Raw genomic sequence first — 72,089 nt, forward strand, 5'->3', positions numbered from 1 at the left:
ATCAGCTGAACAAATATGAATTCAGACTACAGTGAGCGATGGTGCATAAGTGTTAGTGCAGTGAAAACTAAAAATAAGGGGTAGAGAAGTGGCTCAGCAGTGAAGAGTGTTTGCTGTGCTTGCGGAAGACCTAGGTTCAGTTCCCAACACTCACGTCACGTGGCTCACAACCACCTGTAACCCTAACTCTGAGGAATCTGATGCCCTCTTCTGACTTCCGCAGGCTCCTACACCCATGTGCATATACTCACACACAGACACACATAATTAAACATGTCTTTCAAATAAATGAACAGATAAATACTAAAAATAAATAAGTAAACAGCTAACTATAACAAGCACTGGGTAGAATATGAGGCAACCGGAAGCTTTTTGTACATCAGAGAGAGTGAAAAATGGATCATTAGGGAAAATAGCGTGGAAGTTCTTTACAAAGTTAAATTCATACTTGTCCTATGACCTAACAGTTTCTGCCTACATGTTTATCACTTGAAATGAACTTATGCTCATATAAAACCTGCATGCCTATAGAAACTTTATTTATAATCACGCATAACTGAAAACAACTCCACTGTCCTTCATCTAGTGAACAGTTAGACAAACCATGTATATCATCCAGTAGGCTCCTACCCAGAAATAAAAGGAAAAAGAAATCCTGACATGACTAAGTTTCAAATTGATTACACTAAGTGAAAAGAGCCACACTTGGGAGACTACATATATATTATATTTATAAGATATTCTGGGGAAGGCAAACTATAGAATAAAACAAAAACAAAAACAAAAAACAACAGATATGTGCATGCCAGGGTCTGTGGTCACCAGGGGCTGAGGAGGGGAGAGTCATAAAAGGCAAAGGAACAAGTGGTAATGTGGCAGATGGATGGAATGACTCTAAATCTTCACTGTGAGCATGGTCACGTGACTACGAGCAGCCAGACTCATAAAACTAGACTTGATTTTACTGATTACAAATATTACCTCCATTTTTAAAACTGGGAATTTTCTTTGGTCTTGGGATGATAACCTATGTTATATAATAATATAATTCCTATTTTATGCAGTAAGATATGTTCTAAAAGTGCTATCCACATTTTGCAGATGGAGCCATAGAGAACTAACCAGATCTGTAAACTGGCTGATGGTCAGGGAGAAACAAAGTTGTGAATTGGCCTGGTACCCCGGAGCTCGTGATTTGGGGCATCATACTGAACTCCTTTGCCCCTCATGTTTAGAATTCTTCTTCATTCTGGGCAGAGTTTGGATCATCCATTGGATCTAAACCAAATGGAAGGTCTCGTCCAAATCATAAGCACTAGTTTTGTGTTTCAGATATAGAAGTGATACCAGAACATACTGTGTCCGTAAAGCTACTCAAACAATAGGGAAGAGCAAAAGCCCCTTTCTCCTGCTCCCATGCACTCCTCCACTCTAAGAAAATCTCCTGCCCATGGTGTGTGTGTGTGTGTGTGTGTGTGTGTGTGTGTGTGTGTGTGTGTGTGTGGTGTGTTGCCAAGGATGAAACCTAACCCGACACATGCTAAGCAAGCATTCTATCACTAAACTATACCTCATGCCCCCGAGGTATCTGCTGACACTTGCTAGTTCACTTCCACTCTTTCTGCCCTGCAGGTATATCGTCACGCAGGCACGTGACTTGCCTTTCCAAATGCCAGTTTGGTGCCTGAGGTTCTGGTCATGGAGAGTACTTCATGTGGAATCCAAAGCCATAGGTTGTTACCCTTGCTTTATTGTAGACTAACTGCATGACCCAAGGGAAATGAAGTCCCCACTATGTGCCTTTTTTTTTTTCCAGGATAAAAAAAATGATGCTCCGTTTTATCAAGGACAGACCCTAAACATATAATAATGCTATTTAGTCCAAATGTGTGGGTAATTGAGTTGCAGCCTGGACTGTGACTGCCAAGCCTCTTTCCCATCCAGTCAATCCCACTGCATGAAGGTAAGTCAAACTGAGCTCTATCTGAATACAGCAAACCCCCCTCCCCAATTAAAAATATTGCAATTACACAATACTAACAAGTGATTTGGAACCTATGTCACTCAAAGCGTGACTATAGGAATTGAAAAGACAGGAAATACTTAGCCTGGAGAAGCAAAGGCTCCATGGGGATGTGAGCATTGGTTTCAAATATTTGAAGAGCTGTCATATGGGAAAGGGAGGTAGATTTGTTCTCGGTTGCTTCAGGGCAGAGCTGGAATTAAGCCGGATGTAGATTTTTTTTCTTTATGGAATAAAATTGTCCCACAACTTCTATTAGCCAGAAGAGCAAGGGTTACCCATGAGACATAGCGTCCACCTCTTCCCAGAACTCCAACTTGAACTCCACAGCCAATTGTCAAGAAGACATAGACAAGGCCCAGCAAGCAGGTCTTGGGGTCCCACGTTTCTTGGTAGAGAGGTATACATGTTCAGAATGTATGGAGGTATGTGGGGATGTCAAAAGAGGCCAGTGTGTCCCACACGCTTTTCATCCTTCTCACCAGTGAAAGGTGAAGGTGATCACAGGGGTGAGGAAAGTCAGATGTTCCCAGGAACCAAAGCAATATGTGATAGATGATCTTATCTACTGGTTCTGCATTTAGGAGGAGGAGGAAAGGAGAGAATGTCCTGCCCTCCAAAAAATGCAGACCTATTTGGATCCTCTCTGAGGTCCCTTGGCAGCTGACACACATGCCCATCTGCCACGTTGGCACAGTGCCCCAGCAAGGGGAGCTCTCTTCCTGCTGGTAGGCATAGGTGCCAGGTGGTTGCATATGTCTGCAGAGGGGACATTTGTCCCAAGCATCATAGGGCACTCACAGTTCCCATGCCCATCCCCTGCCATGCTCATCAACCCCACTCCCACCAGAGAGTGTGGAGGTGCCCTGGAGCTGCAGCGAGTGGAATCAGAGAAGGCAGGCACTGGAGAAGTGGCATTGCCAGATGAACAGGCTCTGCCACATTGAGCCCGTGATGGAGCCAAGACCACCCAAGGCACAGCCAAATGGACTTCTGGAAAGAAAGTCTGGAACACAAATAATATCAACTCAAAGGGCATTGCGAGGGGTCTGGGCCCTTGAGAGTGCAGTGGGACTGTCCACAATGCCTTTTCTCTGTCACTCTCCAACAATGAGGACGAGCAGCTGGGAAGAAAAGACACTTGTCTCTGGCCTCTGGGAAGCACTCCTCTGTTGCACGAGTCTGTGGCCCTCTCTGTTGAGTGGCATGGAGGGGTCTCCTCCCCCACCTGTGAACGACTGTGTCTGTGTGTCCGTGTGCATGTCCAGGTCTATGGGAGGGATGCAGCAACTGCACATTGCTGATACTGCAAAAGTGCATCGAGGCCAACCAGCTAATCCAATCATTCATGCTTCCCTCGTTCCCACTCTTGGATCTGATAGATAAAAACACCCAGGCAAATGACCAGTTTCATGGACTGTTTCCTCTTTTGTCAATACAAGGAATTGTGAGCTGTCATCTTGTCCCTCCTCTCCAGAGAGAGAACTCAAATATTTATGACCAGCTTTTACAACAGTAATTGTATTTCTAATTGTTTTTCCCTTTCAGCCACACTGCTTTGCTCACCCCAGCGACGATGGGCAGTTCTGGGGTTTATGAAGAGTACTTTGTCACAAATGAAATCCAGGAGAGGCTTTGTACCAGCCAGCCACGTTTTCTGCTTATCAGTCCTCTGTTCTGAAGCAGGAGTTCTGGCTGGAGGCCAGAGTCCCACGTGTTCAACAGCTCTGGCTAAAAAGATGGGATTGGCTGTAACATCTCCTCCCCAGAGATCTGGAAGTCAGGGCAGCAACCAAGGACGGCTCCTCAGGCTGGGTATCCTTCAACGGCAGTGTACAGCAGCTTTCTCTGCCTCAGTTTCTCCACCCGGGAATGTCTTTCCTCCCAAACTTGCTTCTTGTGATTCTGCTCAGCAAAAGCCCATCAGTCCATTTTTTTTTTTTTTTTTTTTTAAGATCTGAAAACTGATTTTAGGTTTGCAGGATCAATGAACACACAGGAAACAGAATGGTGCATTGGGAGGCAGGTTTGACTGGAAACAGAAAGCTTGGTTCTTGCTGTCATTGAATTACGCATTCACGCATTTCAAAATTTCTAGAGCCTCCTAGGTGCACAGACTAATCCACATCCTAGAAAGGGAGAGACTCTCAAATCTTCCCACCTTCAAGCCAGAACTAGTTCTTTCATAAAATTGAGGTAGACCTCGAGAACACCAAGACTCCCAACAGCCCATGCTAAAGAACCTTTGGCTGCTGAGGAAGTGGGTAGCCCAAATATTCTAAGATGTACTGTTACAATATTCCAATTTACATTGAGGAAGGGCTCTGCTTTCGGGAACAAAAGATCTGGACCCACAGAGCCCAGGCTTGCCACCTCCTGCAGATCTTGGTCTGTTCCTTTGCAGTTCATGGCCCAAAACTCTCAGGTCCATTTTCTTCAACAGTAAGACAGAAGTAAAAGTGGCCTGCTTCATGTTGATTCTGAGGATCTGGTGAGATGCCTTGAGTCCAAGCTGTCTGTTAACTCTGTGTGAGGTAATCTTAAGAAGTTACTGTTAATGATAACCAGAAATTTCTAGAACTTTCAGTCTGACTCATGCAGGGTATAAGGCAGGATTTTAGGAAATGAAGTTGAGGAAGAAGTGATCTAGATTGAATGACCCTTTCCAAAGCAAAGAGAGAAGTCTCCAACAAGTAAATTTTAAGAGAACTTTTCCTTTAAGACTCGGGTCAAACTCGCCACCTTTGCACAGGGAGAGGCTGAGTCTCAGTCTTGACTAGTCATATCCCACAGCATTTAACTGCTTAGAAGACAGCTTATGGATACTGGTGAAGTGGGTAACCCCAACTCAAGCAGCTTAGAAGGGCAACATAGGTCCTGTTAAGGAGATCTGCAGATGATCTCTGTAGATGGTCCCTCCAGAGTGGTTAAAGAGGTGGCCACTCTTGAATTGTTGTCCCCCCAACCAAATGCTGACTTTTATGAGTTGCCATGGTCATAGTGTCTCTTCACAGCAACTGAACACTGGCTAAGATATCATCATTGAATTTTCTTTTAAAATGTAGAAAAGACACCAACACCACAAATCCCTCCCTCAACAGTAATGAAACTATCACCAAGCAAGGGTATTGACTCTCAGGGCTCAGAATAACACATATGACCATAGACTAGTCTCTTAACTTCTCTGAAGCTCAGAATCTACCTGTATAATTGGTAAAACTGCAGTAATAAGATTAACTACTTCATGGTGTTAGATAGATGGTATTGACTGTCTATAAATCCTTAAAAATGTGGCCTAAATTGAAGCATGTGGGATGTAGGGTCAGAGGACAGAAATTTAAGACATTGTTGTTCTAGCTGCTATGTGGTCTTGGTTCACTCATTTCAACTCTTCATCTCCTTGATCTGAGATTCATCTCTCTGATCTGAGAACTAGAAATGATGATAAAGATGATGATTTTCAAGTGAAGTCATGAAAACCCTTGATAGACCATGAATGAATCTCCATGTGGATGATGCCACTTTCAAGACAGGACCAAGGGAGGCCCTCTGACTTGTTCACAGCCCACAAGTACAGTGGACCCTGAGCCAGCTTTGGCATCTAGGGTAGGGAGAAATGTCTCTGAAGTAGTCCTCTGTCCACAGGAGTCCTCCAAGGAGGAGCCTGATTCCCACTCTAGGACCTCTGGCAGCCACCCTCACCCTGTGTGGTAGGGGGGATTTTGCATCGATTTGAATTCTGCTGTTTATAATTGCCTTCTCTCGAGAGTTAACTAGAGTCCTTCTAGCATTGATCAGCTCTCTCTAGTTTCCTAATGGAGTAAACACAGAGACCCTTGGATATTGACTGGGATTTAACAAATACACCCCTTCCAATAGCAAAACGGACCGCGGGACCGCAGGACGGGCGTTTACACTCGCCGCGTCTGCCTGAGCTCCCAGCTGAAAGCCTTCCTGATTCCCTCTGGGCAGCAGCAGCTGCTGCTGCCACTGCTGCCGCTTGGCGCCTCCCTCATGAATCAGGGTACTGTTTGCAGTCTCCCATTTTTAATTTTAAAGCAGAAGTGATGAATCAGAGCCCCACTGAAGCAAGGGACAAATAACATGTTGATCATGGCAAGTCATCTGAGGGTTGAGCTCCTGCCAGCAGCAGGCCCAAATCACCAAGACAATTGCTGAACTGGTCTGGACTCAAGTGAGCCCTTCCATCCCCATCCCTATGCCCGGAACCCTTCCGTAGATCAGGCGGCTCCCCTTACAGACAGGTGCCCCCTAAATGGAACTGGACCCTTGTTTCTACCTTCTACTTAGAGTCTAGCCTCCCCTTCTTACAAGGCAGCCTGGATCTTAACTCCTCATCTTCCTCCTCACTCCAGCCTTGGACTGCTCTGGGCCCCATCAAACTTCTTCCTGCACAGACTGGGCCTGCCTTTCAGCTGCTTGTTCCTGGAGGTAGCCTCCTAACTTAGCTCTGTTCCTAAGAAGATTGGAGTCGGGTTGAGGAGAGCTGAAGGCCAGGGGTCAGTCAGGTGAACTGGGGTGGTCCCTGCCCTGGGTCTTGATTGCTTTTAATCTGCCTGAAGGGAATTTTTAGGTTAGACAGTGGACCTGGTGCACGCTGACCTCCCCAGCAGTCCGAAACCCAGTCTTCTTTCGTTACGTTTTTGAGTTGCTTGTGTGTGTGTGTGTGTGTGTGTGTGTGTGTGTGTGTGTGTGTTTCTATCCCTGAGTAGAAATAAAATAAGCCAAAGGAGAGAACATAAAATAAAACAGCAGCAGAATATTGGGAAAAAAAATTCTGCCTTGACTCATTAACAAAATATAGCTGGCCCAGGAGAGCTGCCCTCTTTTAAGGAGCAGAATCCTGTACCCACACTTTGCAAGCTAAGTCCTTCCTTCCCAGGGCCCTCCTGTTCCACTTTGCTGCAAGATGAAAGACCAGGGTCAAGCTCTTGAGGGGACACAGGCATCCAGCCTCCCTCTGAAAAGAGGCACAGTCTAGAGGAAAAGGGGGAAGCAGGGATGCCTGCCCCTACACTTCTCTGCCCATGCCTGCCCCATGGGGGTCCCTAGCCCACCTGGGTTCCTTATCTCCAGGTTCCTAAGCAATCATCCTCCTTCGTGGCTTCCTGAGGAGAAGCACAATAGCTTTATTGAACGGACTATATATTTCACCAAGGCTAACCCCGGGAGTAGGCAATTACCTGGAAGGAGGCTCCCTCCGGACTGCCTGTCTGCCCTCCTCCATCACAAGGGGGTCTTTCATAATTGCTGAGTTTCTGGGCCATGGGTTTGGGGCTCTGAATGTACCCCTGTCTACTCCATCTGTCTGTCCCTCACTCCACTCCCAACCCCCAGCATTAAGGGACAGGCGGCTGTCCCGAGAAGAAACACTTGAGCTGGGAAGGAGAATATTCCATGGCTGCTTCTTTGTTTCCTCCAAGTTTTGGCCTCTGCCCAAAATTGAGTTAAGGGAAGAATGGAGAAGAATAAATAACAGTATCTTGCAGGCTTTTTTAGAGTTGCAACACACTAGGAGGGGTGGAGGGAGAGGGGAGAAGAGGAGATGGGGGAGGGAGAGACCTTTTCTCATTTAGGGGAAATGCTACATTTTCTAATAACAAGTCACTAGAAAACAGCTGACCCTTAAAACTTCAGACTTCAATCAAAGTCACTCTCAGAGAAGAGCCGGTGGCATGTGAAGTCTAGGCAATTTAAAGGGAAACAAACAAACAAACCACCGGTCTGTAATTAATCGAGATATTAATATTGGAAAAAGTAAAAAGGAGATAGGCTATACCCAGGTTGAATTCAGAGTCCTGATCCAGGATCTTTTCTCAAAGGATAAAAGGTTCAGGACCCTGAACCAGTACAGATCAGAACAGTGTAGAAAGCACCCCCTCCCCCTCAACCTCCCATGTCAAGAAACCAGGCCACCTGGCTCACTCCCACCCATCTCCTCTCCACAAGGGCTGGACAACAGTGTGGGTGGGGACACCGGGGCAGCCTTGACTGACAGCTCCAGTCTCCAGAAGGACTTGATTGGTGGGAAATAGAGACTTGGACTCTTGTGGCAGACCGTTCCTCAAGCTCTCAGTTCATTTAAACCCAAACCCAAGTATATGTATTCCCATGTAGGCCTGCTACACTCAAGTGCTCCTACCAATGCATTATGCAACCCTCCACACAGCAGATCAACATGCCAGCTCACTACACAACCTTACACACAACATGCCAACTCACTATACAACCCTCCACACAGCAGATCATCATGCCAACTCACTATACAACCCTCCACACAGCAGATCATCATGCCAACTCACTCTGCAACCCTACACACGACATGCCAACTCACTACACAACCCTCCACACAGCAGATCATCATGCCAACTCACTCTGCAACCCTCCACACAGCAGATCATCATGCCAACTCACTATACAACCCTACACACAGCAGATCATCATGCCAACTCACTCTGCAACCCTACACACAGCAGATCAACATGCCAACTCACTATACAACCCTACACACAGCAGATCATCATGCCAACTCACTCTGCAACCCTACACACAGCAGATCAACATGCCAACTCACTATACAACCCTACACACAGCAGATCATCATGCCAACTCACTCTGCAACCCTACACACAGCAGATCATCATGCCAACTCACTCTGCAACCCTACACATGACATGCCAACTCACTACACAACCCTACACACAACATGCCAACTCACTCTGCAACCCTTCACACAGCAGACCAACGTGCCAGCTCACTACACAACCCTATACACGACATGCCAACTCACTCTGCAACCCTCCACACACCAGATCATCATGCCAACTCACTATACAACCTTCCACACAGCAGATCATCATGCCAACTCACTCTGCAACCCTACACAAGCAGATCAACATGCCAACTCACTCTACAACCCTCCACACAGCAGATCAACATGCCAACTCACTATACAACCCTACACACAGCAGATCAACATGCCAACTCACTCTGCAACCCTACACATGACATGCCAACTCACTACACAACCCTACACACAAATGCCAACTCACTCTGCAACTCTCCACACAGCAGATCATCATACCAACTCACTACACAACCCTCCACACAGCAGATCATCATGCCAACTCACTATACAACCCTACACATGACATGCCAACTCACTATACAACCCTACACACAGCAGATCAACATGCCAACTCACTACACAACCCTACACACAGCAGATCATCATGCCAACTCACTATACAACCCTCCACACAGCAGATCAACATGCCAACTCACTATGCAACCCTACACACAGCAGATCATCATGCCAACTCACTATGCAACCCTACACACAACATGCCAACTCACTATGCAACCCTATATACAGCAGATCAACGTGTACAATTTAGGCACACAGCAATGAAGACTTCTGTGACGGGAGTGAGTGGGGCACAGGGCCTGGCTTCTGCTCACTACCCACCTTCCCAGTCCCTCTCCTCTCTCCTAAAGCTCCTCCTTTCCTTCCACTGGTTCCAAAGCATGGACCACTGAGCCTACTCAAGGAAAAGGGTCTTTTAGCTGTGGGCACAGAAAGCTGGCCTTCCCAAGTTAATCCTGGTGAAGGGAGTGACTGTTAGCTAGTTTCTCATGGACCTCACGTTCAGGAAGTAGCTATGACCGTATGCTCACAGAAAACACCATCTGTGTCCTGCCCTGAAGGGCACACCTACAGCACCAGTGTCCTGCATCCCTCTTTTTACCCCAAGGAGCTAACAGTTCCTCAGCAGACACACTGAAACTTGGGGAGAGGTGACCCGATGTTGAACAAATACAAATGCTATTTACCTTCTAGCCGCTTTCCTGACTATACTTGGAGGACTAACAGAAAGTTGATCTCAGTTCTGGTGTGAAAAGAGTCCACAGAACCCTCTCCCTTGCAGCTCTTGCAGCCTTTGGGAGCTTTCCCGCCCACCCACCCCCACCCCCACCCTCACCCCACCCCCCACACACTTCCACCTCCTCCTGTCAAGGACAAAATGGACTCAATTTTGTTAAAATCACCAACCTAGAATTAATTTGCATAAGGTCCCCAGTAAACTCCCTCAATTCCAGAGCAAGGCATTATGACTCCCTTCACACACACCCTGGGGCTGAACATGGCCCTTTTTCTCACCAAAGTTGCCCTTGGTGTTCGTTTTCACTTGATTCTCCTAGAAGGGTGACACCCAGTAGGGGAACATGGCAAATTCTGCTCTTTTCTTCAGCTCCCTGCTCAGGAGGGCATATGTGGCTGGTTGGTTTGAAATGGAGAAAAGGCACACTGCATTTGCTGAGTACAAGGCTCTAGGTCACACGAGTTATGCACACTATCAGTCCCTCTACCCTTGTCACCCTCGCTGCTCCCCCTAAAATCCCCTGAATTATATGTAAGTCAAAAGAAGAAGAAGAACCAGCTAGAAGAGTGAGTCACATAAGATCAGAGGGCGTGAATGACGATGGAACAAGGACTCAAAGCAAGATTTCTGAACTCCAAAGTTAGAGCTCTTGCCTCAAAAGCAACAGAATGTGGAGAGAAGATGAGTGCTGGATCCGTCCGAATCCATGTCAGCACATGCAGATGGGGCCTCAGACAGGGACACGCTGCATATCAGCTTCCTCAGCTGTAGTGGAGCATCTAGGACCTATGTGGTAGGGTGCTTGGGAGGATAGCGGATATCTAGCAAAGTGACTGAGCTGCAATAAGAGTGAATAGATGTTACCTCTGTTTCTCCTCACCTCTCTCTCTCTTTCTCTCTCTCTCTCTCTCTCTCTCTCTCTCTCCCTCTCTCTGTATTGTGTGTGTGTGTGTGTGTGTGTGTGTGTGTGTGTGTGTGTGTGTTTGCAGGTGTATCCTCCTGCATGCCCACATGTGAAGGCCAGAAGAATATTTCCAGTGTGCTGGTCCATCACTCTGCATCTTTTTCCTTTGATGCAGGGTCTCTCACTGATTCTGGAGATGGGCTGGTGGCCAGCAAGGCCCAAGGATCCTGCTCCACACCCCACAGCTCTGGGATTATAGGCATATGTGTCTGGACATGCCCATTTCATACATGGATGCTGGAGATTTGAACTCAGGTCCTCATGTTTACACAGGAAGTGCTCCTACCCACTACGCCATTTCCGCAGCCTCTCTGCTTATTTTCTATGTTTTGTAGGGAGGGAAAAAATCAAGGTAGATGTGAAGAAAATTTGATAGAAATGTACCACTCAGCAAATGTCACCCCCGTGCTCATCCACAGGCCCAGAAACACAATACTCAACCAGGCCCTCCAGTGGTCACCTCCTGTTCCTCTCCTGCCTTGATGTTCCTCCATGGGTCACCTCTGTCCTCCCTGTAGATTGGCAATGTCTGCTTCTGACTCTTCTGTAAGTGAGACATGCAGTATGCTCCCATTTGTAGCTCAGTTCTTTGCTCAGCTTTGTGCTGGGGAGACTCAGCCATGTAGCTGAATTGGCTATAATTCACCCATTCTCTATAGTGTCCCCTTTGTGACTGATCCCAACTTACTTATCCATGCTGTTATTCATGAACACAGGTGTTGGGGGTGGGACTTCCAGTATTTACTCCATACTAAAATATTGTTCTGAACATTCTTCTTGTGTGTGTGTGTGTGTGTGTGTGTGTGTATGTATGTGTTGTTCTGTCTGTCTGTGTCTGTGTATATGTGTGTGTGTTAATAAGTATGTGTATACTTTTTCTCTGTTGATCATAAAAATATATAAAGTCTATGTGCAAATACTGTCAAATAATTTTTCCAAGTGCCTGTTCCAACTTACATTTCTACCTTGTGCTTGGGAACTCTGGTTTTCCTCTGTTCTCAGTATTTGCTGTTGTCTCTTTCACTGTAGTCATTTTGATGAAAATGTAATATCTCACTGGGGTTTAATGCACAAACCTGTGATGACCGAGAAGTTTCAGCATTTTTTGGTTGCGTGGAAATCATCCATTAAGAAGGGCCAATTCAAGTCTTTTGGCACATTTTTCTACCAAGTTATCTCACCTTTCCTTATTGATTTACAAGATTCTTTGCATGTTCTGGGTGTGAATCTTTTGATGGAAGTTTTGCAGGTAGATTTATCTAATGTTTTGCTCTTTTAGGTTTTTTAATAATATAAGTTCTTAACTTTAATCAATGAACTTAATTCACTTTTCCATTGTGGTCTTTTGGAGCCTGTAGAAGAAACCTTTATCTACATTCAATCGTGAAAATGTCCTATTGGCCAGGTGTGGCAGCCCACCTTTAATCCCAGCACTTGGGAGACAGAGGCAGGAGGATCTCTGTGAGTTCAAGGCCAGCCTGATCTACAGTGTAAGTTCCAGGACAGCCAGGGTTACACAGAAAAATCCTGTCTCAAAAAACAAAAACAGCAACAGCAACAGCAATAAAATCTGACTGCTTTTTCCAAATGATTTTTTATTGTATTTCATCTCTTATTTAGGACTACAATTTGTTTCGGTGTGAGGTAGGGATAAAACTCCTTTGCCTCCATTCGGGACAATTGATGTCCTATTAACCACCCATGGTATCTCAAGTTTGTGATCCCAGCACTTGGGAAGCTAAGGCAAAAGGATTGCCACAAGTATGAACGGCCCTCTGCTGGGACTACGTAGTGAATTCCAGGCCAGCCTGGGCTACAGAGCAAGATCTTGTCTCAAAAATAAATCAATAGAATAACTTCCTGTTGGACTAGCATCAATTATTGAAAACGTCATCCTTCCCCCAGTGTTTAGAGTTACCTTTACCATAGATGAGATGAGCAGATATGTTTCTAAACTGGACTTTGCTCACTTGATCCAGTTGTATCTTACCGCTTCCTGATGGTTTGTCTTTTTTGTAGTTTTTCTAAGTCTTGAGGGTTTTTAAACATAATATCAGTATCTTCTAAGTCCAGAAGATGAGGAAATGCTCCCTTTTATATTAGTCAGCATTTTTGTTTGGCTAACAATATCTGATTTAAAAAAAAATATCTAAGAGGAAGTTTATAGAGCTGATGGATTTCTAAGTCCAAAGTCGAAACACTGTTATGGTTTGAGTGTGAAACCAACCCCACAGGCTTATGTAGCTGAACACTGTCTCCAGATGGTGGTGCTGTTAGGGGAAGTTGTGGGACCTTTAAGAGGTAGAGGTTAGCTGGAGGAAGTAGATGTCTGAGAGGCAGGCCTTGAGGTTATAACCAACCCCAACTTTCTCACCTGTCTCTGTTTTCTCTTAGAGGTGATATGTTTAGTCACAGTGATGAGAAAAGGTGACTAGTATACAGAAGTTCTGTGGCAAGGGTTGACATTGTCTCTGACACCTCATAGTGGATAGCAATGGTGGTAGTGTTTCACAAGCAATCATACTTCAAGTGGAAAACAGAACTGGGTAAGGTTGGGCTTGCTCATTTTACAACAGCTCCCTCCTGAGAAGGCAAGGGATTGGATGAGAACACAGAACAGACAAGAACACAGAAACATACCCCCAAATGCCTAAAGACTTCCCTCTACACCCCACCTCATAACTGTCTCATCATCTCCCAAGATCACGACTTTGTTGATTAAGCTTTTAACCACATGAACCTATATGATGACGTAACTAAACCCGACCCAAACCTTAGCACCTTCCTTGTTCCAGCGTAACCAAACCATCTGGCCAACTATTGGTAAGAAGAAGTGGTGAGAGGGGAGAACCAGGGTGAGAAGGGGTCCATCTTTAGATCAAGTGAGATTGCAAGCTGCTATGCCTTGTTCACAACAGGCAGAGACCTAAGACAGACATGTGAGTGCCTGGATTAGTGTGAGAGCTTGGGCCTAGAGTCAGAACTCTTGAAGTTCAAGCTCAGCCACGCACTAGTTGTGTGTGATAGCTGAATGACTCGGGCAGCCTAACTCTTCTTTCTATACCTCTTCTTACATAAAGAGAAGAGCTAGAACTACATGCCTGCCACGGTCCCTTCTGTCTCGGAGAATCTATAATTGTGACTTTCAGCCGAGAAAAGGAGCAGGAGTTTAGGGAATGGCCCTCTGTTAGCATAGAGGCATTTTACACTACTGGCATGTCTTAGCTACTTTTCTGTTACTGTGATAAAACACTATGACTAAGGCAACTTATCAAAGAAGGCCTTTAATTTGAGGTTCAGGGTTCCGAGGGTTAGCAATCATGACCATCATGATGAGGGGCATGGTTACTGGCAAGCAGGCACAGAGCTGTAGCTGTAGCTGAGAGCTTAATCTTGGTCCACAAGCAAGGAGGCAGAGGGAGCTAACTGGAAATGCCATGGCTTCTTTACCTCAAAGCTTATTCCCAGCCACACTCCTCCTCTAAGGAGACCTCACCTCCTAATCTTTCTTGAACGGTTCACCAACAGGGAACCAAGCATTCAAATATAGGAGCCTAGGGGGGCCATTTTCATTCAAACCACCACACAACAATAGGGGCCATTATTATTTGCCCCAGCATAGGAAGGAATGCATTTTGCTGAACTGGATGTCCCCTTCCTGATCAGAATGGAATTGCTAATGCCTGCCTCTGAGCTGGGGATTAGCCTCCAGTCAGAGAACATGTAGTTCGGGTGCCAGATAAGCAAGGGTTCAAATCCCATTTCTCTCGCTCTGATGCTGACGCTCTTTGTAGCTTGGGGAAAGTTGTTCCACCTCTCTCAGCTTTGGTTGCCTCTCATACAAAGTGAATCTAAGAACATTGCAGCCTACATTGTTCTAGGACAACTTACTGCTTGCAAACTACATGTGTTGTTTCAATACTGGTGTCCCCTTGCTGTCCACCTACTCAGTTTACTGTTTGTTTGTTTGTTTGTTTGTTTGTTTGTTTGTTTTGTTTTGTTTTTTCCCATGCCCACCTGCTATGATCCAGTGTCTTAGTTACAGTGACCATTGCTGTGATGAAACACCATGACTAAAGCAACTTGGGGAGGAAAGGGTCTAATTCAGCTTACACTTTCACATCACAGTTCATCAAAAAAGTCAGGAAACTCAAGCAGGGCAGGATCCAGAAGGAGGAAGCTGATGCAGAGGCCATGGAGGAGTGCTGCTCACCAGCTTGCTCCTCATGGCTTGCTCAGTCTGCTTTCTTATTGAACCCAGGACCATTAGCCCTGGGATGGTACCACTCACAACTGGCTGCCTTTGCCCCCCACATCAATCACTGATTAAGAAAATGCCCTGCAGTATTGCCTATAGCCAGATCTTATTGAGACTTTTTTTTCAATTGAGGCCTCCTCCTCTCTGATGAGTCTCACTTGTATCAAGTTGACATGAAATGAGCTAGCAACAGCCAGCCAATAAAGTCATCAGCAAATTAATAATTCACTCAGAATTGACCTTAAGTAACACAGAGCTACTGTGAAATGCCTTGGGTTTATTTTGGGTAAGAGTTGCGAGAGTCTTTGATCCTGGGGACTGTGTTTATGAGTGAGAATGAGGCCAGAAGAGGGGTGCACAGAACAGGAGAAAGGGCTGAAGCCTAGAGTCAGAGTTCCCAAAGCTGGGATCAGCCATGCACTAGCTATATGTGAGAGCTAAGTGATCTGGAACAGCCCGATGCCTCTTTCTAGACCTCTTCTTCCCGTGAGAAAGGAGAGGTTTGAACTACATGTCCTTCGAGGTCTCCTCTGTCTCTGAGAGTCTATACTTGTGACTCTCAGCCAAGGTAAAGAGCAATTGTATTGCTATACCGAGGACAATTCAATGCTGGGGCATTGAATGTGATCCATGCTTTCTTAATCAAGAATACAGACATGAATATTACACCTTCTGCTCTGAAAAAATGGCAACTCACCTTTTCCATGGTTAGATAACCGTAGGATACCAGCCCGACACCAACTTTGTGCATACATGTATGTGTAAATGTGCACTTGTGAGTGGGAAGGGGAGTTGGGACCACATGTGTGTGAGAGTGCTCATGTACACATGTTCAAGTGAGCACAGAGGCCAGAGGTCAAGCTTGAGTGTTGTTCTTCAAGAGGTTACTCATCTTGTTTTTTGAAACAAGATCTCTCACTTTCACCCAGGACTTGCCAATTAGGCTAGGCTGGCTGGCTAACAGACCTCAAGGTGCTTCTCCCCACTGCTGGGATGACAAGAATGAGCCAGCATGCCTGCTTGGCTCTTTTTACATGGGTTCTGGGGATTGAACTCAGGTCCTTGTACAGCAAGCATTTTACCAACTGAGCCATTTCCCCAACTCCAGCCGAGTGGCTTTTGATGTAAACGAAACCACTTCGGGTTAATCTTTTGGCTGGAGGTGAGGAAAAATAATGGTGAGAGGCACCTTCTCATTTGCTCAGTGATTCTAGGGGGGTCCTCCCCTCCCCTGGAACAAACAGGGCTCTCCGCACCTATCCTGCTAAAGGCTCCTGTGGGGACAGAGCAAACCTCTGGCCACAAGCCCCTTAGCCTCCACGGGGTCAAAGAATAGGCTGCTTGTTCTCTCTTGCTTAATCACCATGTCCTACAGAGGTGACAGCCTGCCACTCCATGATGTCTGTGTACTGGAACTGTTCCCCAAACCCAGGCCAGCTGTAGCCCTCTCTGATGTCCCCCTCCTGTGTGGCTGGAGGGGAGCAAGCTGGGCCCTCAGTGGGAAGTAACAGCAGATCTGTGCCTGGCATGCGGTTCCTAGCACATTTGTTTGATCCGTGTCCAGGTCTCTTAGCCATTTGCTTCTAAGCCGAGAGCGGAACATAAACGTAGTCCCAAGCGGCCGTTTTCAGGTCTTCAACAGACCTGGTTAGCCACAGTTGGGAAATCTTCCCATGCCCCTCTGTGAATAATCACGTTATCGAGTGGAGCTTTGGGGTGGTCAAGCCATAGCTGCTCCTCCTCTGAGAATCCATCTCTTCAGGAGTGGGTTATTAGGATGTTCTTTGCCTGGGAGTGTACAGCCATCTCCAGCTTGGTGTCTTCCCAAAGGGACATGGGAGAAAAGGCTTCTGGGGCTATAGACTGGGAACCGAGGAATCCTGAGTCCCATCACCAGCCCACCTCCACTCACCATTACCCCCTCCCTGTAGCTGCCCTCACATCTGTCCAGGCCATGCTAGGGAATAGTTTTATTTCTAACTGAACATACGAAGCTCCTGTTCAGGGACAAACCGTCGTCTTGCCCCCTACAAGTAGTTCCTCCTGTGCCCTCAGCCTCTGGGCCGAGGGGAGGATTAGATTGCACATGAATAAGCAATATTCACTTGGCTCTCAAAGCCTGGAGTAAATCCCTGAGCTGTGGTACACAGCAATGCGGTATTTCCCATCTCTTTCTCTCCATCACCTCCCTCCCTGGCCCCAGCTCCTACTTCATGCGAGGACCTTTCTCTGGGACATACTTGCCAGGGGCTGCCTGTATTAGAATACTACCTCCAAAGCGTGGAACTCGAGTTGAAAAGCAGATCTCCAAAAGCAGTGACTCAAATGGACAATGAAGAGAGATGTGTGAAGAGGGTGTCCGCTCCCCCACACACACACATATCCCCGTCTCTTGCTGCTCCATCTATGGGTTGAGGGAGAGGAGAGGGAATCAGTCTCTTTGTCTCCCACAAGCTCTTCAGTTCCATTGATCCACTGATCCCACCAAGTCACCATTCCCCCCTGCAGAAGGAAAGCCTCTAGAGCAGTGATTCTCAACCTTCCTGATGCTGTGACCCTTTAATACAGTTCCTCATGCCGTGGTGACCCCCAACCTTAAAATCATCTTCGCTGCTACTTTATAACCGTAATTTTGCTACTGTTGTGAATCGTATTGTAAATATCTGTGTTTTCCAATGGTCTTGGGTGACCCCTGCAAAAGATTGTTCCAACCCCAAGGGATCATGACCTACAGGTTGAAAACTACGGCTTTAGACTGTCTTGAGAGCTGTCCACTCTGGGAAGAGCCTGCCCTTCAAGGAGGTCTGGAGAGGTAAGGTACCCTCATGAAAGGGAAGGTCAGGGCCATGCTTTACCTAGCCAGGTTCAGTGCGCCTGAGCACATCAAACCCTACCCCTCCATTTGTGTGACTGACAAGTTGCTCTATTGCTCTGAGCCTCACTTTCCTTACTATGAGATGGAAGTCTCTAGTGTTCTACACCATGCTGCCAACAGATGTGAACTGTATTAACCCTCGTTCCCTCCAGATGCCTGGACTTTCTCAGTCAAGCCAAATTCCTACAGGAATTCCAGATACAGCAAGAGGATGTGCATCTTTGATGAGAAGGTCTCATGACTGCTCCTTGGTGCTCCCCTGTGCCTGGAAAACACCCATTAACTTATAGGTCTCTGGTGCATGGCAGGTACTCCATTCATATAATTTTCCTCAAGAGGGGTAGGAAAAGGAGGATGTGGAGGAGGAGAAGGAGCAGGAGTTAGAAATCAGGGGGCAGCGGAAGGCCAAGGGAGAGCTCACCATGAACCCAGTCCCTGCAAAATGACCCTCTTTCATGTGCCCCCCTCTCCAGTGCCTTCATGCTTCCCACCTGGGCATTAGCGTTTTCTGTTGTTCTAGGTTCCTTAAACCTAGCATCATGCTCAACCCTCTCCTCTAGCTTGTCCCTTTCCGCACGTCCTCCGCCGACTCACGGACATCCTCATTATGCCCTGTGGATAAGTCCTTTCTTTCACTCTCAGTCCTCACTGTAATTCAGAGCTTTGTCTACTCTTGCCCATGAGTGAGGTCCTCCTGCCTCTGGTCCTTTCCCTGCCACCCATTCTGTCTGATAATCCAGGCGGCACTCCTGAGGGGCCACCCTCCCTGTATGAGTCACCATTGTCCATGGCCCCCTCCACTCTGCCGTTTCCACAGCTTCTCTCCACAGACCCTCCTTTCTAGCCTAGCCTATCCCATCTCTTCACCGGATTCGTAAAACCAGTTCCCACCATGAAGACTCTCACTTCGGGATACTGCAGCTGTCAATCACAGACGAATACTGGGCATATCAAGTGTGGACAAAGCCACCGAGGATCCAGATTTTGTTTTATTTTATTCAAATTTGAAAATAAAGCAGTATGTGACATTTTCTTGCATTAGACACTTCATTGCTTAGCTAGTTAGTGCTTCATTTTACGTTAACTACGGGAGCACATAAGATATTACTGTTGTGTGCTGATACGTGTGTCAGGAAGAAGTGTCATTTCTAATATTAAAAACAGATCAAAAGTCACTGACCATATTGGTGTCAGTGGATTGACTTGGAGTAATTTTGTTCTAAGCACCAATGTACTAGTGTGATGTCATTCTTTAAATATTTTATGAGGATAGCCTTGTTACAATACCTGTTTCCTTTTATTTTTAATGTGTCTACTAGAATATGTACAATATAAATGTAGCTTGCATTACATTTCCATGGGCTCAGCCTGTATCAACTCTGGGTGATGACAGATTGGAGCTCATTAACACAGGGGCCTTCCTAAGAGACGGCCACCTCCAAGACTGAGCTGGGGAGCTCACTCAGTCAGTAAAGAGCTTGCTGTGTAAGCCTGAGCGCCTGACTTCGGCCCCCAGCACTCAACATGAAGAACCAGGCACATACTTGTAACCCAGCACTGGAGGATACAGACAGTCAGATCCCTGGAGTCTGTGGCTAGCAGATCTAGTCGGATTGTTGAGCCCTGAGTTCCAGTGAGAGACTCTGAGTCAAAAAACAAGGTGGGCGGCTCCTGAGGAATGATACCTGGGGTTGATCTCTGACCTCCAGACACACACACACACACACACACACACACACAACAAAGCAAACAAACAAAACCTGTGCACATACACAGACATGCACATAAACACATACATGCATGCACAAATATGCACAAATACTCTCATACACATACACACACACACACACACACACAAAACAAAGCAAACAAAACCTGTGCACATACACAGACATGCACATAAACACATACATGCATGTACAAATATGCACATACACAAATACTCTCATACACATACATACACACACACACACACACACACACACACACACACAGAAACTGAGCCGGTCTGAAGTGGCATCCAGCAGCATGTGGCTCCAGGCTCCTGTGGACTCCAACACAGCACAGGAGGTTATAGATTGTGGGGATAAGAAGCTGGGCTTAGTGTTCAATCCAAAACTGAGTTTGTATCTCAGCTCTGTCAGCTGAGACTTGGGCCTTAGTTTTTCCATCCATTAAAGTGGAATAAAAACAAACTCAGAGGGTGTTTGGGAGGGTTTTGCAGATAATACTCTTCAAATGGTGCTTGCAGATAATGAGCGCTCAATAATTGTTAGCTATTAATCAATTGGATTTAATGGAATCGAGGCAAGAGGTATATAAAATTACCTCTGGAGGCCCATTGATTCTGCTTTTCTCTCATTCCCAGCCACATGACGGCTGCAGAAGATGACCTTCTGACTTGGAGAGATGAGGTTCATTGTAGCAATAAAATTAGCTCATAGGGAAGTATTTTTGCCCATAGACTCAGCATGAAATGCTTCTCAAATGTCCGTCAACTAACCACAATGACCTGCCCTTGTATGTTTTCCGTGATCAGCCCTGACTTCCTTCAGCCTCACTGAGCTGGTGTGTGGGGGTTGAATCTGTTTCTAGGTAGTTACTAGATGCTGGACTGAATTTGTATGTTTTACTCAAAATCTGTCAGTTGAAACCCTTAACCCCTAGGGCAATATATTCAGAGGTGGGGTCTCCGGGAGATGATTAGGTCATGAGATCAAAGCCCTCACAAATGGTATTAGTGTCTTTATAAAGGAAGCCCCAGGGCTCTCCCTCACCCTTCCCTCCATGTAAAGACACAATGAGAAGAGAGCTGTTCATGAACCGAGAAGCAATCCTCTCCAATCACTGAATTAGACTTCAACTTCTCAGCCCGCAGAATTATAAGAAATACATTTCTGACATTTGAAAGTCACTCTGTCTGTGGAGATGCTGAATTTACCATTTCTCATCATCATCACCATCATCACCATCATCATCATCATCATCATCATCATCATCATCATCATCAAAATGCCTACCTCTCCTCCCCAGACACTCAAGGTCAACTGAACCCCCAGACTTGATGACATCAGTTTAGGTGACTCTTCAGTAGGAATCCAAGCAACTTTGTCCCCCATTATTCCCTCCTTGCTCCCTGGAAAACTGAGAGTGTTTGGCTCCTCGGCACTACCTAGACAGACAGTCTGTTGACCTGGAGACCCTTGCTGAGGGCCCATCAGGCTGGAGAGGAGAAAGCAGTTTTACAGTTGGACTCTGAAGCTCAGGTCCTCTCCCAGCACTTCAGAGCAAAGGGCAGGAAAGACAGTGACTTCAGACAGTACTGCAAAAAGCAAGGAGGTGAAATAAGCCCCAGCACTCTGAGTGGCTCCAGACCCAGGGACAGAGCCAGGGTTGGTGTAGGAGCCAAAGAAGCAGCAGTTAATGCAGATCAAAGGGCAAGATGGCAACCTGCTATGAGGTTCTGCAAGTGAACTTACATAGAAGGTCGTGCCCTGTGTGAAGTCTCCAGTTAGCCTACAGATCTGGTAGGGTACCTCTTTATCTGGTCCTAATGCCGTTCTGTGAGTGAGCTGAGGATGCTGGAAAGATGGCAGAAAGCCAAGATTTCCCAAGCCCAGGATGACAGAAAGCTCTCAAAGGGTCCAAGGAAGAGCAGGACAACTGTTGGTTGTAAATAACTTGCTCTTTTGTTTTTCCTTCTTTTTTTTTTTTTTACAAACAGAATTCCTATTATTTTCTACAGTCAAATAAGAAATGCAAGGGTTCCATAAGATACCAGCACCTTCCCTGTAAATGACTTAGGACACACCCTAGGCAATGTATTACTAGTCAATATATCTTTTATCCTAAAGACAGTATCATTGTATTCAGTACAATGGTTCTCAACTCAAAGACTACATTCCCCAGCTTTCCTTGCTGTGAGGCATAGTCACCTGACCAAGCTCTGGCCAATGAGATATAAACAGACTTAGCTAAAACAGAACGAACCTGTCCCTTTCCTTCCTTTTGTGCTTCTAGCTGCCTAATATCCCCCCCAAAAAAAAATCATGAAAGAAATCTTGGTACATGAAATAACTGAAGGTGGGACTGTGCACTGTGGATGGAGAAGGAGCGATTTAGGAGCCTGACCCCATGGACTGCTGCCCAGTCCCACAGAGCAATCTCTATCCCTCTATTGCATACATACATATTCTATTTTGTGTTCGGCTATTCATAAGCTACAGTTTTCTGTTTAAGTGTTTAGGTACTGATTCAGGGACAAAGACAGGAGAATCAAATGCAGCAAAATCTGGGAATTTCTCAAGATCTTACTCTAGGCATGTAAGTCCAACTTGAGGTGGTTGCTCACATCCTGGAATAGCAATAGATGACGAGGGTGATAATGTCATCACAATATCAAAAAGTTGGACATCCCTGTTCCATAGCATCCTTAACCATAGAGGAATCCATGTGAGTGTCTTAGTTCTGGCTTTTTTAATTCTCGAGGAATTCTTAGATATATACAACTTGCATGAAATACAGACTAAAGGGTCTGTGATTCAGGAGTGTGTGATGGGAAAACCCAGGAGCAAAGGGGAGACAAAATGGTTCTTACTGGGAGAATTGATGCCAAGAAGGTAAGTCGGCCAAAGTCTTGCCCTAAAGGACCATAGCTGGACTCAAGACAAGATGGAGATTCTACATACCAGCCAGCACCCAGGTGAGGATGCTGATGAGATGACCCTCACATACACTTCCATGGCTCCCATCTCTACCCTGCAAAATAGACCCAGCTCTGTATTTGGGAAACCAAGAATACAGGGGGAGAGAGAGAAAACCCACAGCAGAACAATGTACAATTACAAAGCATGAAAGGCAGTATAAATTTAATGACCCTCTAGGAGGGATGGATGCTCTGAAGTCAGGACTGGTCAGAGGGGATGCAGACATTCAGGGAAATCTTCCATGATGCTGGCCTTGGCCCAGAAAATCTCCGTTCCTGGCAGTGGAGTCATGAGAACAACAGTATCTTTACTAGGACCTTTTAAAGGCAGAGCTTTTGATTAGCCTAAAACATTAGTGTGACTTATCTTCTCATCTCTGGTAAATATTTAATTATAAAAAATAACGGTGTCCTTTTTTTTTTTACCTTTGTGAATCTAAATCACAGCAAGAATTTATTAAAGCTCTCTTGGCAGTGAATGGCATCCTAGTGTGGCATCTTTTAACTGACATCCTATAATTAGAAGGAATTGTCTTTTCATACCACAAATCTGAACTGGCTAATTGCTCAATGAATATTTAGCTTTTTGCATAGGCAAATAGTATGTGAAGAGAAGAATTTCATTGAGTAAGTATTCAACCCAGAGAACTTCCTAGGCACCAGCTGTGGCCTGTCTCTTTGAAGTCTTCTCTAGCATCCCTTGCCCCAACTGCCATCCCCATCCCTACCACCACACACACACCACATTATGACCCTTCTAGGAAATGCAGAAGGAATCCTTAATTGTCATTTGGTGTTTTATAATTTTACTTCTTATCAAGTATTTCAATCATTCAAAAACATTTAAGGAATATGGCAAATATCCTTGCATCTACCACATAGCGTGAGAAATAAACCATTATATATAAAGTCTGATGCCCAGAATCGCACAATCTCCCCCTCCCAGCCCCACCTCTGCCCTACTCTTCTCATCTTTCTGAATTTGACCATCTTGAATTTGGTGTTTATATCCCTGTGTATTAGCCATAAATACTCAGTGGTGTGTTTTTTCATGGCTCACGGTTTTTCAGAAATACTCCGAAACACGTGAAATTTATATTGTGTGTGCTTGTACATATGTGCACGTACTATGCATGATGTGTGTGTCAGGTTCAGATAACAACTTGTAGGAGTCAGTTCTCTCCTTGTACTGTGTAGGTTCCAAGGACTGCCCTCAAGTCATCAGGCCTGGAGGCGAACACTTTTGCCCACTGAACCATCTTCCAGCCCAAGTGCAGTTTTTATGAGTGCGCTTATATTACTCTTCTGCAACTTGCTTTCCAGATCCCTGTTGCACTTGTCAGATTCACACAGGTTGGCATCTGTAGGTGTGCTCTATAGCTCTACTCCATTTATTTTTATTGCTATCAAGGATTCCATTGAGGGGCTGCAGAGATGTCTCAGAGGTTAAGAGCACTTACTGCTCTTTCGGAGGACACAGGTTCAATTCCCAGCATCCACGTTGGAGTGAGAAACATCTGTAACTCTAGTTCCAGGGCATCTGGCATCCTCTTCTAGCCTTCCTAGCTCCCTAGTAGAACCAGGTACATATGGGGTGTGTAAACATACACGAGGCAAAACACTCATACACAGAAAATAAAATAAATATTTTTAAAAAAGAATTCCATTGAATAGAAATGATGTACTTTTCCTATGGGTGGAAATTTAGGTTGTTTATTATTGCTTACAAACCGCGCTACTGATTCCATATCACCCTGTGTATCTATAGGAGAGTCTGCTAGACCTGAGTATGTGCCTAAGCGTGGAGTATAACGGTTTCAGAAAATCGTCTCTTTGGTTTTACTAAGTATTGTCAATCATTTGTTAGTTCAGAAAGAAGGGATAAATCTCCACAAAAGGAGTTGACCTTTTTACTATACCTGGTGGGTTTGGAGCTATGTTAGCTGAATTCCTTCCAACTTTCTCCCAAGATACCAGTGAATTTCCAGGAGCTTCCTACATGTTCCCGAAGGATGCTGGGTTCAGGGAGTGCCCAAAGCCCTAAGTCACACCCATGGGGAAGAGACTGAGTTCACTCACTTCTCTGACGGCCTGTCTGCACTGGCTCCCTCTCTCCTGAACTCTCAGAGAGTGGCAGTCCTGGCCATCGTCCTCTCCACCATGACCACTGAGGAGCAGGGACTCAGCTGAGGATTTCCCATATGCCGGGCCGTATTTTTATCAACTTGACACAAACTGAAGACACCCATGACTACTGAGGAGAGGGATCCTCACCTGAGGGATTGCCTCCATCAACTTGCTCTGTGGTAGTTTGTGAGACACTTTCTTGATTGTTAATTGTCGGAGGGCCTGGTCCACCATGAGACGTGCTGTCCCTAGGCAGGTTCTGAGTTGTATTAAAAAAAAAAAAAAAAAAGCAAGCTCAGGGAGCCACAGAAGCGCAGTCCTCTGTGCTCTCCACCTTGGCTCCTGCCCTGTCTTCCCTCGATGATGGACTGTAATCCATGAGCAGTAAAATGAAATAATCCCTTTTCTTCCCCAGGTTGTTTCTGGTCAGAGTTTTATCACAGTGACAAAATGAACTAGAGCGTCACAGGACCACACAGGGAGCACAGTGCCTCAGGAAACTCAAGACATCCTTCAGGTGAAAACATCCCTTCGCTGAGCCTAGAGGTGAGCTAATTATTCTGGCTTGAGCCACAGAGAGAGAGAGAGAGAGAGAGAGAGAGAGAGAGAGAGAGAGGGGGGGGGGGGCTGGGAATCCAGATTTTTTTTTTTTCAAGTAAGATAACCACGCACTGAGGAAGCAGAAATAATGGAAATTATTTAGGGAGTAGATAGCAGGCTGGTTCCCTAGGAATCACCTTCTGTCAAACACCACTGAGTTAAACTCATCATGGACTCCGCAGTATGGGAAAGGACTCCTATGTAAGGGCAGGAGGGTCAACAGTATTGTGGCAGCAGGACCCATGCAAGGGCCCAGTAATCCTGGCTGGCCAGACCATGCTGGGAAGTGTGGTCCTTCCCCTCTACCATGACCAGGCACCAGACCACCAGATAGCCCAGGCTTCTACCCTCATGTTCTAAGGACGTTGGGGGTTATGATAACCACGAGGAAGCCTACAGCAGCACCCTGGTCCAGGAGGACAATGCTGACCCCAGAGCATCTTCAATTCACAACACAGTCCTAGACAACACTTCCTAGACACCCGATTGGATGTCATCGTATGTCACTACATGACCTCTTCCTAGGTTGACCTGATAACTTCATGCAGCTGCCTCTTTATAACCTTGTGTGGCAGATATGCAGCTCTTGGAAACTGGACATTCGTTTTCTCCCCCCCAGGGCTTTCTTCATCCCCAGAAACAGGACCTACTCTTTCTGAGGGCTGATAGAGGTTCGAAGAGATTCCAATTCCCTTGCCACATGACCCATAACAGGGCTCTGCCATCTACAGGGTGAGCAAGGTCTCCCAATGCAAGGAGCCACAGGGATCTCAGGGAGCTACAAGGACCTCTGCCTGCCCCCCTGACAGTGCAGCCACCCCCCCCCCCACTGAGCTACAGCTACAAAGCTGGAGCTGATTTCATTCAATTCTGCTTTAAAATAGAAAACCCAGGAAATAATTACTTCAGTCAGACATTATTTACTTAAGTAATTCTTTACTCAAACGTCTTTAGGCTTTATTTTACTAATACTACATAATTACGTAATTGTGTAATTAGGAAGAAATTAAATGACAAATGTTTGCTGAGAACAAATGAGAAAAAAATAGATCCTTTATTTCCCTGCACGCCTCCATTCTGTACACTGCACCTTCCCCTCTCTTCTTGAAGTCCTCCCTCCTCCCCTCCCCACCTTCCCCCTCACCCCTCCACCCTCTCTCCCCTCCATTCCTGTCTGGGATCTAGGGGACAAAGTACCCAGACAGGTAGCTGCAGTTCTGGGCTCCTTAGTCCCAAAGGCCTGTTAAAGTAAACTGGAGTCTCCCCTCACAGTCAGGCCTGCCTTCCCCATTGGGCACAGAAGTCAACTCTCCTCAGGCTTGCTCATTCTGTCTCTGAGGGCCGTCAAGCACCAACTCACAGCAGGCCTAGAATATGGAAAACAGGTTCCCATAGTGCCTGCCTGAAGAATCTACCCAATGCACAGACATGGCATGCACACCGGGACTGAGCTACCCATGGCCATGGTGGTGGTAGTGGTGTTATCAACTCACACATACCATCACCCTTCCTTCCTTTCTCCAACCTCAGAGGCTGTGGAAGCCAGCAGAGCTTCCTGCAGCCAAAAAGAAATCAATCAATCAACCACCCATCCAACACCCATGGAGCGTGTCCTTTGTTTGGGTGCTGAGAGAACACAAAGCAGGCAGGCCTTTGCTATGCTGATTATTCCATCAGCTGTTTGGAGGTCGGATTGTAGAACTATGCTATTCACAGTTGAAACTTTCTTAGGCCAGCTTGATGAGAAATAAAGAAATAAATGAAAGCAAAACATACACACTCACTTCTAAATGTCCTCTATTTGCAGTAGTGACAGGCAAGCATATTAGCAATGGCCCCGAAGTTGTGGAGGCTCATGTCTCACCTCTGGAACTTACAAGCCATAGCACCTACCGCCTTCCTCCATCTTTCTCTGCCTCCATTTTCCCAGCTGAATGGAGGACTCACACCTATGGGATTGCTGTGAGAACTGAATGACTCAGTGCACTCAGGCACTCAGGCACTCAGAACAACACTGAGCAAGCAGTCATCACGATTGTGTTCAACATAGCCAGGCAGTGGTGGCGCACGCCTTTAATCCCAGCACTCGGGAGGCAAAGGTAGGCAGATCTTTGTGAGTTCGAGGCCAGCCTGGTCTATAAAGCGAGTTCCAGGAAAGGTGCAAAGCTACACAGAGAAACCCTGTCTCGAAAAACCAAAAAAAAAAAAAAAATTTCTAGACTCCCCATTTGAAGTCAGTTGTAGAAGAAACAGCATTCTGAAAGACTTGGAAATGCTTTCTGAATCTCTCTCTCTCTCTCTCTCTCTCTCTCTCTCTCTCTCTCTCTCTCTCCCTACCTACCTACCTCTCTGTCTCAGGAGAAGCAAATAAGACTTCCTCTGATGTCTCTTTTTATAATGAAACTGGTGGGTCTTTGGTTATCACCTTACAGTGGACTCATGGGCTAGAGTAATGTAGAGTAATGGTTCTCAACCTTCCTAACACTGTGACCCTTTAGTACAGTTCTTCGTGTAGTGGTGACCTCCAATCATAAAATTAGTTCATTGCTACTTCATAACTATACTTTTGCTACTATTATGAAGCATAATGTAAATATCTGATATGTAGGATATCTGATATGTGACCCCTGTGAAAGGGTCATGACACCAAAGGGTCACGCCTCATAGGCTGAGAACCACTGGGCTGGAGGAAGGGCTCAGGGAATGATGAACCCAGGCTGGACTTTTGGGGAAGCAGGAGAAAGGAGAGGCTTGGCTATCTGACTGTCCCAGCTCCCCTCACTATTGGTAGGAAGGAATGGCCAGAGTCCCGACACCACTCCCCAAGCAACTTGACATCTAAGTGACCTTGGACAAATGGTACTGTCACTCAGCCTGTTTCCTCCCTTAAAATCAGGTCTTAAAAAAAACTGTTAAACTATCCTCCATGAGATGGTTAAATGGACTGCACAAGACTATTGTAAAGTGCTTAACTTGGGGTCCTTCCTGGCTCATGTTAGGAATGCAATAAATGGCAATTCATTATTATATCAGGTGGTAGGCTCGGGAGCTTAGGGAAGGGTTGGGGTTCCCGGCATTGCAGACAGCATTGGGGGCAGGGGTGTGGAGGGAGAGATGAAGGGACATTCTAAGCAGCTGCAGAACTGAGGTAGATCAGAGCCAGTATATGGCCCATGGCCAATCACCCAGGATTGCTGTCCCCATGCCCTGCCCAAACATAATGGACAATTAGGCTGAGTGTAGCCTAGATTCTCTGTGTAGACACTTCTACCTGTTAGGAAGGAAATTCTGAACTCCTTTCCAGCCTTCCCTGCCCAGCTTCTTATTTCCAGGGCTCCTGTGAGATCTTTAACTTATAATCCACCGGAAAAACTTGCTCCTAGTCCGTGAGAGGTAAACTCAGAGAAGTGAAGGTTCAAGATGTGCCTGCATTGATGGTAGCTTGTGTGCCCAGCCATGACCTTCCTGGCCTGTCCACCGGGTTCTCGTTCCCTGGTGGAGCTTGGTCTGGCTGTGTTTTGTGTAGTGTTAACCAGGGTGCTTGCTCCAGCATCTACCCAAAGCTTTCTCTCTGACTTCAGTGGCCCCTGCAAGCTCTCGCCAGCCCCTCCCACAGATTTTGTGTTTGCTTAGGTAGGTCCCCTTCAGACTCACCTCTGTGACCCCCAACTTTCTAGGCAGGTACAGGACCAAGCATCAGAGGGGCTAAGACAGCCATAGTGAGAACAACCATGTTCCCTCTCTCTAATTTCCAGTTAGTCCGATGTGATGAGAATTTGCGGTGTCCAGCTTAGGGAGTGGGGCTCAGAACTAAGTATACAAGTGTGTGCACATGCTTGTGTGTCTTTATGGGGGAGTTCTATGATGAAATAACTATAAAGTTTTTCTGTCTTGTTTTGTTTTTGTTTTTGTTGTCTTGTTTTTTTGCTCATTTCATATATTTTCAAAGACAAATTCAGGACTGCCTTGAATGTTCTCCAGACCACATTGTAGGCAATCAATACCAATCGATGAATAAGCTGAGTTTCTTAAGTTCCAGGGTTTTCTCACAAGTTGAGTCCCAAGGTCCAGAAGCAACATCAGGCCCTCAGCCCCTCCAGTCTCCTGGCTGATCTTTGGCGCTGCCTCCTACTGCTGGTGAGCTGGGTGAGCCCTGGCCTGTAGAAACATTGACAATTAGCAAGGGCCCCTCCCCTCCCTCACCTTAACCAGGGTAGGGACAGCCAGGCCAACGCCTCCACAAGTCTCATTCTCTGCTGTTTGTTAACCTCACAGATTATTATGAGAGACACTGAGAAGCTAATCACCTCCCTGGTGGACAGCAGCCTTCCCCTGGCTCCTGCTCCTGCATCATCTGCACTTGACCTAGCTTCTCAAAAGCTTCCAGGCTGCCTACTGGCTGCTCCGGAGAGGAGCAGGGGTGTGCCCACATCGGCAGGATTTGGGGAGTCATCTACCACAAGCCCCCGAGGGCAAACACGGGAGAGGGAGGGGGAAGGAGGGAGCCTGGGGGAGGGGTAGAAAGAGGAAATTTAAAGAAGCATCATAAGCTAAGGCTACCCTGGAGCTTATTGGACTCTGGTTAAGCCCTTGTTAGCACACCCAGGAGGAAGCACGCAGGAGAGAAAGGAAGCCCAGCCACGGCAGTGCTGGGCTCCAAATCAATGACAGGTAATGGAGGAGGGTCATTAGCATCTCTCCTTCCCAGAAGACTACAGAGGAGAAAGCGGACTTCAGCTGCCGCAGAGGGACTGCTCATAGCTCAGAGGAAAGAGTTCCTCTGAGCGAAGGGGCTTTGCTCCCTTGGAAAATCCCCACGGACGGTTCAGCATCTTCCACCTTTCACTGACTTGTTCAAACCCTAAGGCCCCCATTGGGTAGGGGACCCAGGTCCTGTCAGTCAAGGCTTTCCCTCCTAATCCAAGGCGTTCCTCTTGGCTTGCTTGATAAGCTAGCTCAAGCAGTGTCAGCTACAGGTGCCTCTCCCTGCTCTGACTTGGCATTTACCTGTCCCCCCCCCCCCAGACTTGGCCTGTGCAGTGCCGATGTGTTGCATGCCCAAGTTTCCGCACCCTGGGCATACAGTCTACCATAAAAAAACATGCTCAGTAGATACCCCAAGTAAGTGTTGGTGTTCTTGCCATTTGTGGGATTATATCAAAATCATGGATTAACGAGGAAAACAAACAAGAAAGTCTTTTTTTTTTAATTTATTATGTATACAGTGTTCTGCCTACATACCAGAAGAAGGCACCAGATCTCATTTTATAGATGATTGTGAGCCACCATGGGGTTGCTGGGAATTGAACTCAGCACCTCTGAAAGAGCAGTCAGTGCTCTTAACATCTGAGCCATCTCTCCAGCCCAAACAAGAAAGTTTTAAGGCCAATTGACTCATTTCTTCCTTCAGACCAACTTTTTAGCTGAACATTATAAATCCCTTTTTTAAAAAAATGTTTGCAAACAGGCTTAGAGATGTTAGTTCCTCTTCTGGTTGCTTGGACCAAGTACCTGACAAGCAACTTCATCCAGGAAGAGTTTGTTTGGTTTAGATTCAGTGGTTCTCCACCTTCCTAATGCTGTGACCCTTTAATACAGTTCCTCATGTTGTGGTGACTCCCAACCATAAAATTATTTCATTGCTACTTCATAACTGTAATTTTGCTACTGTTATGAATTATAACAGAAATAATTTTGGAGATAGAGGTTTGCCAGCAGCGTCGAGACCCACAGGTTGAGAACCACTGGTTTAGAGTGTGAGGAATACAGTCCATGATGGCAGAGGAGACACAGACACAGTGACATGAAAGAGCGGGGTGCACTACCTCTTACCAGACAGCAGTGACAGGGCAGGAAGTGGAATGCCATCATCGGCCTCCAGGCCCACCTCAAAGTGACCCACTTTCAGGGGGCAGGGGAGGGGGGTCCACAACCTTCCAAAGCAAGGTCAGCACTTGGGGACTACGTGTTCAACCACATGAGCCTAGGGAGGACATTTTACCTTCAAGCCACAACAGACGTCATTTCATGGAGCCACGTTAGCCAGTAACAGGCGAAGCTGTGGGATACAAAGGGAGCTCTGTTTCCAAAACCTAAATTTCCTTGCCTGGAGCACTTGCCCTTGGCCAGACCCCCACTCCCACTGTGAGGCCAATCTGACTTCGGTTAATATTAACAAAATACTGTCACAGAATCAGGGGAAATAGCAAGTGGGAAGATGCCACACATCACTAAACAGCAAGAAAATACAAAGCCAACCCACAATGGCCTATCACCCCATTGCCACCAGGATGGCTCAAAAGAAAGAAAAAGGGGGCAGGAACAGAGAGAAGAGGGACGCTGAGAAAGTGGAGCCTTTGCCCCTGCCCCTCTAGTAGGGATGAAGAATAGGCTTGCTGCTGTAGGAAACAATGCAGCCGTTCCTCAAAAGACTAAGAATAGAATCAGCATAGGATTCAGCAATTCTACTTCTGGGGATGCATTCAGGAGAGTTCGAAATGGATCGTGAAGAAAAATTGCAACCCGGTGTGTGTTCATAGCCCCATTATTCATGGCTGACAAGAGGTAGAAGCAATTGTCTATCAGCAAACGAACGGCTAAGGAAAATGGAGACTATTCATGTGGTGGAATACTACGAGGCCTAAAAAGTGAAATTCCTGGACTCAGTGGCAACATGTTACTCTGCACAAGACCTTGGGCTCTCTGTGGTCAACGCTGAGAAAAAGCAAGCAAGGGACCATGAGGAAAAAAGGAAGGAGGGAAAGAGGGAAGGGGGGGGAAGGGAGGGAGGGAAGGAGAGAGGGAAGATGGGTGGAATCATGAGCTAAATAAACCAGTCACGCCACACCCTTGTATGGGGTACCTGAGTCATCAAACTAACAGAGGCAGAAAGTGGAGCCAGGGAGTGGGGAAGAATGGGAAGTTGTTCAATGGGCATCAACTCTCAAGTTTTTTTCAAAATAAAAAGTTCTGGAAAGTGTTTACACAACAATGTGAATATATTTTACTCTACTGTCCCATAAATTAGAAGCAGTTAAGATTTGGTAAAGTTTATGTTATCTGAGTTTTGTCACAGTTGATGAATCCCTACCCTTCTTGAGTCTACAGTCTTGCACTCTGAAAGGCCACTAGTTTACATCCCTGTTGGGGCTCTCTCCCCTTTCCAAGAGTGAAGCAGGAGAGGATAGACAACCACTGGCGCTGTCCTCTGCAGCCCAACACCCAGGCCCATCCTTACACTCAGCCTCACACTGGGAAGCAGGGCAGGTCAGCCCTGAGCTTTGCAGTTTGCTTTAGTCTCACTGGCGCCTCCTGAAGAGCAGTCACAAAAAATTAACCCAATCCTCATAGAAACACCAGGGGTTCTCAACTCTCTTCCCTCCCCTCCCCTCCCCTTCCCTCCCCTCCCCTCTCCTCCCCTGCCTCCACCTCCCCTCCTCACCTCTCCTTTCCGGGGCAAGGAGCTGTTGGTTTTTCACAGATTAGCTGCGAGTCATATATGTGTGTATACATATACACATGTGTGCGGGGGCATGGTAAAGAACGTGAAGAGAGAGCTAAGCTTCCAATAAAACCACTGCACACAGCCCGCTCTCTACAGGCCACCTCATGGCCTGGCCTCTCCCCAGACAGCTGCCTGGTGCTAATTGTTTGCTGTCCGGCTGCAAATTTGGCCTTTCCACCATAGTCCAGATGTTGTCACCGGCCAGCCCCAGACAGCTGGGCTGGCCTAGGGTCTGGCTCTTGCCTGTCAGTCCTGACATCTTCAGTGGATAATGGAACGCAAGGATGTGAGAGGCAGAGCAGGTGCATGCTAATGAGGAGATCAATTTTAATTATGATTTTAATTAAACACCCGATCCAGTAGGAAATATGACAAGAACTAGGCTGGGGCTGTGCAACCTGGAAGAAGGGAGGGAGCCAAGAGGGGAAAGGTGGGGGCCTTCCAGGCCTCCACAGGCTTTAAAGGAAGTAAAGAGCGGTGCTGCCGGGAGACAGAAAATCCTGTGTCACCCGCAATCTGCATCTGGAAACTTCTGCCTCTGAGATGCTCTCAGACATCCAGCCTCCAAGAGGAAATCCCAGCAAGGAGGAGAGCCTGGGACTCAGCACGCCCCACCCTTCATGTCCTGTGGAGAAACTGAGGGTCAAAGGGGGCTGCGCCTGTCTTTGACCTTCCAACCCAACATTGGCATCCCTCCACTGAGGCACTTACCACACTGTACAACCACGGATGCCTCCCAGCCTCTCTGGTTATGTCAAGAGTTTCTGAGGTGTGAGAGCTGTTTGTTCAACGCCAGCCCCACCTGACAAGGCATGTGGTGGAGACAACTGCTGCCGGCCAAGCCAATCTGATGCTTTCTCCACCGCCAGAGACGGACATGAAGTGCAGAACCCTTCACACTCCCCTCCCACCCTGACCAATGCCGCATATGCAGCAGACACTCAGGAAACACGGGGCGTCACGAGAAAGTTCACTCAGCTTAAAGTCCCTAACATTTCGTGAGAAGGGAGGAGCAGTGCCCATTAATCACTCAGATGTCCTTTCTCACATCAGCTTCTCTTTTTTGCGTGTGTACATGTGTGAATAGGCATGTTTGTATATGTGTGTTTAGGCAGAGGCTTAAGGTTGATGCTAGTTCTCTTCCTGGATTCGTCTCCACCTTATATATTAAGGCAGGGTCTCTCACTTGAACCCAAATCTTACTGACCCAGCTCGCCAGTCTTCTCTGGGGATCCTCTAGCTCTGCTTCCTGTGTGATGAGATTAGAGGTGGGCCATTACGGCAACCCAGTATTTTGTGTGGGTGCTGAGGAACCAAACTGTGGTCTTGTGTGGGTGCTGAGGAACCAAACTGCGGTCTTTGCACTTGTGCGGCAAATGCTTTACTCGCTGAGCATCTCCTGGGCCCTCATTCTAGCTTCTTTTTTTTTTTTTAAGCATAATTAACAAAAAAATGCGTATATTTAAGGTATTTTGGTGGATGTTTCTTTAAAGTATAATTTGAGTTGATGATGAATTATTATTAATTGTAATTACCTTGCTGAACATTAGCTCTCTAGAACTTACTCTTTTATGGAAGGGGGTGTATGTGTGAGGTGCTGGGGATGGAGCCCAGGGCCTCATGCATGCAAGGTACTCTGTCACCTGAATATAGCCCCAGCATTGAAATCTTAGAACTGGAAGTTTGTACCCTCTGCCCAGCCTCTCAATCCTCCCCCTATTCCTCACCCCCTATCCCCTCCCTCTACCCCCCACCTCTGTTAACCACTTTCTACTCTGTTTCAGTAAATTTGACTTTCTGAGATCTCACACACACAGGTGAGATCATGGGACAGGTAGGGTTTCTCTGCCTGTGCCAGGATTAACTCACTTGGTATGGTGACCTCCAGATTCACCCACATGCTTACAAATGGCGGGGTCGCTTTCTTGACAAAAGATGAAAGAATCAGTTGTGTATCTGGGCCATGTTTTGTTTGTTTCTCCATCTGTGGATGGATGCTTATCTGGTTTTCATACCTTGGCTACTATGAGCAAGCTGAAAAAATTATGAGAATGCAGCTACCTCTTCTTACAAGTTTCTTGTGATTTCTCAACACTGCCCTGGTGGAAGACATCAACATGCATGCGATTGTATACATCCATGCATGTGTGTGTGTGTGTGTGTGTGTGTGTGTGTGTGTGTGCGCGCGCGCGCGCGCGCGCGCGCGCGTGCGCGAGTTGGCAGATGCTAGAAGATGATACAAAGAAGAACTTTGCAGCCGACAGAACCAACCCCATAAGACTCAACAGAGAACAGTGATGGAATCACATAGAGGCAGGACTGGAAGAGACTTCACCAATGAACTCTGCCCAACATAACTGGTAGGCAACGGAAGTGCTTTATATCATCTCTGTGTGACCTGGTGGCCCATGGACACATGCAGCTCTGGAGCATTTGAAATATCATAGTTTGACTGGGGAGCACTTTTGAAGACTTTAATTTTAATTAATTTAAATTGTGAACATCTACATGTCACTGATAGCCACCATGGTGGACAATGCAGTTGTAGGTCCCTAATCAAATTCTTTCTTTGTCCAGCAGGTATGTAGCCTTTAGTCATCACTCAAGCTCATCCATGGGCTCCTAGAGGTGGCATCTCAAGCCTCAATAGTTTCGCAATGGCTGTTTGGTGCATGCAAAGAGTTCCAGTTAGGGATGTTAGCAGAGTCCCTAAGCCGTAAGGACCAAGACCCCAAAGATCAACCCCAGTTCTCAGATAAACTGAGAAAGGGAGAGCTGGAAACAAGGGCCAAAGCTTGGGAAACATGCAGCAGCTGTTGCTGCCTCTTTTCTGTGTTACTGCCCTGGCAGGGTGAGCCCACCTGATCCCTTCACATAAGCAATGTGAGGTATTCCCAGCCTGGTCCCCCGCAACTACGGTCTTGTCACTGGCAGTAACAGAGAAGCTGAATTGGAGATGGTGACAGAAGTTAATTGGGATTAGATGTGCCTGTTCCATGGCTAACAAAAGCACAGGTGCTTCAGAGTCTCGGCTCCAGCCAGGCCATCCTCTGCACTCCCTCCCTCTCTCTGCTTCCTTTCCATCTGACCCAGCCATCCACCGCCTCCAGGGGCCCCCAAGAGGTAGCAACTGGGCTCTTTCTTCCTCCCTCACATTATGAGTCAATATCAGTTGAACCTTTTCCGTAATGAACGAGGTCATTTGTGGGAGGCATGGAACAAAGGGGCTCCTGGCCTCACTTGAACACACTCATCTCGCCTCCTCTCACTTCCTCTCCTGTTCCGTTCTTTGGGCAGGCAGGGGAAGAGATAAAATCAGGGTGACCACAAAGTACAGTCATAGTCTGAACACAAAGGATGCCTGTGTCCGAGCACAGTTTAGGGTCCCAGATCAGTGAGGAATGGAGATTCCCCAGGGAATTTTCCCAGCATGCACCATGGCCTCTTACTGTTGGGCAACTGAATTCCAAGCTTCAGAGAGACCAACGTTCTCAGGTTCTGGGAGCTTGTTCACCAGGAGCATCTTTCTAGCAAGTGAGGGACCAGGAAGGACAGACACTTAGGCAACCTTCTCCATCTGTGATTCTGAAAACAAGCGCCTTCTATCCCAAACCTAAACAGGTTCTGTGTCAGGTGCATCCTAGAGCACAATCACTTTCTCCCAACCTCAGCCTCAGATTCATATACACAGGACCCTCACTGTGGGCACAGCCATCTTCCTAGGAAGGTAAGGACCCTGCTGAGCCATGATTGCCTGCCTGTCTGAGACCTGTTAGCTGAAACAGACAAAAATGTAAGAGACAGCCTGCTGACCTCCTGGAGCAAAAGGGAAGTGGAGCACATGCAGAGTGAGAAGGGAGCCACTCAGGGAGGCAGGTTACAAAGCCATCAGCCAGGGAATGGGCCAGGAACAGACTGGGCAGGCCATCTACCAAGTTGGCCCTTCTCATTCTATATAGGGTCTTGGAGGATGAAATTCTTTGAAATAACTGACAACGTGTGTGTGTGTGTGTGTGTGTGTGTGTGTGTGTGTGTGTGTGTGTGTGATGTATGTATGCATGTATGTGTGGAGATCAAAGGACAACCTCGGGTACCCTTCACTATTTGTTTTTCAAACAGGGTCTCTCATGGGCCTGGAACTTGCCAAGTAGGCTAAGCTGGGTGGCTAGCAAGCCCCAGAGATCCACTCTCTACCTCCTCAGCACTGGGATTTCAAGTGTGTACCACCACATCTGGATTTTCTTACACAGGTTCTGGGGAGTCAAACTCATGACCTTATACTTGAAGGCAAGCATTTTATGAACTGAGCTCTCATCCACGTCCTCACCCCCACCCCTGCCCCCAACACAGTGATTATTATTTCTCTTTTCCTTCCAGAAGGCAGCATGTATACAAAAAGCTTCAACTAGCAGGGCTCTGTGGTTGGCACCCCTTGTGCCTTCTTCACTGAATTTCAGCAATTATTGAGCACCTACTGTGTTCTCCTTTCTCTGTATCATGGACCCTTACTAGAGCAATGTCTGTTACCCTGAAGAATGATGGTTCTGGATAGTGAAGGAAAGGGAATAGGAGACACTGAGGAGAGCAGAAAGCAACCGAGTGGCCTGATGGGGTGCCACATTAGTGAAGACTGACATTTGCATTCTTGCCTGGCATGGTTTGGGCTTCAACGCTGGGCTAAAGACTACACACATAGTAACTTGTTCTTGTTGTTGTTGTTGTTGCTTTGTTCTGCTTTTTGAGACAGGTTTCTCTGTGTAGCTCTGGTTGTCCTGAAACTCACTCTGTAGCCCAGGCTGGCCTTGGACTCAGAGATCCACATGCCTCTGCCTCTTCAGTGCTGGGATTAAAGACATGCACCACCATACCCAGTGGCACAGTAACTTTTAAGGTCCTGGGAAGTGAGAGATGAGCTGAGGAAGAGTTCAATAGATTCTCCCCAGGAAACTTGCCCATACTGAATCACCTGGACATGGCTCCAGGCCCCACACAGCTGAAGAACCCCAGGAAGGTGCTATTTCAAACTGCATGCCCTCACAGCTCTCCTGAGTATGTTCTTAATGAGAGAGCCTCACAGCAAAGGGGACCCACATCTTGCCCCTCAGTCTGTGCAAACATGTTTCTTCTGCTGCCTGCCTGCCTGAGGCCAGCAATGCCATCATTCTTTCTGGTGAATTGACAAGCCCTGGCCAATGTACAAAGACTTTATTAGCACTGACAACATTCCCCACCATCCAAAGGTCACCATGGATCCCACAGACAAGAATCCCTTTCTGGCTCATTCTCTTTAGTGGGCATGGGGGCAGGGCAGGTTACATATACAGTTCTTTGTCTCACAATCAGAAAATGTTGCAAGCCAGGTAAAGAGTTTAAGGAATAGTCTGACAGAAAATAAATCCAGTGCGAGCCTTGACATTTTACTCTTTGAGCCTCTTCATATATACAAGCCATAGAGAAACTATCAGCCACCATTTAGTGAGCACTTACTACAAGTGAGGTATTTCAGAAGTCTCAAAGACATGTAAGGTGAACTCTTGGACCTCACTTGAAGGAATTCACATCATTTTAAGGTAGTGCATTCAGGGCACGCCAGTAGCTACTCAGATGTGAGCTACTGCACAACCACAGGGAGAGCATGCCTGTGGCACACAGCACAATAGTCCTGGAGGTAACGGCCCATGAGCATGTCATTGTCAACAGAGGGAAGTACAGGCCAAGCGTTAGGAATAGAGAAGCGTGGGCCACTGTACAAAGACCAACGGAGAACTTTATTGAACAGAAGCAGAGAAGAACAATTTAGATTGCTTGGAAAGACGAGGGTGCAGGAGACAATCTAGATAATAAAATCTCATGAGGCAGAGAGTCAAGATGGAAAGATCCAGATAAAGCTCACTAGTTAGAGAACAATCTAGCTACAAGGATAGAAGCTCTAAATGACCTCTGTCCTACTAGAGAACTACAGTCTAGATCAATCCAGACCTATGTCGGGCAACATTAAATGGATACCCTCCCGGTATGACTAGTGGACCTGGCCCACTTCTCAAATCGCTACATCCATCATCAAATACTGAGGAATTAGGCTTTCCATCTAAAAGTTCTTCCTCATCTCCCTGCCTCCAAACTTTATCTTCATCTGTACCCATCTTCTCTTGTTCCTTCCCTCCCTCCAAGTTCAGTGGAGTGAGAGGCAATCTCCTGTCCTCTAGATGTTCCTGCCTAAAAACACTACTTGGGGGATTTCCTACATTCACTGTGCTCTTTCACTCTCTAACTTCAACTTTCCCTCTAAAGTAGTATTCTCATCATTGAGATCAAATACCTGAAGAGAAGTAACTTCAGGTACAGACCATCTCGATGAGGAGAGCACAATGATGGGTGTTGTTCACCCACCTGGAAGAGCAGATGCATGAGGCTACTTTACATTTGGATGGACCTGGATGCAGGGGTGGAGTCTAGCCCTCAATGACTGCCCCTTAGAAACTCACTTCCTCCAGCTAGAGCCCACCTCCCTGGTCTCTCCCCAAACAGCACCACATTCGGAGGACCAAGTGTTCAAACACATGAGGTCCTGGGAGGTATTCCACACTCAACGTCTCCCAGCTTAAACGCTGATCATTGTTTTATACTCTAGAACATCCCATCTTAAAGTCAAAGCCTTCCTTGCCCTGTTTCTACCTCAAACAACCACCCAGTTTCTGCGTCTTCTACAGCTGCCCTCTCCTACACCCACTCACACACCATCAAAACCACCTTTCCTCAGAGCACCAGGGAGTTGTGGAGCCCCATGGTGGACCCAATGGTGGACCCTCTCTGGTGTCTCCATCTCGCTCAACTCTTCAGTATCATTTGACCGGTCAACTCCTCCTTCCTGAAACTCACCAGTTTCTGTCTCTGTATCGTTTCCTCCTAACTTCAAAAAGCTCCTATGACATACACTTCATTATTTTCCCAGGTGAGAAAACTAAGATGTGCAGAGAAATTTTGTCTAGCATACTTATCGAATAACTACAAAAGATGAGATTTGGACAGTGTTTGAGTCCTGAGTCTATGCTTTTAAACACAATATTATGTAGGGACATTTTGTTATTGTTGCTGTTGTCTGTTTTTAAACAGCATCAGGAGAGGCTAGGACAGGATAGAGTAGGGTGGGGTAGGGTAGGGTAGGGTAGGACAGGACAGGTCAGGACAGGACAGAGGCAATAGTATTCAATGTCAGCCTTAGCAGCTTACTATAATAGGGGTTATTTCCACCTCTCACAGCTGTCCAGAACATACCTTCAGGGAATGTTCAACACAGTCACTCAGGAACTTAAGCAACAGAGACCCCAGAAACATGCCGCAGCAGGAAGGAGCAGGACTGAAAAGTCACAGATAGGCTGTTCAGTGTCGTTCCTGCTCACATTTCTTTAACTAGATCTAGTCTCATGGCCATACCTCACTACTAGTAGGAAGGGAAATGTTTGGAAGCAGGTGGAATCTTTGCTGAGATGTTGTATGCTCAGAATTACGCTATAAATGCCATAGTTTCTTAGTGTCAGCTCCAGGACCTTGTCTTTTCCCATAGTTTTAGTGTCCACATAACACTTCTCAAATTTATATCGTCAGCCCAGTCTTCAAGCTCATTTCAGGGTACCAGTCTTGTCCATAAAACTACTGAACTTGACATTTCAAAGGAGGATCTAAAAGGTTCTTAAATTTAATATATACAAAACAAAATGCTTGGAGCTCTCCCCTATCACAATGGCACACCTCACCCATCTCATTTTAATAAATGATACCTTAATCCATTTAGTCATTTTTATCAGCTATCTGGGGGTCACGTTATTTCCACATTCTCCCTTTACTTCCTATATTCAGCCTATTGTCAACCCTAGGTTAGTTTATTTTCAAAATAATGTAAGTTTATCCAGTCATTATCTATGCTGTTATTCTTATCAAGCTACCTTCATCTCTTGCCTAGATATTACAACATTCTCCTCCCTGTTCTCCAGGATTAGTCTCTATACCCTTCTAGAACATTCTCTAAACTGTGCCAGCCTGATATTTATAAAGTATATATCAGATTAGACCACTTCTACATACACATACACCCCAGCCACTGCCTGCCATATTGCTCAAGGTTAAACCTCAAATCCTTAAGGTGTCCCACAAAGGCTCACACTATGGTCCAGGCTTACCTGTCCAGCAAATTCTTGTGCTGTTAGCAAGCTCTTGCCCATGAACACCAGCTCCAGCCCTTCAGGCTTTCTTTGAGTTCCTTGAATATGCTATACTCTCACCAGAGGCAGCCTTTACACTAGAATTCACTTTTTGCTTTTTTCACACACTACTGCACAGAGTTCACCTCCTACATGGGTGCTGTGCTAAATACCATTCCCCAAGAAAGACCTTCCGTGAAAGTGTCAGTGAAAAGGGAACCCAGTTCAAACTTCTGAACTCCAGAACTAGAAAAATTTTTGTTGTGTTAGCTCCTTAAGTGTGTGGTATTGAGGGGCGAAGGTCCTAGTGTACTCTCCAAGCACATCCCCCTCTCTTGCTCCATGGCACAAATTGCAATTTGTAATGATGTACCTATTAATATTTTTTGTGACTCATTTAATATCTTGCTGTCATGGAGCCTTAAGCTCCATGGCAACTATAATGGGGCACACATTGATCTACGATTGTATTGTCTGTCCACAATATTGGGGATACAGTAGCTCAACAGTCAATAATTGTCAATGAAAGGGCCAATGGAAAGTTGGCCTCTTCCTTTCAAAGACCAGCCAATACTCTCCCTGCCTGCAGAGCTGGCTCTCTGTCACCCCTGACCAAGGACTCTCTGTGGATATGCTTATGATCAAACAAGGGTGAGTTTTTACTTCCTAGTACTTCAAAAAATGCATGGATCTGGGTAGCTTAAAATGGAGTGACTGAACCTAAGTCTATTCTGACCACATCTCTCGAGTAGATTGCTCTGGACCATCAATTCACTATCTCTTTGCTCACTTTTTCAAATTAGTCAGTAGAGAACTTGTCGATCTACTGTGAAAGGTCTTTCACAAGATGACTCCTCCTGCTATAAACTTACAGGGCTAACATAACACAAACATTATATTTTGGCTCTGGGGCTCAGACGTCTTGAGGTGGCTCTCACTGGGCTAAAATTCACATGTTGGTAGGTCTGCACATTTTCCTGGGTTCAGGGAGGATCTGGCTTCTTGCCGCTTCCAGCCTGTAGAGGCCACTTGCATTCTGGAACTTTGGGTCCTTTCCCAAAGCTAGATGACAGACTGAGTCCATTTCGCACCACCCTCTCTCTGCATCTCTCTGCTTCTTTCTTCCCCTCAAGAGAAGCTGGTATTTCATTCATCCCATCCAGAGAAACCAAAACCACCTCCCTATGTCAAGATCAACTGCCTAACGACCTGAATTCTGTCTGCAACCCTTTGCCTGGTAACTCCCCATAACCACACGTTCTGGGGATGAAGATGTGGACATCATTGCAGAGACCGTTGCTGTGTCTGCTGCCGGTTCCACTTCCATCCAAATCTCGCCCACAAGAACTTGAGGCTTAGAACCATTTTTCTTCTCAACTAGGGTGGTAAGAGTGGGGGTTTCGGGGGAGACCACACCACTTCCCTCTGCAAGTTTTCCAACGAACTCTTCTTAGCGTGGCTCTTCATAGCACAGACCACCCTCTGGGACTGCCAACTGTCCTTCCTGAAAATGAGCTAAGGATACCTGTTCTCTGGGTCACTGTGTTGATTACATAAGCTAACATTTGCACAGCAATCTGGAAGATGAGCTTATAGGTGGGAAAGTGCTCGTGTCTTAGCTTCAGAAGTCCGAGTTTAAATCTCGATTGCTTAACACTTAATAATGGTGTGACTGTAGCAGATTATATCATCCTCATAAATTCCCGAAAAGCCATCATTTCCTCGACTGTAAAACAGGGGTGTTAGGAATAACCCCTCGTAGAGGGTCACAATAGGGATCAAATGAAGCAGGTTCTATAGGGCATTTGTCATGCAGTAATCGCTTCATACACTTTGGGGTTGTGATCATCACACTCGAGTCCCCCAGAGATTTACAGCCACCCTTGATTGACACCAGAGTCCCTGATAAATTGTAGCGGTCCTTGCTTGTTGTTCTGTGCCTCAATCCTTTATCTGGCAAATTCTCAAGTTGCAGCTTAAGCATTGTGTCTTCAGGAAAACCTTTGCCTTCTTTCCCAGGCAGAGGCTATTAGTTTTCCCCACTGTGTTCATGTAACACCCAGCATGCATTTCTATTACAGCATTACAATATAATGCATCAGGTGAAGGTTTTTTATACACTAACACCAACACATATATAGTTCCTCAAAGGCAGGTAACATGTTCTTTCTATGCTCAATGCTTGGTTCAAGACCTAGGCGATGTAATGTTTAAGAAATGTTTGTTGCCGGGCGGTGGTGGCGCATGCCTTTAATCCCAGCACTCGGGAGGCAGAGCCAGGTGGATCTCTGTGAGTTCGAGGCCAGCCTGGGCTACCAAGTGAGCTCCAGGAAAGGCGCAAAGCTACACAGAGAAACCCTGTCTCGAAAAACCAAAAAAAAAAAAAAAAAAAGAAAAAAAGAAAAGAAATGTTTGTTGATTGAATAGACAGAACTCTATATAACTACTTACAATCTTCTGTAATATTGAGTATCTATCCATTGATTTGTCGAAACATATATCACCTTACTCTGTTCTCAGTGTTTTCCATTTGTGCCCTGAGAGTAACATTCTTTGAGGTCCAAGGAAAACTGGGCTCCTGGAAGAACTACAGCTAGAGAGGATCTTCTTGTACCCATTCCCATTCTGGGAAGAGTCCTACATCGTGGTCCTCAGACCACCATCCATCCGCATCAGCTTAGGATCTTTCCTTCCTTGGTTCAGCAACTAGACCCCACCGAAAAACTCCACTCCAAGCAGAACAGGGCTGAAATCATATTTTCACGGGATGTCAAACCTCCTCTCCCACCTTAAATGAAAGGTATTATTTCTGAGAGGAGAATGTCACACTCCACCACCAAAATTCTGCTTCCTCGGCAGAAAACCCTGGCAGTTTCTCTGCATGGCTGGCAGCTCTCCACCCAAGGCCAATGCTGGGAAATGCACCGGGCTCAACACAAATCACGAGAGCACAGGCCCTTGGTGATTAAGACAAGGAAAGCAGAGTCCACAAACAGTTGCTGTCTGGAAATGGGCTCTGGAAAGGAAATAGCGTCTAGGCACCGCCCCGGGACCCACCACAGATCCATACTCCTCTAGAGAAATTCACCTATCTATCATCTTACCAAATTTACTAAATTCTCCCCAGCTCAGCAACGTTGGGGCCCTTTCCTTGTAATGGATGGTTTCCCTGCCTCTTCATCTTCGGTATATATAAAAATATATTCTTCCTGGCTGCCAAAAAGCTGTCTATCCCTTGACTCTGTCTTCTTGCTAGAGACTGTGACCTGCTTCTGATTCACTCACATGGCAGCTGCCCTGGGATAAAAAGCCTTGCGCGGAGCTGGGCAGGGTGGGAAAGGGGAGTCAGGCAGTCATTGCATTCATATAAATGGGGGACTGTCTCTACTTTTTAATGAGTCAGAGTGTAGTACTGGGGAGACCAGGTCAGAAAGTGACTTTCTGTCCCTTGGGCTTTCTGTTGTGTCAACTTGGTGTGTGTGGCCTGCGGGCTGATCATACCGTAGGTTCCCCAGAGTCTCTAATGCACTCACCGCTTACCAAGCTGGCAGCTCTCAGTCAGGGCACTTGGGCCAGATCTCCCCAGCTCCGGAGCACCAGAGTTCTGCTTCTCCTCCTTCCCCACCAATCTCAAAGGCGCCTGCTTCCTGACAGAGATGTGAGCCTGCTCTGGGTATAACCCAGATGATTAGCTCGGGTGTTCTGTGTCTTCTAAGTGCCCTGTGGCTGGGCTCAGGTGCCAATGTGTTCCAGCCTACTGATTTCTGTGTTACAGACCCAACTACTCTCAGTCTAGGCTGCCAGCAGCTTTGGCAACGTGATTTGAGTGTTGACTTCTATGTGGCCTGCACGTTCTCCTAGGAATGCATTCTTACTTCCTTGATGTCCCCCCACACCAGTCCCCTAGCCAACAGGCTCTGCTGTACCCTCATGTGACACTGGCTGGGTTCCCTAGGGAACCCACCTCCTCTAGAAAACTCACATTGACCCTGTCCTCCTTATGGAAGACTCTCCATTCAGGAATCTCCAGCCCGCTCCTCCATCACCTCTCTCTGTTGCATGCCCAGGGGCTGTATGCAAACATTTGCTTTGATTTGTAAAATGATCCATATAATTAGGGAAAAGAGTTAAATAAAGGGACTTATTTCAGAGAGCAGGCCCTTAATGACACTAATACCTGACAAAAGGGGTCATTATGATGGGCTAATGGGCCTTGCCTGGCGTTCAGCTCTCTCAGGACACAATCCAACACACTCAATTATCTGCTAATCAGGGCCATTTTGTCAGAGGTTATTGCCCTGAAGTATCAATTATAGGAACATTATTAATACTTGATGGAGACACCACTTCCATGAAAGTGTTAAAACTCCTGGGGCGCCCCTCCCCACTTGTGCCTACAGTGGGCAGTCTCTTTCTGCCCTAATTGAGCCACCGACCTGGGGCTTCCCATGACCTGTTGGGTCTACTGGGAAGGAGCCAAGCCTGTGATGATGTTCCCGAATTTGTCACCTGTGACCGAGCTGGCAATCCCAACTCTTAATGCCACCAGCTGGCAAGAGTGACTTAGCCCAAAGCCAAGGCATTACTGACTCAAGATGTGGGAAGGGAGGGGAGCTATGAGAGCTACAGGAACAAGAAGTGTGTGTGTGTGCGTGTGTGTGTGTGTGTGTGTGTGTGTGTGTGTGTGCGCGTGCGCACACGTGTGTGTGTGTGTGTGTGTATGTGTGTGTGTGTGTATGTGTGTGTGTGTGTATGTGTGTGTGTGTGTGTATGTGTGTGTGTGTGTGTGTGTGTGTGTGTGTGTATGAGCACCTGTGTATATGTTTCTGTCTTCCTTCTGTCTGTCTGTCTGTCTCCCCCCTTCTCTCCTTCCCTCCCTTCCTTTCCTCTTCTTTCCTTGGTGTGTGCTTGCTCTCACACTCTCCACCCTCAGGTCTCCTCTCCACCCCCCTCTCCCTGCCCACTTTCCTCCCCCTTCTTTACATTCTCTTTCCTCCTTTTCACCAGTGGAGCTCAAACAAGAAAATAAGAAGCCAAGGGACCGTGATCTCCCACTTCAGAACACATATGTCCAGGACACAATCTATGCCGCAGCCTAGAACACACTTCCTGCTAGCGGATCTGTCGCCTGTGAGGAGGTGGTGGTGGCAGACACAGAAACTGGAGGGACACCTCTGAAAGGCAGGGCAGGTTAGGAGACAAATCACAAAAAGGGATTTAGAATCAAATCAACCCCGGTTGCAGTTCCTGTGCCAACGCTCACTGGAAGCAAGATCTCAAGTAAGTCACTTAACCTCTCTAACCCTCTGTGGAGACAGGATCTGGGGCAGGGGTGGGCTTTAGGACGACAGCTGTGCTACTTACTAGTAAAAACTGGAATGGGTTATTCAGCCTCCTTGAAATTCAGTTTTTCCCATGCAGCCTACAGCTAGTCTTATCCATAAGCTAGAGCCATAAGGCAGGCCAAACGAAAACCTGCATGGAAACATGACCGCTAGGTGCCATTCCCAGGATGAATACTAACTTTGAGGTAGGCTCTGAGGTAGAAAAAGCTAAGTAACAACCCCAGATGCTCAGAGAATGCAGAATCTCTCTGTCCCTCAGATACCTGCTAACATTTGCAGTTGGTAAAGAAGGTGGCAGTGGACTCCTGAGCCCTCCAGTGTCTGGCATCATGGGAAGGTGACAGTTTGAGAGAAGCCGCTTCTTGGAGACAGATACGACTCTCATACTTCCATGGCCCAGCAGGCCTGGACTTGCCCATTTCCACCAGGGCAACAAGCAAAAAGAAGATTCACCCATGTGGGAATCTCCAGGAGTCTGGTTTATAGGCAGAGTTCAGTCTTGGGAGGAAAGAGTTAAACAGAAGAGACCGAGGCATTCTCTCTGCTCTGGTTTAAGAAACAGAGATTTAAAGCATGACTCCCCTCATGCATTCGTCAACAGGTGTTGAGCACACCCTAAGTTCTGAGCACCAGGACCACCTACTGTGTAAAGGGAAGCCAGCTCAGGACAGCTTAGTTCTGCTGCAGTTTGGTCCCTGTGATAATCTGGTATCTACCTACACACAACTCGAGCTTTCTGGGTATGTGCACTGCTCAGTCAGGGTGGGGGGGGATGAGCCCAAGGAAAGACCGAGCATAAAGACAAGTGTCCGAAGACTCTACCCAGAGGAGGCAACCTTCTCAGCCCAGCAGAGTCCAGAGAGTAAAGAAGTGGATTTCAGCAGAACTATGAAGTTCCAGCCAGGAGTCTTACCCTAAAAGTAGCTGAAAATGAAGAAATAGAAACCACAAACTCTTCCGTGGATACCGGAAAACAGCAAATTGGAGGTATTTCTTTGACTTTAGTAGAATCCCGTCCACTGAAGGGTGACAGGTGCGCCCCATCCTGTAGTTCACCCAGGATGGCCAAAGAGGAACTGTCACTTACAAGCAGAGTGACCTGACATCCTGCCTGGGCAGTTTGGCCCAGGCCTTGGTGGCAGGAAGTGCTGGTTGAAGGAAGGGCTGAAGACACTTCAGGTCCACCCTATGACCCTCGATTATGGCTTATGAATGTGCTGTTTGGTGAACCTATGTAATTAGTGTTTGTGTTAAGCAGTTACAGGGTTAAGTGCTACCAGGGGTTTGATCTGGGCTGACAGAGCCTGAGCTGCAGAGTGGGGTGGTTGCCTAGCAACAACACCTGTAGCACATTAAGCAGCCAGTCAGCTTTGTCAACTTCTAGCAAAGGCTTTGTGGAGCAGAAATGGGGGGGGGGGGGGGGCCGCAGGGAGGCCACAGAGTTTGATAGGGCATAGAGGTGGAAAGCTGGGCAGAGGGTCTCAGGATAGAGGGGGTCATGGGTGGTGGGGGTATCAAGCAATTCCTGGGTCCTTCCAGGATGGCTTTGTGTCATTTGCCTCAAGCAAGGGAAAGAAAAACGCGGTCAGGTAGGTGCCCTCACCCAAGTAAGTGTCCTCAGTACTGTTCTCACTGCTTCCTAAAACCTCCAAAGCACCCAGTCGTCACCCCAAGCCCTCTCCCACACAAGCTGCCTCCAAATTGGATCCCTGGGGAGGGGGCCTGAGGGAGAAGTGCTCTTGTTCTGTTTGCAGATTTGAGGGGATCGGGAACGAAGAGAACAAAAGCAGACACCCCGGGAGAGGAAAACCCTGCCCTTTTCCTGTTACGCTGTCCCACGTGACCTTCTGGACATCATCCCATGTAGACTGAGACATGGCTAAAAAGAAAGGGGATAAAGATAGATTTGGGGAAGGATGGGGACTCAACAATACCATTGCTAATTAGGGAATTCATGGTCTAGTGAGCACCTGACTCTTGCCAGCATTCCCAAACTGCCTCAGAGTAGAGTGATACATCTAAAAAAAGGCATCTGAATGTTGCCTGAACAATCAGAAGGCTTGGATCAACTCAACTTCCACCCGTCGTAAGCCATAAAGCCTTTGGCTATACCTAACCTGAGACACAATGCCCAGGAGGGCGTAATTACAAACTGACCCGCTTCCCTCATGAGGGGCAAAGGAAGTTATTTAAGTAAAAGCCTGTTACAAATGCTATAAATCCTGCTATGTGGTGAAGGTACCCGTATCACAAAGACGGTACGAATAAATCTGCTCTTTCGGAATCGGCTGAGCTGTTTGTTATTTGGCTCCGCACGCCAGGGAGAGGAGCAGCCACGTGTTGTGTTGCTGGGTAACTCGGTGGGGCGGGCGGCACTGAAAAGGGGCCTATTCATTGATTCTAGGCTAGGTTCACTGGTTCAAATCCAGCCCTGGGCCAACAATTACTGTAATCACTGGGTTTGGAATTCAGAGACACTGACTTTCAGGAGACCTTTCGCTCATCTACGACCCACTGAGTTTACAGCATAAACTTAGGCGTGTGGTTACAAGGGAAGCAGAGAGGCTGCAGAACACGGGGTTCACAGGCCACACATCTGTGCCTACCTCCTTTACACAGGTCAATGCTTACTCCTTCTAGACCATCTTTAAAAGCATTCTAGTGGCTGAGGGGTGATGCTCTATGCTCTCCGAGCTGGGAAATAAGTATCAACATGCCTGGCCATATCTGACACTGTGCGCCGTACCCCAGCCTCCCTTTCATAGCTGAGAAAGTAAGCAAATCTCCCTTTTCCACACCACAGCTAAGATAGTTCCTTTTCCCACCCTAAAGTCAAACCACATCTGATTAGCACAAAAGGTATATATAGAAGCCAGCAGGCTTAAGGACCTGCCAAGCCAGAAAAGCATCTCCCCACCCCAGAATGCACCAAGACTTCTGTGTGTGATTTTGTGGGTTTTCTACGTGGCTGTGAGGTCCAAGGGTGCCCTGCCACACCCAGGGTAACACACACTTTGTGCGCATGTGCACACCAGTGTGTCTGCCAGTCGCTCACTCCATGGCTCCCCTGCTCTCTGTTGTACTGTTATTTTCATGCTCGGGGTTATATTTAACTCAAGTCATAATATTTGGGGGGTTGGAAGCCTGCTGTTTCACCAAGAAAGGCATTTGAATATTCTCAGTTCCAGAGAATTCCAAGGGCTCCGGGAAGAGAGTGAGGCGTTTGCCCCAGATTTGTCTGACACATCGTGGTCACGTGGACTCCATTAGTGGATGACTGAGGCGTTGAGCAGGCAGCCTAAAGGAATGTTGTAGAAACGCTGAAGAGGAGCCCCTGAGTGATGTCAGCAGGAGGCTGATGCCTCTGGGTGTCTCGGGGCACTCACCCCACACATCCCCACAGGGAGGGAAGCTCTAATTGGCAATATCACCTGCCCTGTCACCACCCTACATCTTACACATCATCCCAGTCTGAGGGGGACACAGAACCAGAGTCCCATGTGGCATGAAGAGAGGCGTATCTCAACTTATCCTGCCTCTGTCAAGCAAGTAAAGCGTGCAAATTGAGCCCTATCCTATCCCGAGGAGTAGCCATTTTCCCCCTCAAGATGTCTCGGCAAAGTTAGCATTAGGCAAAGCATGGGTTGTCCAGAAAGAGCAGAAATGAGGACAATATTATTTTAATCCCTCCACGGTCATTCTTGACGACAGGTGGGTCCACCTGTGAGCGGATGCTATAGGTTCCCTGTACACTCTTGGGTTCTAAGCCTTTCCACTATCTGAACAGTCTTTCTGGGGTAAGTTTGGAGTATACTCCATGGGGGGGGGGGGCAGTTGGGGGACAATTCCAGAGTATGCTATGGTGGGACTGACTGACAGGTAGATGAAGAGTGAGGACAGACAGGGCTGCTCCATACCTTTATTTGTTTGAGATTGGGCCTCAATCTGTAGCCCAAGCTAGCCTGAAACTGGTTCCGGTTCCTGCCTCAGTCTCCAAAATGACGAAATTACCCGTGTGTGCCACCACATCGGTCTCAACCATATCTTCCTGTGTTAGAGGCAAGAAGGGAAAGTGCTGTATCCTGGGGTAGCCAGCACCATATAAGCCCTTCACCAGCAAGAAGGACAGCAGAGACCTGAAGGCTCATCCCAAAGAACAGGGCCTCCTGATGACCGGAAGGCTCTGCCAGGCGGAGGGGCCTGGGAGCAGGAGAGAAGGGGCAGTTGGTCCAGTCCCAAGTCCTCACGGGACATCTCCAGCCAAGCTTAAGCACTAAAACCAGTATTGGCTTCACATTCATGGGAACTGACATATGGTATAATTTTTTTTTAAATCTTCCAAGTTCCCTAGGCAGCTTTGACGTGAATATTAATACTAACATAATTTCATGATGATTAGAGAACACAATTAAGGGCTATTAATAATGACACAAATAATGACATTTAAGGCCTCATTTTAATTTGAGTAATATTCTGTCTGGTGGTATTTAAACAGATCTGTCTAGCACAATTAGTGCAGGGCTAGAGTGCATTCACTGCTCATGGAATCTACCAGTCCTACCTCACTAACTCACCTCCATGGCGAGAGAGAAATATGGTGGCCAGTGACATGATTCTGAGAAGCATCCAGAGAACGCCCTCTGCCCTAGATGCAGCCTGACCCCTGAAAACAGTTCTCCTGGACAGAGACTTGGGTACAGGTTCTTAAGAGTCCACAGTGGCAAAGACTGCTGGTGGCTAGAGCCCACTAGACAGTAGACTGCTCCATCTTTCCATCCGCATCTTCCCAGGAGGGGTGTAACGGTTCTTCTTGACTGCCAACTCGATTGGATTGAAAGACACCTAGGAGATGGGAAAAACACACTTCCTAGACTGTTCTGAGAAGTGTTGCCAGAGATGACTGACATGTGGAGCAACCTGTGGGCAACACTTGCCCTGAAATGGACAGTACCATGTAACACACTGGGGGCTCAGTGTACTGAAGCAGAAGAGATAAGCCCACCATCAGAAGCTCACTCCCCATAGCCCCTGCTTTCTGTACACAATGAGGTGAGTGTCCTCCTCGGCCACATACAGCTCCCACCATAGCCTTCTTCCTCACCATTCATGCATGGGCCCCAGAAATCGTGGAGCTAAGTGACTCTGCACCGACACCTCTGAAACCGTGAGAGGAAATAGGTGGTTTCTCCTGTAAGTTGTTTTGCTCGCGCATTTTTACAAACAGGAAAAACAATTGAATCCATGGTACAAGGGGAAAGTGGGCTCCGTATTTCCAGTTCTCAGTGAAGTCCTACTGGACATACAACCTGGCTCTCCAGTGACTCCCAGAAGCCTCTCCTTTCTCCCTCAGTGACTTTATTGTGTGTCTGTCAGAGCACATCACATATCATCCTACAATAATGACCCACTTAACATTCCCACCTCCCTCTCAGGTGGAGGGGTGGAGCCACGTCTTTTCTGCCTTTAAATCCTCAGGCTCCAGGTATACTGTTGGCTCCCAATAAATGCTCACTGAGTACCCTAGTGGCTGAACAACCGTGGGGGTTGCCCTCCACCTCAGGAGCACTGCTGATGTTGGTGTTCCACTACAGTAGTACACCTGTTTACAAGCCAACTCTCCATCTCAACTTTTGGATGTTTGCAGCCAACAATAAATGTCTTAGAAATGACTAAGGTAGTTTGGGGTGCACAAAGAGGATGCATTTTGGAAACATGGAAATTCGGTGTTTAAACAGAAATCTGTGCCTTTTAGTACCTAAAGGAACCCAAGGTTCCTAACCTAAGAATTAACCAGTGGGGGAAACAAACCCTAATTCCTTGGTGTAGTCTGCAAATTCTAGAATAACCTTGGCAAGGAATAGTAAGTATGGCTGGACTAGATGCTACATTTTTCTCCCATTCCTGTATCTAAAGGGCAGAAAACGCAAATGTCCTGATAAAGACAGACTGAATAAAGGAGGAAGCCAGAGGATGAAAGGAAGCAAAGAGGGAAAGAGAAAGCCTGTCTACTGAGCGCTGATCATGTGCCAGACACGCGCGTTGCTGAACGCCCACCATCCTCTTTGATCTTCCCCATAATCCTTCGAGCTCTGCACTGTTATTATTCTCATTTCACTATTAGTGAAACCCAAGTACAAAGAGGCTAAAGTCATACGCTTGGTCACACAGGGCTACGTGGCTGGGCCAGGCTACAATCGCAAGTCCGTCTGACTCCAAAACCCAAGACTGTCACCACACACTGCCCTGTGGGCAGGTGAATGAGAAGGATGAGGACCATATAAGCGTGTTTGTGCAACAAGGAGGAGGTTGGCCTCCTGCCAAGGAACACCATAGAAGAGGCAACCTGTTGATGCCCCTCCCACCTAAGGATCCTGCCGTTGGGCCTGCAGGGGAGAAATGGAAAGCCACTGGCTAAGGGCCAGCACCGGGAGCTCTAGAGCTGATGAGGGCTGGAGGCTGGCCCCCTGGAACGGGTGGCATTGGACATGCCCAAAGACAGGGTTGGCAGGCAGCCAACTGCAGCACAGACTGACGGGCTTTGGCAGAGGCCAGCGAGGCTGTGGGGGCCAGGGCAGGGCCTGAGAGCTTCAGGGGACGTTAAGTGGAACCCTTTCTGGGTAATTGACTCTGTCTTCCCCTAGGACCCCTGCCAAGCCCAGGCAAGCCCCAGCCTGACACGCTACAACCTGTCTGGAGTCTGCAGAGACAGAGCGCCTGGTTGACAGCAGGCTGGTAATTTTCTTCTAAGACTCACCCCTTAGGATGCAAGGCTCCTTTTGTCTGAATCCCTAATGTGTGTGTAACAAATGGAACCGTCCGAGTCCTCAGCACCCACTGCTGCAGCAAGGGAGCCAGCAAACAGAGCAGCAGTGAATGGAGGACAGACTACACCCTCTCCACACCCCCAACACCAAGCACGGGGTCTCACATGGAGCAGGGAGTCCCAAGGGCACCGGGTCCCCGATCCAGAGACTCTCACGGTAATAGGACTTTTCAAGACGCATCATATTCTCTGATCACAACACGACTCGGTTTTCTAAAACACACCACTGTCCTTCAAATCTTCCCCTCTGCCTACACATCCCTCCCACCCAGCTCACCTCAAGGCAGCAGCAGGAAACATTGCCTGCTGTGATGGGGACCCAAGGTTCTAATTCCCTGACCCTTTGGGAAGTATCTATGAAAGGCACACAGGGGACTTGTGAAGGGCACATGGAGATGGGGCTTCCTGGGAAGCAGAAGACAAGCAAAGAAGCAAGTCCAGTGTGGGACAGCACTGCCTGTCCTCTTTGGTGTCTGTGCTGCTTTTCATACCATGAACTTCAACCAAGCTTCTCACCTCCCCGCTTAGCAGCAGGGCCAAAGCTGTGCGACAATGCTGTCCTTACCCACAGTTATCTGAGGCAACATGGGACTCTCCCTCTATCACCAATCAGAAGTAGAGTAATTCGGATTCCATCTCTGAATGTTTCTTGGACACCCCACCCCCAAGTAGACCACAGTTACGACAGTTTTGTTTTTGTTTTTTTTTTCTCTCTTTGACCATCATAGCTATTTCTTCCAGGCTGGACATGTCTATCACCCTCTTGATGCAGGGCAACCATGACCACCTTGAGGAGTTCTCATGAGGTGAGGTCTATTAAAATTTCTTCAACGTGCCAGGAATGGTGGCTTGTGCCTGTAAATCCCAGCACTTGGAAGACTAAGGCAGGAAGATCATCTACTCTGAAGGCAGCCTGAAGTCCAGAGTGAATTCTAGGTCAGCTTGGGCTACAGAGTAAGACTCTATCATTGAAGTTTTCCCTCATGGGAAAAAGTCACACCATTCCCCCTGAAGCCCCTCCTATCCCCAAGATTTCAATCACCACTGTGAAAGAGGTGAACAGTTGACAGGGTGGGACTTCTTGGTGATGTTGCTGTAGCCAAAGGCACTCTTTGCTGGTGCAGCTTTTCATGAGCAGTCCACACTACTGTAGGACTCTTCTGTGCTATAAATGTCTATAAATTGCCCAGAGGACCTCTGCTTTGAGTTCTCCAAGTTCCTGCAAGTGATTCCAATAAACTTACTGACTCCCCAAGCTAGACTCGAATGGAATCATTTCACTGATTTGTTGGTGCCCCTTCTCTGTCTTGGGGAATAGACATTTCATCTTGCCAGGAAAGGCCATGCCACAGTCCCTCTTGTCTAAACTATTACAACAGACTCCTGATCAACATCTGCGACTCCTGTCTCTCCTGTCTATATGCACCATTAGGATTTAAGTTCCCAGCAGGGAACAACTATACTCAACATTCATGAAGAGCCGACTATGTACTTCACATGTGTTAATTATATAAACTGTATGTCGCCAACAGTAAAGAGACCTATCATTCTCAGGGGAGAAAATGTCTGACTCTTAGTTAAAGGGCACAGTCCACCATGGCAAGGAAGCAAGGAGGCAGGAGCTTGGCTCATACTGTTGTTAACACGGCTCCCTTTCTCCATCTGTACAGCCCAGGATCCCAGCCAGGGGATGGTGCCACCCACAGCAGGTAGGTCTTCCTACAGCAATTAACATCAAACTAGGTAGTCGTCTATAGACATGCCTGGAGGTCCCTCTTCCAGGTCATTCTAGATTCTGTCCTGTTGACAATCAACACTGACCATGTCACATAGCTGGGAAATGATAGAACCCAAGTCCCAAGTTATCATTCTTACTCTCAAGACTCACAATGATATCATACTTGCTCTCCCCGACACACTTGGAGTGTCCTCTCAACTCTATCCCACCATAACTCCAAACTCCTTAGTATGCTGTGCCTTCACATGCCCGTCCCGACCCGTCCTCTTCTCCAGCATCCCCGCCTTCACCTTACAGCCCAGCCCATGGGGGTGGGAGGGGTGTCGCATTTTCTCTCTCAAGAGCCACCAGCATTAGTACTTTCATTCTCTGGGTTTTCCCCTGGTACCATCAAAAGCCCGTCTTTGTCCTTTTGAACCTCCCCAGGAAAGCACCGCTGGTAAAATCCAGGACACACAAAGTCACTATGTTTACTCTTCCCCCAGGTTCCTTAAGTGACCTCAAGTGGCTGCGTCCCTAGAGAAGGCAAACTCACCCCTCCAAGCATCAGTGTCACCACCTGTGAAGGACAGTACTTACTTTGCAAGAGCTGTTAGGTTTAGGAGGTCATTGGGATGAGGTTATTGGGGGTGGGGGGGGCGCGCTTGGCTCCTAGCGACTCTGAATTGAATCTGACATCCTTTTCCCCAGCTCCTCCTACACAGCACTAATTACTGTCTGTAATCAGTTTGGCTGTTGTGATCCCCCCCCCTCAAGAAACCATATGTTACTCAAGTGTATAGTGACTATGTCCTGGTCCTGTCAGCCTCTATGTTCCCTAAATACTTTACTATGTGCCAACCATGGTGCTCAAAAAATGCATGTCATGTGTGTGACTTTATCTAGGAACCTGATGAGCATCATGTTAAAGGGGTAAACCCAGGTGATTTCTAAGTGCCTCTCAACTCTTGAGAGTCTAGAACTTGTACCATCAGATCCCCAGAAATCAGTGCGCAAAACTGAACTCCGCTTGCCTTGCACTTTTTGTTACTGACCGACAATATCAGCTTGAGGTCACACTGACTCTTCAAACCCACCCCTAGCCCCTTACATTTTTTTCCTCCCAATTATTTTTCCAGGGGTCTGGCATTTCTAGTCCACACCAGGAAGCTGAAGTTCTCTGGCAGCCCCAAACCACGGCTGCCACTGGTGGGGAAGTCAAACTGGCAAATAGAAATGTCACTCAATCATTTCCCGGCGCTTTCCTCTCGCTGCCCTTCCCCACCGCATATAATGAGAAATTCTTTTTGCCCAAATATTGTTTGAATTTCAAATACACAATTTCCCTGGGGGTGACCAGATGAAAAGAGAAATCTGGTTTGCAACATAAGACCTCTATGCGGAAGTTGCATTGAGCGAACACCGAAACTAAATTTTTATTGAGCTCCTTGAAATGACGGGCACATCAAGGAAGCCAAGCTCCTTCCCCACTGTGGTATGCTTAAATTATTTTAAGTGAACACCAAGGAAGCACCCCTCAAGGGGGGAGAAAAGAAGAGAAGAATTTGAAACGCAGTGGGCAAAATGATAAATCTGCTTCGGCACTGAACTTCCAGATTCTGCCCCAACACTAGTCTCCTACACAGGCTGTCTGTCCACAGCTGGGGTGATTAATGAGAAGGGGTTCCTAGGAGTCCCCCAGGACAATGACTTTCTACTGCACTCAAACCACAGAGGGTATTTTAACAGAAATACACTAACACCTGCGCCTACCCTGGACAAGGTGCTTTGTGTGTGTAAGGCTCAGGCTTCAGAGTTGCATTTAAAAGCTTTCAGATAGTTCAAACATGCATCCGGTGTCAGGTCCGTCCGTAGATTCAGAGTGTGTCATGGTCTCCTCTGACCTGGAAGGTAATTTTACTTTATTCTCAAGAATGAGTGTGATTTGCCGATGTACAAGCACTCCTTCCAGGGTAGCTTAGGGATGCTCTACCTAGCCATGTATGACCCTGAACTACTGATCCCTCTGCCTCCATCTCCCAGGTGATGAAAATGGAACCATGGCCTCCGGTATGCTAGCAAGTACTCCACCACCTGAGCTACATCATCGGGTCAGGCAATTCTTTATAATACCTGCACCCTAAAGTGAGTAGACCTCCCTCTAGCTAAAAACAGTCCACTCCTAAGATTGAGGTATTAAGAGTTAGTTGTTAAAGGGCAAACAAAAACCAGGACTGTGGGGCCTAGAAAGTTCCTTGTGGACCTGTATGCCAGGTGGTAAGAATTTGTTGAAATGAAAATGGGTGTTGAGGGGGGAGGGGCGGCTACAAATTCTGAGAGTGGTTAAGAGACCCACTAAAATCCAAGGTGAGGCAGTAAGTAACTGGGGGGAAAGTGGGTACTTGTACTGTTTGTTCTTCCAGGAGTCCTGCCTGGGACACGGCTGATAGCTGTGCCCTGATTGGCTCCTGAATCCAGACAAGAGGAGACAAGTCCATGGAAAGCAGCACTTCCCCACAGTAGCTCATCCTGGGAGCCCCATCTTCGTGGCTGATCAATGTACCTGAGAACTACCTCGCAAGAGTGTGCTAGGGAGACTCGAGAGAGCGGGTGGGAAGAGGACTGATCAAGAGAAGGGTCTAAGTTCCTGAAGGGGGTCCTGAAGACCCGAGAGCTCCCTTCAGAACCTGCAGCACTGTCAAGGGCTAATGCCTGCGCAAACTGGGCTGAAAAGGGAAAGGAGGTGTGGCAGGGAGAGAACATGAGCCATTCACTGCCTCCAGGCACTGGGGGCCATTGTATTGGGAGTATCATGGGCCTGCTGACTGACATACTTCCTCCTGTCCCCCAGTAGCCTGGCCGCAGCTGAGTTTGGGTTAAACAGCAAACAGACAGATCTGCTTGTAGTAATGCCCTTGCCAAAAGGCAAGAGGGCCAGCCTTGGGCTTCCTAGCCCCAAGTCAGCTACCTAAGTGCTCTGTCCTGCTTATGAAAGGGTCCCCTCTTTCTCTCTTTTTCAGCCCTGTGCTCTAATTTATCCTTCCCTTTGATAACCAACTCCAAACACATTCCTCAGAGGCCAGGCCATCAGTGCACAAAGGCCTGTGCTCTCGAAGCTGAATGCAGTGCTTCACTCTTGGGGGGATTTCTATAGAAGGCAGAATCCACCAAACAAGCTATTACACTTAAATCAGACAATGCCCGAGGTGGCAGCGAGGAGACCAGCGTTAATGACTCAGCTAGCAGTGTGCTTCTCTGTTTAGAAGCTCTACCTCAGCATGAGAGAGCAACCTGCTGCCCTTCCCAGCCTCGGCCAGATCCCTCCCCTCCTACCTAGAAAGGCAGCCGGTTGGCTCTCTGAATCCTGAGCATGGATCTCCCAGGCCCACTTCACTGAGTCCTCATTCCCTTCTCTGCCTGAGAAAAAAAAGAACAGAGGCATTAAGTCCTATGGGCTCCCTGTTCTCCTCTTCATTCTGAAGACAACGAAACCATGGCAACCATTCAAAGTCACAGAGTCAGCTGGTGATAGCCAGGACTAGAACCCTGCTCTCTCAACTCACTCCATCCCCTTCCATTCACAGGAGAACTAACACAAATAAAACAATTTGCATAAAGTACTCTAGATAATCCCTGGCACATAAATGCCTCCCAATAAATGCTGGGCATTGTTATTCATTATAGTAACCATGGCATTGTTTTCATACAGTCCATTCATGTATCCATGGAGTGCCTGTTGTGAGGCAGGCCATCTGCAGGTGCCTGGCCTTACTCCGTGAACATGAACATGAACATGGCATAGCTCTGTCCCCTGAAGCCTTCATGGTATATGGGACCATGGTGAGGCAGTAGCTGAGAGGAAGGAGAGGGTTTAGTGGAGACCATGGGTGGGATATCTGCTCCTGATGTCAGGATGCAATGAAGAGAAATTGGGATCTGAAGATGAGTCAAAGTCAACAAGGGGAAGGGGAGTGGGTGTGAGGAGAAAGGAAGGACGCAGAGAGTGTTCTAGGTAAAGAGAATGCTCAAAAACACAACTGTGAATGAAGGCAAGATGCATCTAGAGAAAGAATATAAGACAGGGTGGCATCTGGGAAGGTTACCAGACATGGATTAGAACAGGGACACTCATCTCATCAATGCCACACAAAAGAAGCTGTACTTGATCCTGAGGAGTAGAGGATAATGCACAGACCTATTGGCTATCCCAGGACCTCTGGTGAGAATGGGATTAGAAGGGGACACAGCAATGGCAGAGTCAGGCACCTGTTCCAGCATTTGTTCCATTCTGCCACATTCTTTGTGGTGATATTGTGTTCCCCAAAATATTGTGCACCCTAATAAACATATCTGGGGTCAGAGAACAGAACAGCCACTAGATGCAGAGGCCAGAAAATGGTGGCACACACACCTTTAATCCTAGCATTCCGAAGGCAGAGATCCATCCAGATCACTGTGAGTTCAAAGTCACACTGGAAACAGCCAGGCATGGTGACTCATGCCTTTGATCCCAGGAAGTGATGGCAGAAAGCAGAAACCTATATAAGGCGTGAGGACCAGGAACTAGAGCCTGGTTAAGCTTTTAGGCTTTTGAGCAGCAGTTCAACTGAGATCTATTTGGATGAGGACACAAAGGCTTCCAGTTTGAGGATCAGCTGGGGAATTGGCCAGGTGAGATTAGATGTGGCTGGTTCTGCCTCTCTAATCTTTCAGCATTCACCCCAATACCTGGCTCCGGGTTTGTTTTTATTAATAAGACCTTCTAACAATTCATGCTACAGTTCTTAGCTTCTAATCTTGAGTCACCAGATAAGACCTGCATTAATAGAACTCATGAAGGAGAAAAGAAGATGAAAGGAGGGATCTATAGCCAATCAGAGCAGAGGAACTGAACAACAGTTTTCCCTGGTCACTTGGATCATTACCAAAAAGCTTGCAGCACCACGTAGTGAGATGAAGATCTTAACCACTGACCAGATATGTGACCCGGGGCAACCTCTGCTTTCCCATCTGTGGAACAAGGACATTTACTAAGAAATAGGCAAGCTGCCTTGCGGTGTTCCCGTTCATGCTTCCATTACTTGAAATACATATCCTCCATGATGCTTTGCTGTGCCCCTTAATGTTTATCAAAGCAGGATGGATTGTTCTCTTCCTCCAGCTGAGCAAACACAACTCACCAAAACCGGGTACCCTGCACCATAAACAAAGACGCCTCCCTTCGGAGTTCTTGTCAGTCAACCCAAGAAGGAGCTGGCTCTGATACCAGCTGCAAACACCTGGTTAACTGGCAGCATATGGCTGACTCTTATCTTCAGGAACTTGAGGAACCCTTCCACAGGCTCTCTGCCCTCGGGCCTGCAGAATTGATCCCACTGGAGAACCACAGCACGTAGTCTGTATCCAATAGCTCTAGGGGCTGGACTAAGGGGCAGGAGGAAGTTCCAAGGGTTTGAGGCAGGTGAACACAAAAGTAAATAAATAAAATAAAACAAGCTAGGGTGGGAGAAGAGCAAGCCTTAAGTCTGAACTGGTTTTGGCTGGAAAATGCTCTCCCATCCATGGCTTTAGGAAACAGGCCACACAGCATCCAGAGGCGCACAGCTGCATGGAACAATTCAAAAATTGCCTTGTTGGATCGCAACGTGCCAATTTTTCAAATCCAGATCCATTTTCACTATTACAGTGTGTGCAGCCTAAGCCTGGAGAATTTTCTTCTGGGAGGGAAAATTGATGCCGGGGTTACCATTAACCCCGATTATCACAGCACTACCCATTCCAAAACTATTCTTGGGAATCAAAGGGCCTAGAAGAAGCTATGGAGGCCCATGGTGAGGTTGGTGCCCAACATCACAGGTGCTAACGGCCAAAGTCCATTAGCCCCAAGTCTCAGAAGGGTAGGAGAGTGAGCGAGATGGAGGGGGAGAAAGAGAAGCAACATGCACAGGATCTGGGCATGTGTTTCGCCAGGAATTCCTGAGCTCGGCATGTCGGCCTGCACACTGGACTTTGCCAGGTAGTGTGGGCACTTGCAGGAACCGAACAGCAGGAGCCAAGGCTAACCTCTTCGGACTTCTCTGTTTTGACTCGACGTTCTCATTCACATTGCTCTCTGTCCACCAGGAGCCACAGCCTGATAAAGGAGTGCCTTACAGGACCCGGTCTAGAGACTACCCATCTCATCCCCAACCCTGTATCCAGCTGAACGGGGCCTGTGTCTCTCCCTCATCTCGAAGGACAGCAGTTGGCTCTGTCTACCCAGGGAATTTCATAAAGAAAGTAACTCCAACCAACTATGAACTCATGAGAGCCAGATAAGAGTGGGTGCTGTGACCTCCATCTCCCAAGCCCACCAGCCGGGCCAGAAGGTGGCCATGGCACCGGCTTCTGCAAAATCGAAGGAACAAGAGCAGCAACTATATGGTTAAAGTGGAGGAGCGGGAGACCCAAGAGAGACGCTGTGGTGGCTTCAGTCAGAAGCCTCAAAGTCTCAGACATTTGAATACTTGGTCCTCTGGTGGCACTGTTTAGGGAGGCTTAGAAGGTGGAGCCTTGTTGGAAGAGGTGTGGCACTAAGGGTAGGCTGTGAGCATTTAATTAAGCTTCCTGTTGTTTCCAGTTTCCCCTCTGCTGCCTTCCTGCCTGTGATTCAAAAATGGAAGCTTTCGGCTTCCCGCTCCTGCTGCCTGGTCTTTGCTCTAGCGTCATGGACTCTAACCTCCTGGAACCATAAGTCCAAATAAACTCCTTTTTTCCGTAAGTTGCCTTGGCCGTGGTGTTCTGTCACAGCAGTAGGAAACTAATACAGCCACCCATTCGCTGACCGCACGAGCAAGACTTTCCTGTTTTCTGTTGGCATCAGCAGTAGGCGCTGGTCGTGAATCAGAAAACCCAGGGCTGACTTCTGGCTCTGCCACTTGAACCTTGGACTTGAGGCTGTCTGTGAGCTTCCGTTTCCTTTCCTATTGCCCGGAAGCAAAAACAAATGTCCCACACGGTTGTTCGAGTTTGTCCACATTGAATGAGGTGATGCAGGGAAGTGATATACAGTGCTCAGCACATTATACATGCCTGTATATGGCATTGTCCCCGCCAACAAAATGGCACAGCCAGCTGTGCCCTCATATACAAAGATATTTAATGAAAAGAATTGATGAAAGGAATTTGATAGTAACCACATATGTTAAAGATACACACACACACACACACACACACACACACACTCACACACACACAATTCTAAAATGTCTATTGTTTGTGAAATGACCCAGCCTCCTTCTGTTTAGCATAAGAGCTTCCTTCAGTTTGGGTATTGTAGCTGCATTATTGGCCTGCTCTGAATCTGTTTTAGTTTATAACAGTATCCTATAGTCCCAGATGGCCTTTAACTACAGATCTCCCTGCCTCCACCTCCAAAGTGCTGGGGTTACAGGCCTGAGCCACCCTCAGCATCAGCCTGTACTTTGTTGTTGTTGTTCTTTTTTGTTTTTTGAGACAGGGTTTCTCTGTGTAGCCCTGGCTGTCTTGGAACTCATCCTGGAGACTAGGCTGGCCTTGAACTCAGAAATCTGCCTGCCTCTGCCTCCCGCATGCTGGGATTCCTATGTGCCACTAACCACCTGGCTATCGCCTGCACTTTTTAAAAAGTTCTGCTCTCCCAACCTCCACATCAGTTCCTTCTGCGGTATCAGGAGCGTGCCACCATCTGCTACAAGGACCACATTTTCTTGTATAGTTGGCTTCTGGAAGACCACTCATTGTATTACTGAAGCTCTGGGCGGGTACACACTCAGGAAAGCAGTTGTCTTGGGCCTAGTTCTGTGCCGGACCCTGGGGTAAAGGTGAATCAATCAGTTCTTCCTGAGCCCTGCCTTCTAGGGACTGCCATGAGAGTGGAGGTAAAAGAAGCCCTAGTGACAAAAGACAGGCGCCCTGGAAGGCAGCGGGACAGATGGGGGTCACTCGCAGGAGGCCCAAGAGGGACACCCCGCGGAGTCGAACAGTAGGTGCTCCAGTGCCCACACACACAGCGAAGTTGACCTGTCTTAGTCACCTAGTGTTTAGTGCCGTAGGGGAGGGGAGGAGAACGCAGGGCTAAGTGCTGACGGGACGTCCCTGTCAACACAATGTTCCGCCTGGCCGGGCCTTCATATATAAAGATATTTAATGAATTAGTTAATTAATGAGAGGAGTTTGATTGATAGATCATATGGTGCTCGCAGCAGGGTGAGTCTGACCCTGCTATCGCCGCCTAGGCTGTAATCCGTCCCCCTCATTGGTCGGGAGAGTGCGGTGGCTCCAGCAATTTGCATGCATTTAATGTAGCTCTTTAATAGGATGTAATGTTAGCGAAAGCCAAAAGCGCAGCAGCTGTAACTTAAAAGACAGCCCCATTACTGCAAGCCTTATAATTAGGGTAAGAGGGAGACTCGGGCTGCCATATGTTAAACTCTTTTGAGGTTAATAGCTCTGTAAGATTTTTGCAATTTAAAAAAATTACACTTGAAGGATGATGACAAGGCTCATCAATGAGGCGACGTTGCACCGGAGGGAAGGGACAGGAAGATCCCATGGCCCCCAAGGCCCTCGTCCCCTGGGCAGGGCAAGGTGGCCCCTTTTCCCTGCACAAATCACCTAGGCTCCCCTCCTCTGCCTTCTCTGAGCTTTCTCCACCCCAGCTCCATTAGCGCAAAGCAGCGCTCTGACTTCTGGGAGTCGGATCTCTCTCTCCACCTGGCTTCCAGCGCACCCTACTTCCGCGGGTCCTCTGCACCCGGCCCCGGGGAGAAGTGCGGGGGGGGGGGGGGGGGGGTAAGGCGCGCGCGCGCGCGCGAACCGAGCCAAGAGGAGCGCTGCGCGTGCTTACCTCGCAAAGTCCCTGGCAACCCCAGAGCAATTACGGGTCCCTGCAGGTTACCTGGCGTTGATTGCACAGCCGGGGCCGAATCAGGGAACACGCAGCAGGCATTGCCCGGGGGTGGGGGTGGGGTACAGAGAATTTGCTTGGTAATTACCTGGCATAAGGCCTTGAGGGTGTTTGTCCCCTCGGTGCCACAGCCTGTGTGGCGAGAGGAGTCGGATGTGGGGCTGGATCCAGGACCAGGGGAACTGAGCAATGCACTTAGGTCCTGGAATGTGGCTCCCTGCTCCCCAGCTGTGACAGGTGACAGTAGAGGACTCTCTACAACTAGGTCCCCAAAAGAAGTCAGACGACATACCCTCCCAAGCCTCTGGTGCCTCCTGAAAGACTCCCTATCCAGCTGCCCAGGGGAAAGGAGGTGGGGCGCCTGGGGAGCGGCGGATCTCTCCAGGCTAGAGCAGCCTGCTCCCGCACAGATTCCGCACATTCCCCTCCCACTGCGAGTGCTCCTCCGCTGAGGAGCCCGCCGAGGAGCCGGGCAGAGCTGTCCGCTTAGCAAATCCTCTTCCCCCTGGAGTTCTGTCTCCAGCATTCTTCCCTTCCCCTCTCGCCACCGCGCGTGGGTGTCCGACCCAAATTTCTTGTGACTCTCCAGACAAAACAACAACAACGTGGGGGAAGAGAAATCCCTCTTACTCTTTTTAGGGGGCTGTTGTTGGAAAATTACAGGAGGGATAAAATTACTGCTAATTGCACAATTATCTGATTATCTCTGGTACCAAAAATAAATGAGATCTTTTCCCCCTCCCAGCCACTTACAGAAGTCTTAGGGCTGCTCTTAGAGAAGAGACAGGTCTTTCTTGTCAAAACCTGAAGGGACAAGAGATGAGGAACAGAGCTGGGAAGCAAGCGCAGAGGGCATTGCAAAGTGAAGGGCCAAGGATACAAAGCAGGTCTCCAGAGATGCAAAGGTTTAGGGCAGGGTGAGACAGACAAGGGGAGTGAGTGTGAGGTGGCAGATAAGAGTTCTACGGAATTCTGTAACCCAGCACTAAAACTGTTTGAGTGATCCATTAACTCAAGCACTAGCCTGGGGTTTACCGTCTGGAATCTTAGAGGCAGGACAGATATAGGTCTGTGACAAGAAGGCACATTGGGTGCCTGGACCAATCTCCATCCTTTCTGAACTCTTACCTTGTGGGAAAAGATTGCTTCTGTTGCTAAGCTTTAAAAATAAGTTTGAAAAAATGATTGTTTTGATTTGAAGTACTACTAACTGATAGCTGCAGGAATCTGGCCCAACAGAGTCAGCTAATTTCTGTTAGCGCCCCGGAATTTAAAATAATTCCCACCTGTTTTCTCTCATCAATCTCTTTCCTATCCTGTCTCTATCTCGTCCAATGACTTCAACCAAGATCCAGAAAATGAAGAGTTGAAGTCTCAGGATTCCTCCCAGGAACACCTACTGTCCCAGACAAGCATGGCAATGCTATAGGACTTTCTAGAGGAGAAGAGCCAGGGCTTGAGGGATGTCCCTACACAGGGCCAGAGACACAGCAATGGCAGAGCTGACGCTGGGTTACATGCTTTTCTTTATCTGCAGCGTTTGGGTAGGTCACTAGCCCAGCCAGGCTTTCTTTCCGCTTGGATGTAGCTCAGTCATCTGGAGCTATTTTCCCACGGGAAGGCACTTCACTTGGTGCCCCACACTGAAATGTCACTTTGAGGTCAGCAGTAACACCTCAATTCATTAACGGAAAAGCCCTCAGAAGGCCTTGGAAGCAGGGTCCACAGCACTTCCTGTTCTGCCTCATCAACCAGTCAGGATTCGGAAAGACTGTGGTCCTTTCTCCTCATCCTCAGGCTCCCACAGCTAGGAAAGGCAGAGATTTGGAAGTCCCACCTCCATGAAACCCCGAGAGCACCCTGCAAGGTTGAGGACCTGGGCAGCTTCCCAGACACTCCTTGGCAGTCTAAGCCACTGCTCAGCAATCCCCCTGTCCCCATCATGTGCCCTCCTGCAGAGCAGCGACTGCTGCTTCAGAATTACCATCCACAGATCAATATCTGGGCGATTACTGGCCTTGTGCAGCCAGCAGAGCTCATTCCTGAGGCATGTGGAGACGCATGCAAGGACATAGGTTCCCTTCATTATAACAGCTAGGCCCTAGGTGGGAGCAACCCAGGGCCAGAGACTCTCGGGACTGGGAGCCAGAGACATTTGTGAACACAGGGCTCTGAACTGAGGTTGTGTGCGGAAAACTAAAGCCAATTGTCCAAGAATTGGTGCTCAAAAGAGGAGAGACTTGGCCAGGCCTCTTTACCCGTCTAACCAGCTCCCACCCGCCTTCCTCCTACACTGGAGGAAGCCCACTGGAGACAAGTGAAGGAAAAGTAAACAAACTGACTTTTTCCCACCAGATTCTCCTTAATGGGAAGTCCCTTGGGCAGAAGAGGTCAGTGCCCAGTCAAGCAGGATGTGTGGGACCAGAGTATAGCTCAGGGCTATCTCCTGACAGACGCTTCCTTAATGAGGCCTTAGACTAGGAGGAAACTCCTTAAGGCTCACGCCCTCACTTCCCCCGATGTTGGAAACCCAAAGACACACCAGACTCAGTCTTTGAGGAGCGTATCGCCTTGTAGAAATGACATGTAAGTGCCCACTAGATTTGCCGACGATTAGACATCTTTAAGTTTAGCATTCCAGGACCAGAGAGGGATGTGACTTGAGCCAGATTACCCAGTGTGCTAGTGGCAGAGGACCAAGTAATTGTCTAGCCAGATGTCCTGACTCTCAGCCCCACCCCGACATGAATGCAGTAAGTGCCACCCTGTCAGCAGGCCTGAGCAGGGCACCTGGCAGTCCTGACCTTTGTCCCCTTCCTCGTCTGCGTCTTTCATGTGTTTCTAGTGCCTTACAATTGGTAACTACCCTGTCATCTTTCCTGCCAAACCAAAGTTTTGAGGAGAAACTGATCCCACTGAAGTTATTCAACTGAAAGAGAAACTTCCTGCCCCGGCACACCATCTGTTGTCCTAGAAGAGAGCTGTGGGATGGATAGATGGAGATGAGCTAGGGACAGGGAGAGAGAGAGGTGCAAGTCAGGACAGAGGGTGTATTAGTGATTTCTCCGCTGCTGTGACAAAATACTCTAACAGAAGCAACTCAGGGAGAAACAGGTTCACCGGGGCTTACTGTTCCAGAGAGATCAGAGTCTACCATGGCAGGAAAGCCGTGGGGGAGGCAGGGTACCAGGCCGGGAAAGCAGGGCACCAGGAACAGGAAGTTGGCTGGTCTTATTTTCCAACCCCCTTCCTCTGCTCCTCATCCTGCACAGCACATGGTCACATGTTGTTGAGTATGCAGCTTAGTTATTCATCATGGTGGTGTGTGTGTGACCACTATTGTACTTTCTAGAAAGCAAGTACAACCCATGAGGGGTTTGTGTATCCTCCTCGGTACCTAGAATACCGGTAGCACACAGCAGATGCTCAACAAATATTAGGTAGGTGCCTTAGTCATTTTTTTTTTATTGCTGTGGTGAAAAATCATGGCCAAGGCAAACTCATAAAAGGAAACATTTAGCCAAGCATGGTGGCACATGCCTTAAAGTCCAGCACTCAGGAGGCAGAAGCAGGCAGATAGTCCTAGGACAGTCAGAACTACACAGAGAGATCCTATCTAAAAAAGAAAAAACAGAAAGAAAAGAAAATGTTTAACTTGAGGGCTCACTCTTCAGAGGGCTAGCATCTATGAATAACATGATGGGCACACAGGCAGGCATGGCTCTGGAGCAGTAACTGAGAGCTTACACCTGATCCACGAGCACCAGACAGACACAGAGAGAGAGAGCTAGTGGGGAGTTCTGTGTGCTGACTTTTGAAATCTCAAAGCCCTCCCCCAGTGACACACCGCTTCCAACAAGGCCACACCTCTTAATCCTTCCAAGGCAGTTCCACCAACTGGGGACCAAGCATTCAAATATCCTAACCTATGGGGGCCATTCTCATTCAAACCATCACAGGAGGTAAAGGCATGAATTAAGTAGTGAATTGAGAATGTTAAAATGAGAAAGCAGGGAGAGACCATGAGTATAAACTGACTTAGAACCATCAGTTTGCAATGAGGAAAACGGAGGCAAGAAAACACAAGACTGGTTTTCTGGGAGTGGCATTCGAGCCAGGATTTTCTTCCCTTCTCTCTATACTTTTCTTAAACACGCTCATAGTATACAGTTGTTCACTTATTTATTCAGAACATATATGTTGAGCGCTCATTACCAGTCACCACACAAAAATACATTTAAAATTACTATCAGGATTTAAATTATCAAAAGAATCATGATCGAGAGAATAACTAGATTTGTTTTTGTTTTTGTTCTAACTTGTTTTGTTCTGATGTCTGATGAGACAAGGTTTTGCTGTGTGGCTCAGGCTGGCCTGGGACTCAAGAGCATCCATCCTCAGCCTCCCAAATGCTGGGATTAGAGCCAGACGCTAGCACATTCTGCAGCCATTATCACTCACTGTGATGATATTGAGCACTGAGCTTCAGGTATGTCTCGAAGTCCTTTACACCCTGGCCTCTTCTCAGCAGCTAAGCATAGTCCTTCCTTTACATCCATTTTACAGACATGAAGTTAGAGCTCACGTTGGGGTAAGCAGCCTGCCTTAGTTACAACAGTGGAGAACAGAGGGGGCCAGAGGCATTCCTTTGACCTCGACTTTTGTGCTAAGTTTCTTTATCTCATTTCCCCCCCACTCCTTGTGTTTCATTCCCATCTCTGGAACCAAACAAAAGGCCCAACCAAGGTGGCAGAGGAGACAGTCAAGGTCACCCGGCACCAAGCCCTTTGGAGTCTACATGCTCCTGCTGCTCCGCAGACCCCCTTGCGGCTCCAGGTCCTCAAGCCATCCATCCGCTCATCTAATCCGAGCCCCACACCCTGAGCACTGTGCACCACGGCTGGTGTGATTCACTGCACCAAGATGGGTCCCTAGGAAAGAGGGCTCGTAAAACCTTACGGCAGTTTTATAATGTATTTTTAGCTTTTACAGGCATGCCGGGCAGCTGAGGCTGCAGTCAACTGCCTTTGGGTGGATGGGTGGGTGGCTCCCAGACTCAGACTTGGTGGGGGCCTCTGTGGGGAGGACATGATCATGTAGCTGCCTTCATGGAGAACTCAAAACAGGAAGTGACTGTTTCTTCAGCCCTTTATGGTTTAAAAAGCCCCATTGCCCTTTCCTGATGAACAAATGAGTTGATCTCAGACTTATCTTGGCCTCAGACAGTGCAGTTTCCATAGGGAGTGAGGACCAGGCCAGGACTCAGATTTGTATGCTCCTTTCTTGAATGAAACTGAGGACATGACTGCTCCTAGAAATGCTTGAGGAGAAGGTTTTTAGTGTAGATGATACGAGGGAGAGAATAGCTCAAGGCATCTGGGAGAGGAGAGGGGTGGATAGAGGAAAAGGGGAAAAGGAGAGAGAGAGAGAGAAAGAGAGAGAGAGAGAGAGAGAGAGAGAGAGAGAGAGAGAGAGAGAGAGAGAGAGAGAGGAAGAAGAAGGAGGAGGAGGAGGAAGAGGAGGAGGAGGAGGAGGAGGAGGAAACAAGTGAACAGGGAGGATCAGGGACCAAGTGGCCAAGAGCACACATGTATACAGAGATCTGGAGCTGGAGGCAGGGGAGTGGAGCTCAGCCCCTGGGCTGGAAAGGTTTAGGGTAAAGGGCAGGGTGAGAGTCCTAGGAGGAGCCACAGGTGCTGAGTGAGTCTTGTCCCACGTTCCTTTGGGACCTGACATCCCTGAACCCAGGTTTGGGGCTTTGCTCCCAGGAGCCGCCTGCCTTGTGCCAGCTCTAAGTGCCCTCAACTGCACCTGTCACGGAGATCGCTCTCAGGTGTGAGAAAGGCACGCGAGGACTTTGATGGCGCCCTTTGCGGAATTTCAGTTCAGGCTCCACCTATCACCAACACATCCCAGGACAAGCTGGGAGTGTATGTCTGCTATTAAGAACCCCAAGGCTAAGGGAAGAGATTCTCTCTCTCTCTCTCTCTCTCTCTCTCTCTCTCTCTCTCTCTCTCTCTCTCCCTGTGTGTGTGTGTCCTAGCTCAACTCCTTCCCTTTCCCACTCCTCCGACCCTCTGACTTCCACTCTGCATACCTCTCCTCTCCATCACTTCCCACCCACAGCCCATGTCAGCACTCACCACGCTAGCCTCCTGGCTGTTATAACAGACACCCCCCCCCCCTTCCTTATTGGGATGGCGCCTGCATTCCTAATCTAAAATAAGCAAAGTGGGTCTTGCCATCCTTATCTTATTGATGTAGAATGGGATCGGAGAGCTCAGAGAGCTTGAGCCATTTGGGGGGAGGTGAAAAAGCTAGCCACTGACAAAACAGAACCAGGGTCAGGTGTCATGACTCAACAACAGGCCTCCTTCCCTTCTTTCAGTGGCAGGCTGCTTCTTGCTGGTCAGTCTGACAGTGTTTCAGTGAGTTTCCCATTTTTTCCCTCCCTGAATTACTTAGCTACCATGGCCTTAATTGACCAGAGTTCAGGACTTTTCAAGCAAGTGTGTGTGTGGCTCTCCTTAGTTATGCAGGTCTCACCGTGCCACCACCTCCCCTGGGGAATACCATCAGCATCTCTCAGCTCTCACTTGGGCCCAAGCTAACACCAGGTTAATTCTCCAAGAGCCAGAAACCCTTCTCTTCGCATCCGTCACTGGTTTCAGGAGATGGCCTAGGGTCCTGACTGGTTTTATGTCAACTTGATACAAGCTAGAGTCATCTGAAGGGAGGGAAATTCAATTGAGAAAATGCCTCCATAAGATCCAGCTGCAGGGCATTTTCTTAATTAGTTATTAATTGGGGAGAGCTCAGCCCATTTTGGGTAGTGTTATCCCTGGGCTGATGGTCCTGGGTTCTATAAGAAAGCAGGCTGAGCGAGACAGTAAGCAGCACCCCTCCATGGCCTCTGCATCAGCTCCTGCCTCCAGGTTCCTTCCTGTTGTCCCAGGTTCCTGTTTGAGTTCCTGTCCTGACTTCCTTCAATAATAAACATTGATATGGAAGTCTAAGTCAAATAAACCCTTTCCTCCCCAACTTCCTTTGGGGTCATGGTATTTCATCACAGCGATAGAAACCCTGAGACACCTGGGAATTATTTGTCTGGGACCTCGGCTGCTGAAATAGCACGTTAGCCCATGGAGGAGCACACCCAGTGTACCTTAGACTCATCTTTCCCTGGCTATTTCCCCAGCGAGGCTTCTTCAGGTGTGATTTTCTCACAGCACCAGCTCTCTTGGTATAGGAACCCTATTCTAATCTGGACCTCCTGACCTTGGATCCTCCTTTTCTACTGTGGTTTGAGACTGCCAGTACCCCAGTCACTACCATCTCTAGGGTACAACCCACCCTTTATCCACACAGGCTGCATCTCTGCCTGGGAGGGCATTCCTGGAACTCTTAAGCTAACCAAATGTCTCTGTAGCTGTCAAGGCACAGTCCAGCTCTTGCCCCTCTGCAAAGCCTTTCCCTATACACATCCATCTCTTCCACCAAAGGAACACAACACTTCTCTATATAGCCCTCTCTGACCCTAATTTACAAATTAGCTGGGGGTTAGAGATGGGGTGGGGAGATAGCTCAGAGGGTAGTATGCTTACCATTCATGTATGAGGACCCAAGTTCAGGTGCCCAGCATCCTTGAAAAAGCCAGTAGGGGCTGTGTACTTCTGTAATTCAAGTGCTGGAGAAGTGGAGACAGGCAGGTATCTGGAGTGCACTGGCCATTCAGTCTAGCTAGTCAGTGAGCTCTAGGTTTGGCGGGAGACCTTTTCTCAAAAAAAAAAAAAATAATAATAATAAAATAAAAAAATAAGATAGAGAAGCAACTGAAGAGAACATCTGATGTTGACCTCTGGCCTCCACATACCTATTTGTACATTCTCTCTCTCTCTCTCTCTCTCCATCCCTCCCTCCCTCCTTCCCTCCATCCCTCCATCCCTCATACACATGCATGAACACATACACACATACAAACCCACAAAAGTTAGCTGGATCTGAAAGTATTTTAGAAAAAGGAAGCCACGCTCCTACAAGGCCTTTCACAGGACATAGTCCACTGTGCATGCTCCGTGAGCCTCACTGAATCTGTAAACACATGGACTGATGAACAGCTG

General features: G+C 47.6%; 2 long non-coding RNA genes across 3 annotated transcripts; one reads left to right on the plus strand and one right to left on the minus strand.

The window, feature by feature from the left end:
* Positions 1 to 29,375: 29,375 nt before the first annotated feature.
* On the minus strand, positions 29,376 to 58,513 carry LOC131914955 (uncharacterized). 2 transcript variants are annotated; one of them, XR_009380227.1, is made up of 3 exons: positions 58,377 to 58,513; positions 51,078 to 51,345; positions 29,376 to 29,614 (listed from the first exon to the last, which is right to left on the minus strand). It is a non-coding gene; the product is annotated as an uncharacterized LOC131914955 (long non-coding RNA). The 2 variants fall into 2 exon arrangements; XR_009380226.1 differs by lacking the exon at positions 29,376 to 29,614 and having other exon boundaries at positions 50,941 to 51,345.
* LOC131914956 (uncharacterized) lies at positions 36,426 to 48,789 on the plus strand. The gene is made up of 2 exons (XR_009380228.1): positions 36,426 to 36,687; positions 48,258 to 48,789. It is a non-coding gene; the product is annotated as an uncharacterized LOC131914956 (long non-coding RNA).
* Positions 58,514 to 72,089: the final 13,576 nt, after the last annotated feature.

This window comes from Peromyscus eremicus, chromosome 7 (assembly GCF_949786415.1).
Source record: "Peromyscus eremicus chromosome 7, PerEre_H2_v1, whole genome shotgun sequence".
Classification (NCBI taxonomy): Eukaryota; Metazoa; Chordata; class Mammalia; order Rodentia; family Cricetidae; genus Peromyscus; species Peromyscus eremicus.